Source organism: Mus caroli, chromosome 5 (assembly GCF_900094665.2).
Source record: "Mus caroli chromosome 5, CAROLI_EIJ_v1.1, whole genome shotgun sequence".
Classification (NCBI taxonomy): domain Eukaryota; kingdom Metazoa; phylum Chordata; class Mammalia; order Rodentia; family Muridae; genus Mus; species Mus caroli.
Window position 1 is genome coordinate 91,808,217 of NC_034574.1, and position 72,089 is coordinate 91,880,305.

General features: G+C 41.4%; 1 protein-coding gene across 2 annotated transcripts; it reads left to right on the top strand.

Annotated features, from left to right (window-relative positions):
* The first annotated feature begins 9,225 nt into the window (after positions 1-9,225).
* Bmp3 (bone morphogenetic protein 3) lies at positions 9,226-35,814 on the top strand. 2 transcript variants are annotated; one of them, XM_021163918.2, is made up of 3 exons: positions 9,226-10,195; positions 26,741-27,645; positions 34,507-35,814. In XM_021163918.2, the coding sequence occupies exons 1-3, from the start codon at positions 9,886-9,888 to the stop codon at positions 34,696-34,698; spliced, it is 1,407 nt and encodes a 468-aa protein (XP_021019577.1). In that variant the 5' UTR covers positions 9,226-9,885; the 3' UTR covers positions 34,699-35,814. The 2 variants fall into 2 exon arrangements, with proteins under 2 accessions (XP_021019577.1, XP_021019576.1); XM_021163917.2 differs by having other exon boundaries at positions 9,238-10,195; positions 26,741-27,715.
* The last annotated feature ends 36,275 nt before the right edge of the window (positions 35,815-72,089 follow it).

Consider the following 72,089-nt stretch of genomic DNA (forward strand, 5'->3'; position numbering starts at 1 on the left):
AGAGTTCAAAAATTGAAAAACAGGGTGGGGGAGTTGTTGGTAGATGATCATCTGTGGTCATGGAAAGCTGTTTGCGTTTCTGTGGGCAGATATCGAGGGGCAGCTTCAAATGACTTGCCTCCAGGAAGAAGTGACAAGAGAGATACCTGGAAACTCTGAAGCAAAAGGAACGAATAAAATAGTCCCCCCGCCCATCCATCTATGTACACAAAGTCACTGTCATCTTACCTCAGCAACTTTAACTGGTCTTGTTAAGGTTTTATGTGGGTCATCTGAGCAGCTACACCTGGAGTCAAGAGGGTGAGAAGCTAATGAATGGGTCACGGGTGAGATCACCACTCTCAGTGACTAAGCTCCAGATCCAGGAGGGTCAGGACCATCGGTCATCCCCTGCCCCACAGCATCTAAACATGGTGTGGGGAGGCCAAGGCATGGAGGAGGGTAAAGAGAAGAACACAGAGACTGTGAAGAAGAGGGAGAACCACAAGACTCATCCCTACGAGAGCCTTCTGGCCCCTCCTACGTGAGAGCAGAAATGAGAATGGAAATGATCATTGAGTCATGTGTGACACCGTTGCCATGTATAAAATATGTACTTGTGTTCCTGTTTTGAAACTCACTTCAGTAAGAATAGTCACCAAAGGAATGGGGTGAAAACGCAGAGAAGGGCTCTAAAGAGAAAATCATTTTTAAAGTCAGTTTCTAAGGTCAAGAGACACACTAAAACAACTACCTACAGAACTGGACAGAAAGACGTGGAGACAGAAAGACAGACCGACAGACAGACAGGAGAGAGACACAGAGACAGAGAGATAGAGACAGACAGAGACAGAGAAACAGAGAAAAAGACAGGCAGACAGAGGGGAAAGTGAAAGGAGGGAAAGAGAAACAAAGAGAGAAAGAGGAGGTACCATTGCTGAAGGAAGGCCTATCAGAGGCTGTTGAGAATGTAAGGACAGCTTTTTGACCTGAACAGTCTATGGAGAGACACTGGTTAGGCTTACGAGAGGATCCATCCAGGAGGCAGAGTCCATAGGCAGCATGGGGGAAAACCGTGGAAGCAGCTCCCAGGCTAACCCTTCCAGGCTCCTGAGTTACTGGAGCACATAAGATAAAGCTCTTTTTAATATGACTAAGGCTTGACTCAAAGATGTCATTGATGGGAACAGACAATTGGTGCAAGTCGACTTTTAGCTTGTTTTTGATGGATGTTGTGATAAATTCTTGTAGCACTGTTTTTAGAAGTGAGACTTAGAAAATGTAGAATGCGGGCTGGTGAGATGGCTCAGTGGGTAAGGGCACCCGACTGCTCTTCCGAAGGTCCAGAGTTCAAATCCCAGCAACCACATGGTGGCTCACAACCATCCGTAACGAGATCTGGCGCCCTCCTCTGGAGTGTCTGAAGACAGCTACAGTGTACTTACATATAATAAATAAATAAATCTTTAAAAAAAAAGAAAATGTAGAATGCAGTAACATAAAGAAAAGTACAGTCAAGTACATACGCCGCTCAGTTAGGAAACTCTGTATGCATGCTGTTCTGATTTGTTAATTAAGAAGGATAATAAAATACTGTAGAAAGAGATATGCTGCCCTCATAATTTCTATTTTTAATTAAGTAGAAAAAAATCAAAATACTATATGATTATAAAGATATAATCAACACACAGAAATATTCTACACCCTAGGCAAAGAAAAAGTGCGAGTGGAAAGTATGTTCTAAAATGCTAATTTTGGTTTTGTTTGAGTCCTGTGACTATGGGTGATGGAGAAATATATAAAGCACAGCCTGTGCCCTCGAGGAACTGACTAATTCTTCTCTCTTATTATATTTGTTTAGTCATCTTTAATTTTCATATCGTTAAAACTTTAAGGAATGCCTTAATTGAAAACAAGTTGAGTGACTTTTATAAAAGGAGAAAGTAAACAAATGGCAAATCATATTGTTTTATAAGAATAGAAAAATGATTTAATTCAATGCATTTTCTAAGAGAAACAAATGGGTTTGGCAGATTTAATGGGAAACTCATTCCACGTGTCATCATTCAGTTCCACTGAGTCAGCAAATATGGAATATGTAGGTATTCCTATAGAAGGCAATCCTGTAGAAGAACCCTGAAGGAGACAGCAAGAAAAAAAGCTAGACAACCAATCCCTACATCAAAGACTAACAAAAGTAAGTTGATGGGAAGCTACAACCAGCTCTCCCCACACCCAAGACACCCTTACATTCTCATTTGATGTTGCTCTATAAATCAGAGAATGGATCCAGGATGTCTAATGTTTTATGTAAATTTCTAGAGAGTGAGAGATTGTCATTCGATGCTGCTTAGTAGAAAACAGTGGGAACTGGTCACTAGAAGATGCCTAGCAGGCCATCCTCACCCATCTCTATGCTTGTCCCAGGCAGCTTTCTTGCAGAGCATCTTGTACTGGCTGCTCAGATCATCCAAGTTCCCTCTCAAATCCTGTCCTTTCTTGACCTCATTACCATAGAGCAATGCTCTACTTCCTGCACAGCCCTTGATCCTACAACTCTGATTTATTATCTTCAAGGTGTTTCTGTGACTTTTTTGTTCATTTGACGAAACTTCTCAATGTTTTAAGACCCTGTGCTCAATGTAGGAAGTCATGGAAGCTTTTAGAACATCATGTGCATGGTTCATAGCAGGAACTCAGTTAAGATCTATACACAAATAGGAGAGGAACATCTGCCTCTCAGTCTCCGTGTCTATCTTGACTCTAGACTTAAAACCCCTTAAACTATCACCTTGTTCCCAGCTGTCCCACCAGCAGGTAGCATGTCCTGAATCTGGTGATATTGCAAAACTGACAAAAAGGCAGAAACTGCAAAGAAAAACACCCAAAGACAGAAAACCAGAGCTGAAAAGATGGCTCGGTGGGTAAGGACATCTGTGCTTACCGGAATCCAGAGGAGACTGAATGCCTCTTATGACCTCCTCAGGCACCTGCATATATACCATATGTTCATACAGACACACAGGCACATACAAACACACATAAATTTTTGTCATGTTTTTAAAAGCCAGAAAACCAGAGGAAAGAATGTCATGCAAGACAGATTGTGTAGTTGTGTGTTAAAATTAGTGTGTTTATTCCCATGATCCTTTAGCAAATTTTATTTGCAAGTTCTAATGTGTCAATGCTGTGACCCAGAGGAGAGTGAAATACCTATTAAGCTTGGGCCAGAATGAGTGAGAAAAACATAGCATAGTAACCCCACACACAGAGATGAACATAGTATAGTACCTCCCTGCAGAAAAGAACATAGCCAAGTACCCCCATGCAGAGAAGAACATAGCACAGTACTTCCCTGCATTCTGTGGATGGAGGAACCCACAAGAAAACAATGGAGCAGATGGAAATTCAGAGGTCAGAGGTCAGATCCTGGTATCCCTCACTGATAGGGGACTGGGTGTGTTTTATATCACTATCATTTTAAAGAGGTGGATCTTGCTTTATAAGAGCAAATGAGCAGTGTAAGCAGACTCTTCAGTACTGTAGGAGAAGCACTGAGTGCTGTGACAGAAAACACCTTGGACTACATGGAGTTCTATGTGGAGAAAAATCACAAAGCAGGCAAAGGACACCAGCAAGCAGAGAAAGTTGGAACAAAGCACCTACTGGGTGTGTGTGAGAGAGATGAATGCTCAAGCCACCTACTGTGTCTGAGAGAGTGGAAATATGTGGGAGAGAGAGGAATGCACAAAGTACCTATTGTGTGTGAGAGAGTGGAAATGTGTGAGAGAGAGGAATGCTCAAAACTTAAGTTTAGGGAAAATCTGAAAAGCTCAAACGCCAACCTGAGGTCTCAATTTGATTTTTTTTTTTAATGTAGTTGAAATGTGCAGCTCTGTATTGCCTCTGGGAGAAAGTTTATAATAAGAATGGACTGTCTGGAGAGCATAAATCCAGTAGCTGGCTGCTTGGATACTAGAGCATTCAGCATTCTAAAAACTCAGATTTCTAAAACAACTCCTAGTGACCTGAATCTTTCAGGGGCCCTCCATTCGGCGTGGGCAGAAGCAGTGTGTATGACAGCATTCACTGAGATGAGCAGCTTAGTTCGAATGCCGAAGCTGTCCTTGAAAGACAGGGATAACTATTGGTGGGCCTAACCTCAGGTCAACTCTTTAAAAGAAGGTTTTTAATCTTTGTTTTTGTTTCACTTTGGGTTTTGTTGTTGTTGTTGCATTGTTGTGTTGTTTTTTCTGTAGAGAGATTAGAAAATACCACAGTTAACATACAAGAAACTCCTCTCTGCTAGTTAAAGATGGAAGGGAGCAGAAAGAAGAAATGGCTGGTGGCGTCCAGGAATTGATACAAACCCTGGCAAACAGCTGGCTAGATGAGACTTCGATCACACAACACAACAGAGATGGTTGAAAATGGATGGGTTCAGAAAAAGACTTTTCTCCAGAGCCCCCAAATGAGAACACCAAATTGACCAACAGTTTCACTGTGAGGCCCAGAGCAGAGAACTCCCCACACCTGCCTGCACTCTAGACCTGTGAGGTGATAAATGGGCATTGGGTAAGCCTCTGTGCTTGTGGTACTTTCTTACGCAGCAATAGAAACCAAGCACGGTTGGAGTGAGATAAAAAATAGAAACCCTCAGGTCCACTTCTAAGATTATAAAACTAATCTGTTTTAAAATACATGAGTAGCTCAGCGAAAGAGGGTGCAATAAAAATAAATAAGGTGGAGAAAGTGGATAGGAAAAAATCTTAAGAATAGATGCAATCTATGGACTCGATGTGAAGATCTGAGAAACGTCAGAAAAGAGGCCAGGGCATGGAATCCTGTGACTGAACGGATAACAGAGTCATTTATAAAAGTTTTCAAGCAAGACCATGCCTCCAGGGTGACAATGACTAGTTTCATTTTCCATATAGCAAAAATCATGACATCAACAGGGTATCCATACATTTATTAAAAGTAGGTGCCAAAGCCCCATAGAGAAGCCAGAGTCCACAATGTCATTTGCAGCTGTCCCACAATAGCTAGCTAAGAGGAGCGCACGGTTACTGTGACTTAACTGAGGAAATGCGGTGAGGATGTTGGACGAGAAGCAAAGCAATCCATAAGAATGGCCTCCCTACCCCTGGGTAAATGAGACTCTTCCTCTGCACTGAATATTTTATCTAAAAGTCTCCTGGAAAATCTGTTTCTTAACTTTGAAACCGTTCAATGTCACCCTTTCCGTACAGTGTGTCTTCTATGGTTAACAGAAAAAAAAAAAAAAAAGCACTCAGTCAATCAAAATGACATCAATGTTTCCAAAGTTAATTAATAAGCTATCCCATGTCCCTGGAAGACTCTTTTCCCGGGATGAGACACTATTATGATATCATCTTCTTATTCTTGACACTAAATTAAGTGTCACGATCAAAACAGATGCTAAATATTTACTGGAAAGATGAAACAAAGATGGAGACATAAAAAAGACAGGAGCCAGGCCCCACAGCTGCAAATGCAGCCTTACAGGATGCAATGTTAACTCTCCCGGGGCTGTTGGAACAAATGAGGATTCACTCCCAGGGCACCAACGACAGACCAACACCGACAAACAACTCTGTCCAATCCAGCTCATTTAATTGTGGTTGCATATAGGAGCACGGGTAAGGGGCTTTCTACAGGAGCCTGAGCAACGAACCAGTGGCTACATCAATAAAGAAGAGCCCTTGCCCAAAAATCACTAGCCACTTACATTTTCACTGGGAGCAGGATGGGGCCTCACGTGCTGCCTGCTCCTCAAAATACCTCCTCCTTACCCTCAGAGAAATGTTAGTGAAAATCTTATGTAGGTTATCACAACTGCCCTAGCTATGCCATACTGAGCATTCAATAACCATTATGATAGGGAGATTTTAGTATTTGGTTACACATAGTGCTTAAGTATATATATTCTATATCACAATGCACATTCACATATATATAGATCTAGTTTTTTGTAGCCAAAAGTAGAGACCAACTCAACAAACTCCACTAAAATTAAAATTGTGTTTTGCTGTGGTTTGTAGCAATAAGAAAGCCTTTCTTCAACTCTTTGCATTTAAGAAAGAGAGGAGAATGAGTCCCTGTCTCCATAGCTAAATGAAAAAGTAACACTAGGTAAAGCAGAAGTGTCCTATTACTAAGAATTAAAATGACATTCTGGACATGGTGGTGCAATCTTTTAACCCCAGCACTCAGGAGGCAGAGGCAGGCAGATCTCTGTTACTTTGAGGCCAATTTGGTCTGCACAACAAGTTCCTGGACAGCCAGGGCAATACAGAGAAGCCCTGTCTTGAAAAACCATCTAAACAAACCAAAATTAAAACAGCTCAATCTGACACAATAAAGCAATCAGGTACAAGACCAGAGATGTATTTGTACTAGTGATGTATTGAGCTCTGAAGTCCCCTCTGTAAATGAAGAAACGCTAAACCCGAATCTGACCAGAATTAGAAAGCCTATGATCTAGTTGTTTACTGTTTTAGAAGAGCAGGCATCAAAAGATGCTAACAACATTGAAACTATTTAGATGACTAGCTCTGAGACTCTATGGCTCTGACAACAGAAATCACACTCCTGCTGTCTTGACATATCCCACAGAGGCAGCCTCAGGAGGGGTGATGAGGGAGCAGTTCATTTCCAATGCAATTTGCTTTCAAATCAATTCCCCCAAGAGTTGCTTAGGAGATGGGCACCTCGATTTGTCTTTTCTAGACACACCACTCCTGGATTCCCTGTTTCCTCTAGGGCCCAGTCATTGGTAGGGCATTTATGTACATGACATAAAACAATTTAGGGTTTAGATTTCTCCTAGTGTTACCCACTTGGTTCAATGGTTTCCATATCCAGATTCTATTCTAGTCTCTGAGTTACAGCTGAAAGACCCTAATAGGGATCACTCCACTACATCGAACACCTCCCTGTTACTTTGCTTGGTTTGAATCTAATAGCTGGTCACTAAAGTATAAAGATGGATATGGTTTGATATCTGTTTGATAACAAACTGGCAGGCCATTCTCAAACTCAGACAACTCTTCCCTAAGCAATTAAAATATCTTGGGAACTATGTTAATATTATACACACACCAATCACCAACATCCTTATCCCCTCCTTGCCTCCCTTGCTCCCTCCCTCCGTCTTCCCTCTTCTTTAGAAGGGTCTTAGTCTTGCTATGTAGACTAGGGTTTGGTTTCCAATGTACAATCCCGCAAATATTGGGCCTTCTGTGTAAGTGTGTGTGTGTGTGTGTGTGTGTGTGTGTGTGTGTGTATGTTATTTGAGCAATGGAGAAAATACAAGCACAGAGAAATGATGGTTTATTCAGTTAGGAAGGAGCGAAGGCATGCAGGTATGCAGCATTTCCAATTCCCGTGCTGTGGCTCGGTACAAATTAAAAGAACCATATAGATAATAGGGCAACAAATTGTGCAGTGGAAATATGAACCAGAGTTAAAGGCATGAGGGAGGCAGTTCCTTGGAGATACCAAGAGAAAGAGGATAGAGTTTCCATACTGAGGGCTCTGGCCGTGAGAAACTATATACTGATGGGTCACAGTGACCACGTTATGCAGGAGGAGTGGAGGACTTCCCTCTCCATCTGGCTTTGCTTTGAGGCAGAGCAGGAAGCTGCTGCAAGGACATTTCACACAACTGAGAAAAAGCAGAGAGGGGAGGGAACACAAAGGCTCACAGGGGAAATCAAAGGGTTAGCCTTCCAGTGCCTATTGAATTTTGCAATTAGGTTTTTATTATTAATCACAAAAGCTATTATGTGTTCTATGCCAGGCGAAGCTCACCCACATGATCTCATTGGAACCTCTCGACCACTCTTGAAGTCTATGGCATTATCTGCAGAGCTGTTCCCAGGGTGACTAAGGGCAGAATTCAAACAGCTGAACAGTGGGTTGAGAAGTGACTGAGAGGGGGAGACCATGGTCTGCATTTGGGATACATTTGGGATAATTTGGGATAAAAGGATTGAGGGTCTACTAAAGACCAGACCTGTGCCACTCACTGAGTACTGGTTCCTAGTATTACTCCAACAAAACTCTAGGAGGATTTATCATTATTCCTCAGCAAAGGAGAAACTAAATGTTAAAGGCTCATTGTGACCTGCGAACCTACTTATTTCTTTTCAAAAATATCAATGCATCAGAGATGGGAAAGTTTCCCAAAAGGGACATTGACTGAGAGTCCTACTGCCAGGAGCCACGGCAAAGGCATAGTCTGCTTAAGCCAATTTAAATGTTCGTTCCATTCTTAAGTATGTAGAGATCCTAGAGTAGAAGTCAGGCAAGTCCAGATCCCTGGGTTTGGAGTCCAGTTCTGCCACCTGCTAGGAATCATCTTTTCTCTCAGTCTTTTAGTCTGCAACATGGGATCTGTTTGAAGGTTCTTTGAAAACAATGCACAATGCCTACGGCCCATGATTTGTGATATAGGCCTGGAATCCCGCGTGCTAGAGAGGCTGAAGCAGCAGGGGTCTGAAGTCAAGGCCAGCCCTGGCTACACAGTGAAATCCTGTCTGGACACAGGGGATGACAAGTACCTAGGATATGGTATTTGCAGTAAACAGTGCTGGCTAACAGTTTAATGTTTCTCTGACACCCTAGGGCGCTGGCATGGCGTGGACAACAGAACTAGTTATATTCGAGTCTGCACACCAGGTTCTTCAGGAAGAACTCATTCTCACATCAGCTGTCTTCAAGGAAACCTATTGAGAGGGGTCTGACAGTGCGAGCCGGACTTGTGGTAGTTAGCTTATCTTTTTAAAATATGGGGTGGAATTTCATTTTGTTTATCTCCTCCGAAGAAGATGAGGATGTATGTGAAAAGAAGCTCTGTGACGGATAAGCTGTAGGAAGGCAGCGCAGGTATCTGGGTCCACGGCCCTCCCAAGTGTCCCAGGGAAGGAGCAAACTGTGGTGTTCATATCGTGGTGATTTTATTTGGAATCAGCGGAATACAAAGCAAACTGCAAATAGCCAAAAACCTCTACAACAAACAAAGGGAACAAAAACCAAAAAATAAAATAAGAACAAATAAGGGGAAAGAAACTGCTATTTGCCTCTGCCTTTTTGCTAGGAGGAATGTAGCTACTTGTGCTCAGATTTTTTAAAAAGTCCCTCCTACTCTTCCTCCATCCTCCAGCGCCACCTGCCCCTCCCCGTGCGCCCTCCCTAGTCTCTCCCTACCCTTCTGGTTCTGGCTCCCTGGTTACTTTGCTCCAGGCTTCTCTCTTCTGGAGGTAGTCTTGCCCCAGCTGCCTTGGGAAGGCGAGCCAGAGGCTAGAGGGAGAACTCGCTGCAGGCGGACCGGACAGATCAGATCAGGACAAGAAGGAACAGAACCAGTCTCTCTGTCTCTGTCTCTCTGTTCGTCGCTGTCTCTGTGTCTCTGTCTCCCTGTCTCCCTCTTTCTCTGTCTGTCTGTCTCTCTTCACACAACACACACACACACACACACGCACACACACCACGTCCTCTGAGAACTCAGCTGGCTGCGACAGCGCACACCCCGCCCCGGCGCGCGTCCCAGGCTGGTGGAGCGCAGATCCAGATCCCCATAGCGGCCGCCCGGCCGGGTGTTCCCAGTCTCAGGTGGCACGGAAGGGAGATCCCGCGCTTGACAACTCGGCTGCGCTCGCCCAGACCTTCCGCCCTCCGGCTGGCCGGCGAGAGGAGCTGAGCGGGCGCGGCTGCCACTCAGAGCCCACCTGTCGACCCTCGCGGCCCCGGTCCAGCATTGCCCGGCGCCCAGTGTCCGTTCCGCAGCTGGAGCGCCACCCAGGCTCTGCCACCATCCCTTTCGTCTCCGAGGTGTCCCAGGCGACCCGAAGTAGCGTGGTGCGACAGCAGGACTTCGCTATGGCCGGGGCGCGCGGGCTGCTGTGTTTGTGGCTAGGTTACTTCTGCCTGAACCTGGCACAGGGACAGAGACCAAACTTGCACCTCGTGGGACTCCGTGAGACTGAGCCAAGCGACCGCACGACAGGTGGTAGCCCGAGCCCGGACCTGCGGCCGCACGACAAGGTGTCGGAGCATATGCTGTGGCTCTATGACAGGTACAGCGGCAGCAGTAGAGTCCAGGCTACCGGGACACCGGGCTCGCAGCTCCCGGGTCCTCAGCCCCTGCGCGGTGGTAACACGGTCCGCAGCTTCAGAGCCGCAGCCACAGGTGAGTGGGAGGGAGAGGGAGCCCATCCCACCCCGGGGTGCAGAGGACAGCCCCTCCCGCCGTGCCACTCCACTGTCTCCTGGCAGTACACTGTAGGGCCCTTTCTCATATGCTGCCATCCGGTCCCCTCTGCCCTCTCGGAATTTTCCAGGGGCGTTCCGGATAAGCCCAGTTTGAGCCCAGCTGAGATGGGAAAGCAGAAGAAAAGCTGGGACAGTGGCAGGGCTCAGTTAGAGGTGCAGCAGGAAAGAGGCCAAGGGAGAACACCCAGGGTCCAGAAGCCCTCTTCCAGGCACCCCTACGGAGATCTTATGCTGATGATTTAATTGCTCGGCAGAAATTCCCTCCGACGGGCTTTGGCAGCGTTTAGATTGAAGTGAATGCCATTTTATGCCAACCCTGGGCCCAGAGAGAGAAAAGCATACTCAACAGGCACTTCTCCAGACACAGAACTCACTCTTAACTCCTGCGACCTTTGGGTTGCTATATCTGACACGTTCTTCTTGATAGTCCCCTAGTGGCAAACACACAAACAAAACCAGGTGTGTGAGTGTTTAGATTATTTCTAACCCATCTGGCAAATAAGTCTTGCGAGATCCAAGCTGGGAAGAGTTAGCTTGGGAAGAGACCTCCTCTGGTGGAGAGTAAACACCTCTTAGTATCAGCGATGAAAATCTCATCTTCCCAGCTTTTTTTTTTTTTTTCAACACAGATCCTTGAGGCTGAAATTCATGTCTTAAAGCCACTCCACCCCTAACCCTGCCAGCTCCTGTGCTGAAGCGAACAGTTTATAATAACAGCGTGAGGGCAAATTTTCTGGCCACTCACTGTTGATCTGCTTTAAGGATGCACTGGGGTTTGTGTACATTACGTTCAGGATTAAAGGAAAGGTGACTGAAAAGGCTGCCTTCCAGATTTGGGTTGAAGAACAGTCAGGAATGTTCAAGGGTGGAGGCTGGGTCTCCAGTGCTCTCTCCATTCTGTCCAAAACACTAGATGAATTTTCTCCTGACCTCACTCATGAGGGCTGGGAGCGGGGAGGGGGGGATATCCACCAAGGAAAGCCACTGTGAATTCACTCTGGAGCTAACGGGCACGACGCCATTTACAATAAATGTGAGTTATGCTTTTAATGCAGAGAAGAAGTCTTTAGCTAGAAGCTGAGCTAAGCCAAATTTCACTTGCTTCGTAGACCCACGGGCAGGATCTGGAAAGAGCTGTCCTCTACTTAGGACCTAGAAACCTATTCTGCCTGCTGCTGAGCATTCTAGCCACTTGAAGAGACCTCTCTAATAGCCCTGACACCAGTGACCCATCTGTTTACATTAGTGCATTGCTGAGGGCAGAGCTGAGCCAAAGAGCACCGTGGGACTAACAAGGTCTGGAAGGAAGCTGGTGGGTGGGCAAAGCAGGTGGCAGTAAGGAAGATATTTAAATCATCCTGGCTTCGATATTTCTATTTGCTTATGTTCCCAGAGAGTAGTTGGGGTATCCAAGTGACAAGCCATTTTTGCATTAACAGATTTTATTTTTAGCACGTGTAACAACATTTGAAGGTAAATTTGGATTTTTTTTTTTTTTGTCTCTTCCACACATATTGTTTAGCTACTGATTTTAGACTAAGTCCTGGTTAACAACTATTTGCCATCTGGGCTCTTGCTCTTTCTACTCATTATAATTCCAGCATCCATTGTCAGCCTCACTGTGTCTTATACCATCAGATGATAAACTCTTTAGCAGAGGCCAGACACTCCCTTGAAATGATGGCTTGCCCCTGTGAACATATATACAAGGCTATGCTCCCTGACAAGAAAAGTAATTTCTTAGCATCCTACAAACTGTCTTAATAACTTATTCATCAAATGTAGACACTAGTGTGTGTGTGTGTGTGTGTATGTGTGTGTGTGTGTTGTTTTGTGGAAGCTGAAGTGTCATGTTACCTCCCTAGAGACTCCTGGAGAAGTGGCTCAGGTTGGACTCTTTCCAAGAGTGTTTAGTTGCTCACACAGTGAAAGGATTTTGTTATAAGACCTGTCTGGCTATAAGGTGGCAGGACTCCAGAAGGGGCTAAAGCTTTTGTACTTCTTTCTCCCTTCATCAGCACCACTATCCAGACACGCCCTTCGTTGGGTGACCCGAGTTGATGTAGGCAAAAGACACTATCTGTGTTAATAACTTAGATCAACCTTCCCAGTTCAACGCGCTGAAGTTCCACAACATATGCGCTCCTCTATACCAAAGATGTTACAGGTTTTGTGGGTAGTCAGGTGCTTGTGCTCCATGTACAGAGTGCCCAATGATCTGCCAGGCTCTCTGAGTGATACACAGCCTTAGAGAGCCATTTGCTCCCTGGAGCTCACCTGACTAAAATCATTCATTGTTTTGGACCTAGAGTATCTGAAATGTAGCTGCTGTGGTCTCCCTCTGACTACTGTGATGGTGGGTGGCACTGATCCTAAACACACTTTCTGCTAAACTCTGCTCTCCTCTCTCAGCTCTGGGAGGTCAATGTGCCAAAACCATGAGCCTGGGAGTTGTGGGGGGCGTGTCTTATAAGCTTTTCCTCTGATATGTAAGAGTTTACATAAAGGTGAGCTTTATCTTTCCCTTTGCAAAAAGTGATTCACAAAATTAGGGATGACAAAGAAGGCCACGTTGATAGAAAGCCATCAGCCGGAGACAGAAGGGCACGGAATTAGCTTTTATTTTAATCTTGGTTTAAGTTTGTCCTTAGCTACTATGGGCTGACATAATATTTTTCTTGAGGTTTTCTCCTGTCTTGATCCTTTACAGTACCTAATTTATGCTTCTTGTTTCCATAGACACTTGTTCTTACTTGTCTTACTCATAAGGTCTCTAGGAAAAGCAACGAGAGCTTGATTTTCTTATTTTAAAGCTATCTCTACTTATGACACTCAACTATGAAAAGATTATGCCCCAGTGGATAAATACCATCTTTAAGAAAAATATATTTGCCTTCACAAATAAGAGAAGGAAATATTGAAGTAACACAGACTCACACTTGAATATTTTACCTCAGTGGAAAATGACAGGGGACCCTTACCTACTGTGAACCAAAACATTTCAATATAAAGAACTGTGATTTTAACATATTTCTAAAAAGCAATGCTAACAATAAGGCTGTAGGAAAGTTGATATGTGACCCAGGCCTGAAAAATCACTACTTGACTAGAAGCCCAAGCCCTGAAGAATCTGTGTATCAATGGGAAAGTGCAAGTTGTTGTTGTTGCTGCTGCTGCTGCTGTTGTTGTTGTTGTTTCCATGGCAATAGGATGCAATAACTTTATTGGAATATAGTTATCAAGGTTCTGGGCACCTAGAAACAAAGCTTGAAGCTATAGAGTCCTTGGCTTGTATGATGTTTTTATTTAGAGGACAATAGTACATCTGGAAGAGAGGAGCTGGGGTACACAGCTGCTTTGAATTACACACTACTTTGAATACATGATAGCCTCTAATGAAGTCTTACTGTAATAAGCAGGACAGCTTTACAATCCCTGACATTTAAAAATCCATAATACCATGAATTCTCGATTATTCACGCTGGGTGGAAAGGAAAAAGAGAATGAATTATATTTAAAAAAAAAATTCAAATGTAGCTTTGTAGTGAAGTTACGCACACTCAAAGACCGCAGGAGACCAACAGAGGTCAGTATGAAAAACTCCTAAGCCAGTAACTCATTCAAGCAGATGGTTTACTCAATTTTATGGACTAAAATCTATGTGTAGTAAGGAACTGAAAGGAAGACATACCTTACCTGAGCTGTGGAAGTTCATAACTGCTTGTTCGGTTGTTTCAAATATTTTTAACTAGAAATATGAAGGCCAAATTTACTTTTAAGTACTTTTGCATTATAAACTTTTGTCTTAGGAAGGAATATTGAAGAGAACAGGTTCTTTCATGGAAGGAGAAATGGGCGTTATAATATATCTGCTGAACAAAATTTCAGCATACAGAGCTAATTTCAAAACCCTTTCTTCCTAGTGGCCTAATCTTATTGCATAAAAGAAAACTTCACAGAAAGGGGTCTCTGGAAGGTATTTATAAAATTGAGGTGCCAAGGTCAAATGAGATGAAAAGAATGAACAGTGTGGGACCTATCTGTCCCTTTAAGGGCTGTTCTCCCCTTAAAAGAGCATTTTTTTTTCTTTTTTTCCCCAAAAGAACCTTCTAAGAATTATGGCCCTAGGATATCTAGTTGGAAAAACACTGGGTTAAAAGCATCCTAATTTACCATAAAAGTAGATCTGCAAAATTCAGTGAGTGTCACGCTGTGCACAGGCTGGGCTCTCCCCTCACAGGGCTAGGGGGGTGGGGTTACGAGACTGCATCATCACTTCTTAGATGTGGGTCCATTTGGCACCGCCCTATCTTCTTTTCTCCAGGTTATAAACTTCTTTAACTGCAGAGTCTCTGACTTTGCATTTCGTCTCCTCCTCCTCCTCCTCCGGATTAGTTTTCTTTCGTTGTTTTCTCCCCTGTGGTTGATTTTTGTTTGTTTTATAGACAGCATAATGGCTTGAAAGGAAAAAGTTATCTTATTTGTGGAGCAATACAGTAGTGGGGGTAAGTACCACTTCACCAGTCTTTGGGTCCACATTCAGAAACATTCACTCAAGACCTCTCTCAAGTCTTTTATTTCTCTCCAGTGTATGCCGTATTTAACAGAAATGCTATCACATCCATCGTCTATGCTATAACCATATTTCTGTGACACACTATGGGACAGAACTTTTATTCCCAAACTTTGATGATTTTCCCTTTAGTTGGATTTGCAAATCCTGGTAGTTAGTGTCTTCATCATTTTACTGTGGTAGCAGTATCAGAAAGTTTGATTTCTTATGGTTATGTTAGGGAATATGTCATTAAACAGAATTTGGGGGTGGGAGAGGATGAGAAGGCAGAAGGCATGTGTTGTATGTGTGAGAGAATGCTATGGCATATCTAGGTACCCTTGCAAGCCAGATGAGGGTGTCAAATCCCTTGGAGCTGGAGTGTTGAGAAGATGAACCTCTGCCCTCCAAAGGTTGGCTGGTCAGGTGTCTTTCCTTTTAATAAACCCATTAGTCACAAACTCTACAGGTGAGAAGGACAGACATACAGTTTCCATAACCTTCCTCCACCAGGGAGAACATCACTTTCCAAAGAGAAGCTCACCATAGTACAAGGATTGCCTTTGTCCACTTCAGTGTCACTAAAAGAGCTGAATGGGACACAAGATAGAGTAGTAACCCACATTTCCGTGAGAATTATCTGAATCCCGAACACTCTGGCGTCACTCCAGAGCAGTGTCCCTCGAGGCTCAGAAGCTCCCACACTCCAGGCAAAAGCACAGACCCAAGCTCTAGCCCCATAACTTGCTTCAGAAGGTCCTGTGGGCGACAGAAACCTCTTGATGAGGTGCTTGCTGCTGAGCCGTGCCCCACAGCAGAACACTAACCAGCCTCAAGAAATCGATTAGAAAGTATCTTTGCAACCCTGTTTTGCTCAGCAGCCAAGGGTAAGACAGAACTAGCCACTTGCTGAAAAAACGGGTTTGGAATAGCATGGGTTGTACTGTAAGGTGAGCTCTCTGTGTCCACAACCTTCCACAATGCCCTGTGCTCACCAATATGTACTTACTCCCGACGTTTGCGGTGCGTTCGTGCTTCGTGGGAAACCAGGATGAAGACGCTTCTGAAACATCTGAAGACTATCCCAGGATTCTAAGCTCATCCTGTATCTTTACATCGACTTTGTCAATGGTGTTGCCCTCTGTTTTCCTGAGAGACAGACCCTGGCTCGGTTTGCCAGCTCCACAGATGAGAAGTGAAGACTAGCAGTGTTAGAGAGACTAGCAGCATAAGTGTTAGAGAGACTAGCAGCATAGCCAAGAACGGGGTTCAAACCCAGCTCTTCGGCTTAGCCGACAGAAAAAGAAAAGCTTCCTCTGGGAGAAAAGTCCTTTAGCTCAACTCAGCAGCTACACTCAGGCCAGTCCTCACGTGAACTCACCACGGGACAGAAGGCAAATGGGTGATAGCATATCACACTCTAGCTGCCTAAAACAAGAGAGCTGTAGAACAACAAATCTTCACACACACACACACACACACACAAACATACACACACACACACATATAAACATATATACACACACATATACATACACATACACACATAAAGATATACACACATATGAACTTATAAACATACACACACATATATATACACACATATAAACATACATACACACACACACACACACACACACANANATATATATATATATATATATATATATATATATANANAGAGAGAGAGAGAGAGAGAGAGAGCATTTGACAGTCCCTTACTTAGTAAAATAAAAGAGAATTAGCTGAAGTTAGTAATACAGGGTGATAATTTTGCCCAAGCACTTTAAGTGTTAGTGTTTCCAGTCTAGCCAAGGCTACTGTTGCCCTGAGAAGAAGAACATGAAGTAGCCTGAAGGAGGAGTCAACAAACACTTTAGGGTCATTTCATCCACAAGGCTATTTTAGATAGATGAAAAAGAAATCTCTGCCTTGAACAATAGCCACTTTGTCCCTTAGGGAGGCTTTGACAGCCAAGTTGCTTGCCTCTCTCTCACACCTGCAAAGGGTTTTCAACCTAGTGGGTGTGTTAAAGTGCGAGAGAATGGAGCCAGGATTTACTTACCAAGTCAGCCTTTCCAAGGCAGAGTTTCTATCTCATTTTGCTGTTTTGGGGAACCTGCCATAGTTTTCTGTGGGGGTTCCCACAGACTGGGGAACCTGCCACAGTTTGCCCTCTGGCTTGAACTTAAATGCACAGTATCTAAGTTGCAAGATCAGAAAAGAGAGTAGCAAAACTACCAGCCAGGAAGCCCAGCTTTAAAAATAAATTAGCCTTAAAATAATTTCCAGTAGGGCATGTTATCACTAACATAGAAAATGAGAATATTCTACTTCATAAAATAGCTGCTCTAAATAATTCTTCCTTTTAAAAAAATGAACAGGAAGGGAAAGTAGAGGGTCCTCAGACTAAGAATGGCTTTTACCAGCTTTGGGGGATTGGAACTTACTTGACAAACTCTTCACTTTGGTGTTAAGTAGAGAACACTTGAACTTGGTCAGTTTAACAGTTGTCTATCTGACAAATTGAACAAATGATCCTCAGTGCATAGTGATACAGAGTGTAAAACTAAGCAATGCGTGTTCAAGGAGTCGCAGGACCTGTCTGCTCCCCTCCCTGGGGAGTTCACAGTCTCGGAATGCCCTTGGGTGGAGGCTCTGTGCACGTAAATAATTAGTGAACAGTTTTCCATTCTAGGAACACATGCATTATCTCATCTTCGGTTGATGTTTTGATTCTCTGGACACAGAGCATGGCTGTTTGAGGATGCCACAAAACTTAAGCATTTGACTGAGTCTTCCAAACAACATAGAATGTCATGCCTCATGTTCGCTTCAGAGCCCCTGTCAGGAAAAGGAAGGTAGCCTGGAGAAGTGAGGCCTAAGTTAACAGCAGAGGACAGTCAGCCAGTGACTTCTGTGCACTGTCCCCACCTGCACCCCCACCCCAGGCACTGGACCTTTCCAGCAATTCAGCGTCCCTTGGAGAAAGAAACAGAGAGTGGGTGTGGAGACCTGTGCTTGGTTACATATTTTCAGTATGACTGAAAGGCCTTTTCCCTCCTTCCTGGGGATTTAACTAGTCATCAAGCTTTCATTTAGCCTATTTGCTTTAAAATCAGACTTTGCACAGAAAGCTTTCCATTGTATCTGCTCATTCCCTTTGAAGCCTTTCTCTGGCGGTCACTAGGGACAGGAACTTCCTCTGCCTAGCTCCTGAGATACTGTCTCAGCTACTCACAGAGGGTGACTGAACAAAAGGGGGGCAAAATGGTCCTGAGACCCCCTAAATTAAAGCCTAATTACAAGCTCCCTTGAATTAGAGTCCACTCCCTAAGCTCAATTTTGGTTTTGCTTTTCAGATAGAAACAGAAAGGCATCTTCCATCTTTATTTAATGATCAGACCCCTTAGAAAGTTCACTGCAAGCTGGGCGTGGTGGCTCACACCTTTAATCCCAGCACTCAGGAGGCAGAGGCAGGTAATTTCTGAGTTTGAGGCCAGCCTGGTCTAGAAAGTGAGTTCCAGGACAGCCAGGGCTACACAGAGAAACCCTGTCTCGAACCCACTCCCCCCACCAAAAAAGAAAGATCACTGCATGGAACAGGCCATCCCAGCTCCCCTTTCCAACAGTTGCTAAGGAGCCAGCTGGCTTCTGTGCTCTTTCATTTGTGACAAGTGAATAAAACTGGTATATTCCTTTTACACAGCAGAATAAAAAGCACTTAATGAATTCTGCTGACCGTCCAAGCCCTACCCGAAAGTTAGGAAGGCAGAGAGCAAACCATGGCCCTGTCGGTATGGAGCTCGCCTTGTCAGGAACGAATCATGAAGAGTGATCACAGAGACAGGGTCCTAGCCAAGGGAATGGATTGTTAAGATAAGCTTGTCTTTGCTTTCAAGGGAAAACAAAAAACAAAAAACATCTCAGCCCTAGGTGGAGGAGGTAGGTGGAGGAGCTTATCTGGCTTGCTCAAGACCCTCGGTTCAAGCTCGAGCACAGAAAGCCTCCTTCCAGTTCTCAGATATGATTTAAAGTCAGAACACAAGGTCGGAATTGGCAACACTGACCAAAATGCAGTGGCGAGGAAAATTGAACTTGTTCTGAGTTGCCACCAAATAGAATGAAAATGGCGCCACCTTTTGGTAGCTGAATTTTTGTTTAAAAAAACAAAACAAAACAAAAAAAACCACAGCCTCCTTCTCACTGTCTTCTCTGTAGAAAGAAACCTGTTGTGATTTTGCTGTTTCCCAAGAGTACTAAGACTAAGACGTTCTCTGGTTCCTGAACACCCTCTGCCACAGTGTGAGGACGCTCCAATAGCAGTAGACTTGCGATGCCTTCCTGAATGTCCCATAGACGCTTCGCAGTTAAGTCAGAGTCATGACTTATATGAGTTTGGAACCAGATTGCATGCGGCTATGACTCTCAGATACCAGTCTCACCTATGGCACTGGAAAGGCATGCCTTTCTGAAGCCTCTCACATAATCAAAAACAGTTCTTGGGGTTGGGGAGATGGCTTAGAGGTTAAAAATTGTATCCTGCTCTTGGATAGGATTGGAGTTTGCTTCTTAGCACATCCCTTCCCTCTAACCTGGTGCCTCACAACTCCTAGCTCCAGGGGGATCTGAAGCCCCTCTTAAAGGATGTAGTTATTGCTCCTCAGCAATGAAGCATCTCTCTACAGCACATGGTGACCATTGCAGAGCTACAACTAGACACAGTGAGGAGATCAATTGATCACGGAGATTCCCAACCCCAGCGGATACATCTGTTACATGGCTCCCACATCCATTTCTCATGCAACCTTGTGGAAAAGGAGGAAGAACATGTATAGAAGCCAGAAAGCCAGATCTTCTATTAGAAGTGGGCTGTACACACAAGGTCTAAATAACAACAGTGTCGATATATATGCTCACACCAAAGGGAGAGCATGTTACTGATGTCACAGGGTCCACCCCTAGACAAGAACTATAGGGAACTAACGACTGCTGAGAGAGGTGGGGAGAAACCTCTCCCAAGAATACGTTCCCTAGTCAATTATCCAACACAACATGGTCAGTCCTGAAAACACACGCATGCACACACACAAAGATGGACTCATGGACTCAGCGGGTTGTATTTATATATGTGTACGGTATGTGTGTGTGAGAGAGAGGGGGGCATGATCAAAGGAAAAGAGAAGAGTATCATTTTGAAAGGGGGGGTCGTAGTTATGGTTATCATTGCTGTGATGAAACATTATGACCAAAGCAACTTGGGGAGGGGAGGACTTATTTGGCTCTGTCATCAAGGAAGTCACGACAGGAACTCAAACAGAACAGGAACCTAAGGGCCTGAGCTGCTGCAGAAGCCATGGCAGGTGCTGTTCACTGACTTGCTCCCCATGGCTTGCTCAGCCTGCTTTCTTACAGAACCCAGGACCGCTAGCCTTGGAATGGCCCCACCCATATGAGCTGGGCTCTCTCCTATCACTAAATAAGAAAGTGCTGTACAGCGCTGCCTACAGCCCAATCTTATGGAGACATTTTTTTTTAATTAATATGTCTTCCTCTCAGATAAGTTTAGCCTATGTCGAGTTGACCTAAACCAGCAGGAGAGGACATGAGAAAGAGTTGAATGGAGGGGGCATTGAAGGGGTTGGAGAAAGGAAGTGTTGGGGGAGAGTGATACAGTTCTATTTTAATTGAACATATATTCTAATGGAGAGGTGCCTCCGTGGTTAAGAAAACTGACTTCTCTTCCAGGGGACCCGGGAATTACTTACAACTGTCCTTAAGTAGTTCCAGGGTATCTGAAGCCCTCTTGTGGACTCATAGGCAGCAGGCATACAACATGGTGCCTAGGCACACATGGAGACAAAATACCCATGCATGTAAAATAAAGTTAGATGAATGTTAACATTTGAAAAGGTATTTAGTTAAAAATTAAAAGAGAGCAAACAATCGTTGCGTAGCTGTCAGTCCATGTGTTCTTTCTCCTTGTCAGATATTCTTATTTATTCAATCTGAAGCTGGGGTGTGCGTCCCAATCCCTTCATCTCCAGGACTTTCTCAGTTACTTTTCTCCACCTCAGTAATTTAGACGAGGACCAGGATTAAGAATGATGCTGCGTGTGCATGTGCTGGGTGCAGTGTGCAGTTGGTACTTGCTGCTAGGCAACTGTAAGTGTATGAGCTAATTTTGTAAGCGAATGAGGTCCATCTTTTTTTTTTATTCATAGTACAATGTCGTTGACACTTAGAAAAGTGTTAAAGTCCATTTTAAATTTGTGATTGGAAATTTAAATCCATGTGTCTGCCTACTTAAGAACACAAGAGTGGTTATTACAATACTTTCCTCTCACTGATATTTAAACTTAGATACTCAAGCATATAAGGAAAATTGTACAGGAACCTCGGATAAATAGAAAAGCATGCAAAATTCCTAATTTTTTTTCATTTCACAAAAACAATTATTTGAAGTTTAGATGGGGTGGCCTAGGTCTACAGTCCTAGCACTTCAGAGGCTGAGACAGGAGGCCTTCTATGTGCGTCCAGTGCGAAACCAAGTTCAAGTCTAGTCTGAGATGTAGTTTGAGATCCTAGTGCAATAAAAGTATTTGGAAAGTTAAATTACTTTAAGATCTAAAAGGAGAAAAAGTCAGAAAGTACATGCTTAGTAATTGCCTTGAATTTCTCATAGGGAGAATTTATCTCTCTCTTTAAAAATTTTATGCTTCCAATTTCATAACGTCTATAATGAATTTTAGTAATTTTTACCCCAAGTTATTCTGTCTTGCCTCCCTTCTTTCTACCACTGAACCCCTTCTTCTTACCAGCTTTCAAGAGTTTCTTTCATGGCCATAGTTGGAGGATCTTTGCCAGTGTTTATATGACACTTAACTACTGCTATGTACTCATGGGTTCAACCCCATGAAACTCTTTAGTATATGCGTGTAATATGTTGCATTCTTGTCTGTATTGAGGCCTTTGACATCCAGGGAGTACCGCATACTTCCAGCATGTATCAGTTAGACACAACCTTCCCAGACATTGGTTAGCTGCTGTTTAATGAGCCTGTGTGCTGAGTCCTGTATGGAAACTCTTGTAATGAATCCTCACAATAGCTCTGTAGGTAGAACTCCTACTACGTTTGCTTTATAGGTGAAGAGTCCAGCACGTTGGGAGTTTAGGTATTAACTACAGTGCATCTGAGTCTTGATCATGAGGTCGAGACTTTGAGATAATGCACTGGGCTGAAATGAGGGCAATGGAAGAAGGCAATGCGAGAATTCCGAGAGTCAGTTGAGACTGAAGATTGGAGATGGGGGTGGCGGAAAGAAGCAGATGAGCTTACCAAGTGAGATTACGACACCCCATCCTTGAGCGCTCATCCATCCCAGGCTAGTGTGCCTGTGGGTAACCGCTCATTGCCACGTACAAAAAATAGGGTGTGTTCTCCTCCTTGCTTTTTAAATACCCCTCAGCTGTGTGGAGTTTGGGGAAATGTGTATGTTGTGGCGACTGGGCTGAATTACGGGCAGAGCCCCTGGACAGCCTAATGCCGTGGCTTTGTTACAGAGGTCTGTAAGATATTACCCCAGTGTCATGGATCATACGAATGTGTACAAATGGCAGTTTTCTCCTTTGCTTCACACAATGTTAGAAATGAACAAAATATGTTTCCCATTGCACTTCCCCCGCGCTTGGGGACCTGATGAACTCATTTTAAGTTTTCCACGTCTTTATAAAAATGTTTTGTTTTTGCTGAAACGTGTTTTTGATCAAGAACATAATTTCATGATTGCGTGTGTGTGTTTCTGAAATAAGTACGTATATGGAACAAGTGCATGGAGGCGGGCTCTCTGGGACAGACCCCGGGGGCGGGATTCTTCCAGTTCAGCCTCAGCTTAGCGGGAACTCACTAGGCGATCCTTTGAGAACTGGTTTCTACCCTTACTAACTAGCTTCCCTGCTCTTTCAGTTACATATTTCTCACTTATAAGAATGAGAAATGTGCCTTAATAACTTCACTCATTTTTTTCTTGAACTATTTACATTTAGAGTTTGAATTCAATGTGGAACTTCAGGCAACAGCACTATGTTGCTACATTTTTAAAGGCGTGGCTAATTTGTTCAGCCACAGTATACAAATTCTAAGATCACCCAGTCCATGTTTTGTAAAGTAGAGAGAAGGAGCCATAATTCCTATAATAATGACAGTGCAGGCTCAGATCACAATACTAATTTACTAATTTAAGAAACATTAGAACTTTCATGAATGATACACATATCCCATTAATTGTGATGACACCGGAGATGGACACTCTAGTCAAAGACTAGTTTGGTGGCTTCCAACAAATTAGATGTGGCTCCTCACACAAAAATTCTGATGGAAAAGTCATAGTGGTAAAGTAGGCAAGTGATTTAATACGACAATAACAGACATCTCAGATCATCTTCAGGGTACTGACGTGAGAGCTTTGGGTTTCCAGAGAGGGGGAAAAAAGGTGCAGCATGCAAATATATGCATAAGTAAGAAGTCCTGGACAAACTGTGGTCTGACTGTGTGCATTGTCTAAGTTCTAGTGACTCTGGGTGAATCCTTATCCTTTAAAAGGACATTATGTTTTCCCAAATGATTCCTCCTATAGGGGTCTAGGGACAGTTTCAGCATCCACCATGACAACGTGGTCGTTCTGTTTTAGGTGATAACCCCATCATAAGGTCAACAGGCCTGTAAGGTTTTCCTTTTGCTGGAAATCTATGTGACCACATGTCTGGGAGGTCAAAGCCCCTGTGGCAAAGGGGACAAGAAGGTGGCACTGGAGAGGCTGACAGTGAAATGCCTTCTTTGCTCTCTTCTCTCTGTGGTCATACTTGAGGGGGAAGTTGTGTACATTTGGGTCTTGTCAGGCTGCACCGCCAGCCAGATTTCAGGCAGTCAGTCATCCCCTCAGCCAGGAATGAGTCTGAGTCCCATTGGTCAGGAATCTGATCCAGAGTCAAGGAGAGATACAACATGGACACAAAGATGCCAGGCTTCCATGATGCTCTCGTGGTCTGGTGACCCTGTGGGGGGAGTCCATGCTCCTTATCTGAAAACAGTTTCTAAGTGTCTGTTGCAACAGTCTTTCCATTTTCATGAATGAGAACAATAGCTCGCCCAGAGTTGCAAGGCTAAGAAGGGACTGAGGCCATTATTAAATCCAGTTCAAATTCGAAACCCTGTGCTTGCACTAGGAGGATGAGTAGATGGGTCACTGAGGTATCTGTGATGAGGTACCATCTGATGAGCTCTTGGTATTCCCCAGAGCTCACCCATCCCCCGCTACCACACACAAAGTATACTAGTGTACTTTAGTTTCCATACATGTATGGTGCATCAACAAAGAGAAACCAAACTAGAAAAGCTGGTCATCCATCTTTGCTGTACACTTTTCTACCTTTCTTTTAAAAATTAATTTATTTCTTACACTCCATATTCCATTCCCTGCCTGCCCCCACTCCGACTGCTCCACATCCCACACCTCCTCCCTACCCCCACTCCACTTATCCTCTAAACTCCCTGGGGCCTCCAATCTCTTGAGGGTTAGGTGCATCATCTCTGAATGAACACAGGCCCAGAAGTCCTCTGCTGTTTGTGTGTTGGGGGCCTCATATTGCTGGTGTATGATGTGTGTTTGGTGGTCCAGTGTTTGAGAGATCTTGGGGGTCCAGATTAATTGAGACTGTTGGTCCTCCTACAGGATTGCCCTTCTCCTCAGCTTCTTTCAGCCTTCCCTAATTCAACAACAGGGGTCAGCTGCTTCTGTCCATTGGTTGGGTCCAAATATCTGCAGCTGACTCTTTCAGCTGCTTGTTGGGTCTTTCGGATGGCAGTCACGATAGGTCCCTTTTTGTGAGCTCTCCATATCCTCAGTAATAGAGTCAGGCCTTGGGACCTCCCCTTGAGCTGGAACCTACTTTGGGCCTGTCACTGGACCTTCTTTTCTTCGGGCTCCTCTCTGTTTCCATCCCTGTAATTCTTTCATACAGGAACAATTATGGGTCAGAAATGTGAGTGTGGGTTAGCAAAATTAACTCCTGTCACCTTAGAGAGTTTTCCTAATAGAATTCCTCACCCCCCCAAAAAAAAGCAAGAAAATGTGTTGAATCTGTTCTGTATTGGTTTCTTTTAAGAAGTTATTTCTGGGCTGGAGAGATGGCTCACCGGTTAAGAGCACTGGCTGTTCTTTCAGAGGCCCTGGGTTCAATTCCCAGCACCCACATGGCAGCTTACAACTGTCTTTAACTCTTGTTCTAGGGGACCTGACACCCTTACAAAGACATACATGGAGTCAAAATACCAATGTACATAAAATAAAAATAAAAAGTTATTTCTTTTGAGACTATGATATAATTTCATAATTCCTCCCTCGCCTTTCCTCCCTTCAGACACCAACATGGACCTCTCCTTGATCCTTCTCACTGAAGGGAAAGTTGCATAACATGAGATTAACTATTTTAAAGGGAATGGATGATAAAGCGGGAGTTAACGTCTTCCGGATAACACACCTTCATATCTACTCTAATAATTAGGAGTTCTAGGTTCCATCAGCCAGAAATCAAGCCTCAGAAAAATTAAAGACTTTCTTCCCTCATTCCCAGTTGCCGCTTATGCCCCAAGGGGCCCCTCTGCTCCTATCATTATGAATTTAACTATTTTGGATAGTGTGTACAAATGGAATTAAACAGTGAGAGGGCTTTGACATGTGGTTTCCTTGTCTTGCTTAACTTTTCAAGGCCCATCCATGTTTTTAGCACATATTATTGTCCCCTTTTCACAGTAGCAGTGTTCTGTTTCATAGATGCACCAAGAGTTGCTTATCTGCTCAGCAATCAAAAAGCCAGTTCTTGGGGTCAGCTGTCTGTAGATGTGGTCAAACCCTATAGTGACAGAGTGTCTTGGCTGTCAAAAGATATCACTCAGCTCTTAAGGAAGGCCAGGAGCCTTATATCTTCATATATACCAACAATGCTGCCATTTCTGAGCTGGAAAGCATGCTCTCTAGCTTAGAGAGGTCATAGGTATCCATGAGGACCATTTGGACTGGTCCTACCTTTGGCTACTGTGTATACACTTACTTGAGTGCTTGCCTGTCTCCAGTTCCTGAGGAATTATTTTATCATATGTTAATTTCCTGGTTAGGTTGTTTGTTTGTTTGTTTGTTTGTTTGTTTTTTGAGGAAATACCAAAGTGTTTTCAACAATAGCTGAATCCATTTATATCTTCTCTAATGTTTAGAAGGAGTTCCATTTTCTTTCCACAACCTTTCTGGTATTTGAGGCTTTTTTGTTGTTGTTTGTGATACATGCCACACCGCTATAGTATGTACCACATGACTGAGATTTTGATTTTTATCTCAATGATGATTTTCTGTATGTTCTCACATCCATACCAGTCACTTGTATGTATTTGATATATAGAAATAGATTGGAAATATATCTTTTCAGGTCCTCTGTGAATATCGGTATCTCTGTTGTTGAATTAAAACTGTTACTTATGTATTGTATTCTGGCTACTAAACGTTTAGAATCATAGGCAGCAAGTATTTTATGATAAACATTTTATCCCATTCTGTAGAGCATCCTGCCATTTTCTTGGTACCTACCTTGAATGTGCAGGCATTTTAATTTTGATAAAGTCCATACTTTTAAAGTTTTACTTGATGACATATTTTCCCTTTTGCCGAATGCATTTTGTGGCATACAAGAATCTGTCACCAAGTCTAAAGTCACAAAGATCCCTGCCCCATGTTTCCTTCTAAGAATTTCATGGCTTTAGCTGTTACATTGAGAGCAGTGATTTATTTTGAGTTGAATTTTGAATGCTGTATTAAAATAGTAGTTCCTGCTTACTTCCATTTCTCTCCTTTTCTTTCCTAGGAACTCTTCAAAGGAAGGGGTTGCACACCTTCAATCTGACTTCTCTAACCAAGTCGGAGAACATTTTGTCAGCCACACTGTATTTCTACATTGGAGAATTAGTGAACATCAGCTTGAGCTGTCCAGAACCCCAAGGATGCTCCCATCACACTCAGAGACAACACATCCAGATAGACCTCTCTGCATGGATCCTCAAATCCAACCAAAGCCAGCTCTTGGGTCATCTGTCTGTAGATGTGGTCAGACCTTATAGAGACAGCGTGTCTTGGCTGTCAAAAGACATCACTCAGCTCTTAAGGAAGGCCAAGCAAAATGAGGAGTTTCTCATTGGGTTTAACATTACCTCCAGAGCACACGAGCTACCCAAGAAGATGCTGTTTTTCCCGGAACCTTATATCTTGGTATACGCCAACGATGCTGCCATTTCTGAGCCAGAAAGCGTGGTATCTAGCTTACAGAGACACCGAGATTTCACAGCGGGAACTGTGCCCAGACTGGATAGCCACGTCAGAGAAGCCCTCTCGGTTGAGAGGAGGAAGAAGCGCTCTACTGGGATCTTGCTGCCCTTGCAGAACAATGAGCTACCTGGGGCAGAGTATCAGTACAAGGAGGAGGGACCGTGGGAGGAGAGAAAGCCTTATAAGAGCCTTCAGACTCAGCCCCCTGAGAAGAGCAGGAACAAAAAGAAACAGAGGAAAGGGTCCCATCAGAAGGGACAGACGCTGCAATTTGATGAGCAGACCCTGAAGAAGGCAAGGCGAAAGCAGTGGGTTGAACCTCGGAACTGTGCCAGGAGGTACCTTAAAGTGGACTTTGCTGATATCGGCTGGAGCGAATGGATTATCTCCCCCAAGTCATTTGATGCTTATTACTGCTCTGGAGCCTGCCAGTTCCCAATGCCAAAGGTAGCCGCTGCCGCCGCCCTTCACCTTGTGCTCCTTTCATTTTTGCACGGGGTAGAGGAGTATGCTAAGTGTATGTTTTCATTTAGAAACCTCTATTCAGACCTTTATTCCTAACATTCTAAAGTCTAACAAAATGGGCAATGTGGCTATGCTTGGGTTTCCTTTGATGATCTTTAATGTAATAGGAGGTATGAAGACTATGAAAAGCTTAAGTGCATAATATACATTTTTTTTTGTTTCCAAACATGACATATATCCAGCCTTGTGGTCACTTGTAAAGATACACCTGTCCACAGTGCGCAGGCCCTAGGTGGCAGAAGCTGGCCTCTGAGTGGTGTTCCAGGGATGGAGGGATATTGTAGAAGCAAGAGGAAGTGCTAACGGGTGTGATATTCTGATGTAGAGTAATTTTAGATAAGCAGTTTCTTGTGAGCTGAGCTGTCCCAGTACCAGTCAAGATCAGGGTCCAGCTAGGTGAACTGACCGGAAACCCTGCAGATGCTTAATTCATTTGCTTGACTGCTAAACACAAAACACAAAGGCAAAACAGGGTGCCCTCCCCCTGTCTGAAATTACCTCCGTTTATTTCAGAAGGACCAGGGACCGCATTTTATATCAGCATGTATTCAGAAGTGTTTCCAACTCCAATGACTCTCCTTCAAAGCAAGTCCAAAGGACAGCTCCCTAAAGAGCACACCCTACAGTAAGAGTTAGCTCTACCCTCCAACATCCAGTTAAGCATACTGCTTCACTTCCATCTCAACTTACAACAGCTTAAATCTCCACGGCACACCATACGGTGACCAAATGGACAGAATGTAGAAAAGGAAGAAAAGAGCATCTTTAGTAAACTATGAATCAGTTCTGCTTTTAAAAATAGAGAAAAAAGCCGGGTGTGGTGGCGCACGCCTTTAATCCCAGCACTCAGGAGGCATAGGCAGGTGAATTTCTGAGTTCGAGGCCAGCCTGGTCTACAAAGTGAGTTCCAGGACAGCCAGGGCTATACAGAGAAACCCTGTCTCGAAAAACCAAAAAAAAAAAAAAAAAAAAAGAGAGAGAGAGAGAGAGAAAATGATCCTTCGCCTCTTAGACTGTCAGCTTCACTTCAGGGATCTTTATTATTGTATTGGTATGCTAAGGTCTATTCCTAGACTCACTGACTGGCATGCACATAGAAAGGGCTCTACACAAGGCTAAGTCAGCCTCTGGGCCAACAACCCATCTGAAACCCTATTTTCTTCATTAGTTGTTTCAGAAAGATGAGCTTTGTACATCCCTTACGAAGTTGTCTTTCCAGTGGGATTTTTGTAATTTCTTATTTTAAGAATCCAAACATGGGCAGCTAACGAAATGGGAAATGGCTCAGTGGTTAAGAGTGCTAGCTGCTCTTCCAGACATCCTGAATTCAATTTCTAGCAAGCACATGGTGTCTCACAACTGACTGTAATGGGATTTGATTCACTCTTCTGGTGTGCATGAAAATAAATCACACACACACACACACACCTATATCTATTCTTATCTCTATCTCTAATCTATCTACATCTATCTATCTACATCTATCTATCTATCTATAATTCTTTTAAAAAGAATCCAAACATAAAGTAAGGATTATGAATTCAGGGCTGTGTCACGTGCCCTTTCTTGTTGGAAGAATCATGAAAGACCTTCACTGCTCAGACAAAATGTGTTCAACTGGGGTGACACTTAGAATCTTGGGTGTAACCAAGATGGTGACTGTACAAAACAGAGATATGTCCTATTTTACAGTGTGGCTTGCTTTGTGACACTGAGATGCGGGGGTTGTAATCCAAAGCTGACTTTATGTCAGAGTACCTGATTTTAGGTAGGTCTTAGGACTTGTCCAAGTAACCTCCTTCCCTTAGCCCCATGAGATGAAGTTCTTCTGGGTAGCTTAAACAAAAAAAAGTCTTGTTCCTTCCTCACTCCAATCTCCAGGCTCCAGAGACCACACAGATGTAGATGCTCGGTCCTTTTGCTTCTGGATGTTTCCACCTCTCTCTAGTCTTTCCCGACTTGTGGCCATCGGCTTCATTGTACCTCCTTTTGCTGTTTATGAGCCCACTCTCTTTATAAGAACTTGACTGTGGTTCCTAGTGATGAGAAGAAATCATCCCTAGAAGTTTCCAGGGGATAAGTTAAGAACCACAGAGATGAATTTAGGGAAAAACAGACGATAGAGCATTCACAGAATTAACTAATAATGCTTGGTCCTAAGTGGAAGTCAAACAGCTTGGGATCCTGTTAATACGTAGAATCTGACGCTGTGCGTGTGAAGTGGAGGCTGCAGTGGACTCTGTGCATCTAACAGTGCCCAAGGTTAACCTGCTGGTTCACAAACCTGCTGTTTGGAATAGCAAAGTAATTAGTTCCTTTTGGCTTGGATGTTGGTTCCACAGGACTAAACAACAATGGCCCCTTAGATTAAGTCCATAAAACTTTCTGCATGTTAATTTTTTCTTCAACACTGGAAAGACATGAAACAGTAGAGCAGCCTACATGGAATGGGTACTCTGTAACTGTCTGTTGTTGATCTAACGAGTGGCCACTGAGGAGACCAAGTGGCATAGTAGAGTTAACTAAGCTGGTGTCTAAGGAAGCTCTGCGCAGGGAAGGCAAGAGTGGCAGGAGGCAAGGAAAGTCACCAGGCAAGAAAGGTTTTGTAAAATTTCAGCCCCTTTACAAACATCACAAAACTGAAAAGAGAATTCCCCCTCCTCTGGGTTCAACAGCCCATGAGCTCTTCCAGGGACCTTCTTCCTGGGGTGAGAATGGAATCGAAAGAGAACCTGTTGTAGTAGCGGGACTCATCACATTAATTGACACTTGGAAAAGCAACAGGTAGCAAGGATACAGGTGGAGGTCTTTTCTCTGAGGTTGAGATTTCCCCTCCCCAAGTTGAGAGCGGAAGTTTGGTGTCGCCTTGTGTGGAACTGCTTAACATTTAACATTTGACGTGTGTTAGGGGTTCCCTTTAAGCTCCCATGACTTTGTATCTTTTGGTCAGTACAGTAACAAAGGAGGATGGGGAAAAAACTGATGTAAAGGGAATGGGGTGGTTAATATGTACCGTTAGCAAGTGCCTGCGGTGGCATCCAGAGTGGGATATTTAACTAAAAATATAGTCTGAGCAGCAGAGGGAAATGAAGGCCTCTGGTCAGATCAGCAGAGCACACGTGGGCTGGCTGAAGTGCCAAAGAACTCTCAGAATTTAGATATACATTTTGCCTCGGAGGAAAGTTCTCCCAGGCCAGATTCCTCTGTTTAGGGGCCTCCTGGTTTTTTGGCCTCCTGGGCGAAATCCCGGCCTATATGGCGGGGTTCTTTGTCTGCAAAAGTCGACAACCTGCTCTATAATTCAGAACATCTGTGTTCTGCCTTCCCCAAATTCCAGGCTTTGCCCTCTCGCTGATTTCAATTAGATAGTCTCTGGGCCATCACACCCATGTGGGCTGGACTGGAATCGTGTAGAGAGAACCTCATGGCCCAGGTCAGGAATGAAGCTCTCAGCCGATGACACACTCTCCCCTTCTAATGTCCTGTGATCAGATTTAGCCAGAGGAAAGCATCCACAGCTTGGCAGGTGCAAGCCTGGCCCCTGTAGATTTCACTCACAGACACAACACTTTGGATTTTTCCCCCTAATTTCCAGCTCTTACAGCCAGTCTGTTCTCCCCAAGAAGGACTCTCGGAAGGATGCCATATGATGGAAAAAAAATACCCAGATAGGCAGAGCCAAGTTCTGTGCCTCTGCCTCCCTCACCACCTTAGCAGCAATGGAAAACAGAAATTTCAAATGAAAATGATTGATCCATGGTTCCTGACAGAGATCCAAGGAAACAAGAAGGGTTAGAGGAATAAAGTTAGTTCTGCGAGGAAATGTGCAAAAGCTAGGAACAGCAAAGATGTAGAATTGAGCAACACATCATTGAAGTACTTTGAAGCAAGCACTCCCTATAAAGAGTTTCAAATTTAATGAATGCAAAATGATAGGCTCTTAAAGGGTCTTCCAGTTGTCATCTTGGTCAGGAAGATGAACACCACAAACACAAAATTTGACCAACCTCAGCCGAGTCTCACCTGAATGGTGGAGGAGGTGCACCCTGTCATTTAAAAGCGTGGCAGGTGTGGAGAGGAGCTCAGATTTGCACTTGGGACTGGCTGGTATCAGCTCTAAGCTTAGACGAGAGAGAGCCATGAGAAACATGATCCTAGCTGGAAAACAATAATTCTTACTGGCAGCATGCTTCGCACCAGCAAATGACAGCATGGATTACTTCTGCATGATGTGACTATCTCTGGTAAGGGTAGCTCCGTCAGAGGATTCCATAGCAAGAAAATAGGGGATACTCCCTAGTCATCTGAGAGGTCCCTGATACAAAACACCCCAGAATCAAGGGCTTGGGCCTGACTCTGGTGAGCCCACTGGAGAGATTACTCAGATATCCATTCCTAAACCCATCAGTTCTGACTTAGAGAGAGAGAGAGAGAGAGAGAGAGAGAGAGAGGAATTTTCCCCTAGGTAACACCCATGAATATTTTCCATATCTATGCCAAGTCACTTGCACAGAACCTTTTATTTTTGTTGATAGGAGTTATTCCTCATAAATGGGTAAAATGGAGAGTGTACTATATTTCTTCTAAGTATTTCAGCCACTTAACAATATTGCTGCTACGGTGTCTAGATACACTATTCTAGGCACCGAGGGAGGGGTCGCGTAGCCATACCAATGGCTCAAGTACTCATTTGATTAAGGCCACCTACACTACATGACACCCAGGCATTAAACATTAACCAGAAAGAGTAACAACAGACAAACTGACTATAACTGCCTCTAACACTTTAGAAGCAAGCTATTTGAAAGGCTGAAGCTTTCTAATAGCTTTCAGTCAACAGAAGAAGTGGAAGCCAACAATATTCATGCCAGCATGTGCCCTGCTGTGTTCCAATGCTCAAGGCACATCCTGTAAACTTCACAGACTCACAGAGGTCTTTGGCTTTTATTCTTGAATATTAATTATGTGGAATAATGGGAATCACTGTGACATTTTCATAGACTCATGAATCCTCTTTTGATTCCCACATTTTTTTCTGATAATTTTCATCCAGTAAAGTAAACATATTTTAATACAGGACAAACAATACGTAAGGTACAAATACTAGGAGCCTTTAAAGCTCAAGGTGAGAATACTTTGCTTTGTAACCAATTAGAACTAATTGACCAGTTAATCAGCCAATTAAAGTTATTTTTTAAAGACATTCTTCAAGTTACTAGAATGCAAGAGTAGAAACATCCTGTAGTGTTGACAGTAGTTTCTAAAAATCATTTTACAAAAATTGAACTGTAGTGTATAGGATTCTTAAAAGATGGAGTGATTCAAATAACATCTCCCTTCTTCTGCCAGCACTGGTCCTTTCTTTCTCTTGCTTTGCTTTTCTGACAGTACATCAGCTTTCCACATCACTTTCTTTTCCTTTGGCCTGGATGCACCCTTAGCCCCCTAACTTCCCCATGTTCCTGTCCTGGTGCTCTTTCCAGGCTGGATTCGAGTCCCAGTTCACGAATCCAAACGCCTCTGAGCTGTAAGAAATAAGAGTTCTAGCTGAAATAAAATTGTCCACTTGTGGCAAATACTCCTTCCCTGTTTTGTTCTCTGTCTTTCTTTTAGCAGAGAGTCTCATGTAACCTCGGGATGAGCTTTTCTGCTCCACCCGCAAAGCTGAGGCTGGCCTTTAACTCGTGAGTTAGGATTGCAGGGTTGTATCCGTCTTTTTGAGGAACAGCTGGGATCAAACCCTGGCCCTCACAGATAATGGGCAAGTGATTTTGAGCCACAACCTCAGTCCTAAAATTTCTGCTTCTAAATGTATTTAAAACAAAGCTAATTACATCCACCTAGGGAAATACTAGGAGAGTTGTGTTTCTGGGCACTGCGGCTTCTCTCCTGGAGTTCTTCTGACCACTCTGGGCTTGAGATTGGGACTTTTTTCAATACTTCTAGAGAGGGTAGAGCTGTACATTGCTTCCTAAGTAAAACACATTCTGTTTTCTCAGGGAAGAGATTGGATCAAGGCTTCCTTGACCAAACTCCTGTCATCCACGAGAAAAGCTTAGACCCCCATTCTTCACTCCCAAAGGACACAGTCCATTTTAAGACTACCAAGCCACCCAGTTTAAATTGCCCATGGAGCAACAGTGACCCCCAGTGGTCAAAGGTGTGGTCTTGTCAACCCCAATTTGTAATCTGAGCTGGATAGTTGTATAATATGAATAAAAGATTAATCCTTATGACAACAAAATAAATTAATAATTAGCCTTTACTCCACCTAGTTTAATTTTAATAACAGTGAATAAATTCTCCTTTATAGTTGATGGTTACTGTCAGTGTGTTTATTGAGTTCTTTAATGGTTCATAGAGGGTCAGGGACAATTCTTGTTGTTTGTTGTTTTAATTAAAAACATGGGGAATACATTAATTCCATGGTTGGGGGCTAAGTTGTTTCTAATTAAATGATTCCTGCTAACAGAATGGAGTTCAAAGTTTCATTGTACTAACCGGCTGTTTGACTTCAGACATGTCATTTAGCTTTCTGAGTTTCTGAAAAATAAATAAATAAATAACGTGACCAATTTGTTGTGAAGATTAAAGGCACCACCTACAAAATTCCCGGACCCTAACAGGCACTTTATAGATGATACATCCTTGGAGGTAGATGAGTTTGGGCTGAATATTCAATGATGTGTGCCTCTTTAGGACTGTTCAAACAAATTCATTGTCTGTGACGAGACCCGAGGAGAGCGGCTTCACCTAACATGTTGCTCTTATTTCTCTTTCCAGTCTTTGAAGCCATCAAATCACGCCACCATCCAGAGCATAGTGCGAGCGGTGGGGGTCGTCTCTGGGATTCCCGAGCCTTGCTGTGTGCCGGAAAAGATGTCCTCACTCAGCATCTTGTTCTTTGATGAAAACAAGAATGTAGTGCTCAAAGTCTATCCCAACATGACAGTAGACTCCTGTGCTTGTAGATAACCTCGTCAAGAACTCACAGATGCTCCATCCAATCATTAGTTGGGTTTTATGGGCTTTTTTTTTTTTTGCACTGCCAATGCATTTTGTCCCAAAAGATGTTTTATAGCAGGAAGAAAATGAACAAATAGATTGAAGGTTCCCACCAAACAAAACCGGACTGTATTTTCCTTTGAATGTAACTAAAAGTGAGATTTTAGTAAACGTGGACCTCTATTTCTGTTGTTTCTTAATCACATAAGAAAAATTGTTACTCAACCTGGTTTTTTAGAAGTGTTAGAGAACACAGTGACTTATTTTTGTATTGGGCTTTAAGATTGGGTGGGAAATGACAGCAATAACTTATCATTTGTTGCTACTCATAAAAAGAGGAAAGGGAAGTAGATAGGAGCCTTGGAATTTTTTCTCACTAGGTGTCTTGCCTTAGGCTCCTGAGCAGACTGCAACTGCTAAACACCCATCTTTCTTTGATGTTCATCGGGAAGGTTTCTGAGACTTGTCTATCCTGGGTTTTTCTCTACAATCATGGTGTGAGTCGAGCTAGTGTGTGCAGAATACTAGTTTGAATGTGCGTGTGTCAGCTCGCTGTACCTCCTGTAGAAAAAGAAAAGGCTTCCTTAATATGGTTCTATAGCTGCATCATCATGGCATTCCTTTGTTGTCGTCAATAATATCATATTCTGGCCAGCACCAATCCACTGATGACTGCATTATCCAAGAGCCTATGCCAAGAGCAACGTGTCACTGATTGGAAATACAGATGTTTTCAAGGCCTTGACTCCCAGAAAAAGAGAGCCAAAGGCTTCAATTTTAAAACCCCGGGTGTCGTTCTTCTGTAGTTTTCTTTTTTCTTTTTTCACTACACATATTGTCATTTGCTCTAAGGTAATTTAGGAAGTGCTTCCTGAAGTTATTAACTTTAAAGTTTCCTTACCACTATACTCTCTCTTCCTGTGACGTTGTTCATGGATGTTGAGGCTTACAAGCCGTTGTTAGAAATGACCAAGTGAATTACTATCTTGTGGTGACTACCATGCTCCACACCTGTTTCTAGGGTCTTCTCCCCAGAGATCAAGACACTGTCCTCAATCATGGACCCTATACTCCATCAAAGCCTACAAAAATTATTCACCAGGAAAGAGAGTCAACAGAGACACAGTTTCCATTTCCACTTGTCATAAGTATGTCATCTTTGATTTCTGCTGTTGGAAGTTGTTTTATCTTTCATTAACAGACTTGTAAGGTATCTCAGTGGGTAACGGTGCTTGCTACCAAAGCATTCCTGGAACCCACATGGCAGAAGGAGAAAACCAGCTGCCACAAGTTATCCTCTGACCTCTATACACACACACACACACACACACACACACACACACACACTGAAAAAATTTAAAGATCTTCTGGTAACTGTAATTACCTGGAAGATGGAAGTGATTTCACTTCATAGATGGTTGGTCACTTTGTCTCTGAGGACACTCCTGATCTTAAATCACTCTTATATGATGATTAGATATAAATGCTCCATTACAGAGCATGTATGAGATCAGAATATATGTTTTTCCCATCTTTGCCTGTAGCTATCAGCTGTTTAGTCATTATGAAATAGTGATGGAGTGTGTCATGTTTTAAGGGCATGGCAACTCCCATGGGTAAAGCAAGAGGCTGATCTGTTTAGCTGGACATGCTGAGAGTTTGGTTTCTAAAAAGCTGTTCCATACATCACCTTTCAGGGGTCATAATAAGCAGATACAGAAATGGTGCAAGTATCTCTGTTCATAAATCAGACGAAGCAACAGGTTCACTGTGCAGTGTTCTATTTGAAGGCTATTACATAAGACATCCAGGCAAAGCTCTTTCCACTTTGAAAGCCCCTAACATATTGTGGAATTGTCCTAACTCTCAAGGAGACACAGGGGGTTTGAAAGACTAAGTGCAAGGACCAAGGTTGCCTGGATTCCCTTTAACATGAAGAAGTTACAGACATTCAAACTCCAGTGGGGAATAAAATTACTTTTTAACAAAATTCCTGACAAATTTGAAAGCAAAATGCAAAACAGAAACACAAAGCTACATATTCATGGGTCTTTCGTCAGATAGAATTTATTTTCCTGAGTAGATTTGTTGAGACTCTTAATTTCACTTCTCCTGAAGATCCACCAACCCCAAACCCTGGTAACCCTTTGTGTCCCTTCTCAGCTTTTTATATTCTATTTTCTGTTGCCTTTCAAAACTCAAATCCATTCCTAATTTTTGTGTATTAAATCCTACAAGTGTGGTCAAGTCTTCTTGGGATGATAAAAATTCTCAAGTACTGACTAACTAAAACTTAACTTTGATTAATGGTTAACATGCAAAAGGAAGCCCACATTGAGCTTTGACATTTTCTCAGCACGGCAGCAGAGAAAGGCCACTGACTGTTGCTCTAAACAGCCGCTGGCCATACTCTCAGCGTGTTCTAAGTTGGAGGTACAATACCATGCACATGGGGAAAAAAATGACTCCTAGTAGGGGGAATTAAAGTAAATTGGCCGGCATTTAAATCAATAGACTTTACTTAAGTGCAATATTAAATAAGCGCCTCATCTGCAATGTGTTTGGTACACATTTCCATACAAGATTTTGAAAACTCTCCTATGATTTTGGGGTTGATGGGAAAAAGCACTACGTTTTGAAATGCTATTTTCTAAATAAAATCTGCTTGCCCTTTCTCCCTTCTCAACATCATTCTTTTTCTATTCTCAATCTGTGTCCTAGCCATTCTTACACCAAATACACACACACACACACACACACACACACAGAGAGAGAGAGAGAGAGAGAGAGAGAGAGAGAGAGAGAAACACAGAGACAGAGAGAGACAGAGACAGAGACAGAGACACAGAGACAGACAGACAAAGTTAGAGACAGAAAGACAGATAGAATAAGACAGAAACAGCAACTGAGACAGAGACAGACAGACAGACAGACAGACATTTTAAGAAAATAATTCCTTTTAAAAAAAGACTACAAGAATATCACTGAGTTGGTCTATTTTGACCACTTATTCCTGGGCATAGGGTTTACCATTAAGTGTGATTAATATACCCAGTGACACTCCATTGAAGAAAACTATTTTTTTTTTCCTTTGCAAGTGGGTATCAATTGCAGACAGGCTCTTCGTTGGGAGTGGAGCCTTGTCTACTTCCTGTTCGCAGCGCTGGGACCCCATCTGGCTCAAATCTATGCATTCTATTTCTCATAACTGTTTCCTAGAATTCCAGCTAAGGGATTCCCCATATCCATGCAGTATTTTAAGAACTCTCCATTGTAACCTGTGTGAATGATATATAATTTAAGGAATTTAATGCTGTAGAATGGAACTGGAATATCGAGTGCCTTTACCTCGGGATTGCAGTGTTCCAGGTTAAATCCTACCCTAGCTAGCTGCGTCTTCACCGATGCTCATCTATTCACTGACACAATGCTTTACTATCTCTGTAGAGAACTTGTATTATCCATTTAATATTTCATAAAACAATGTGAGTACCAGTATCATCAGTCTGACGTATACAATGCTTATTAGTGACACTAGTCAGTTAATCTTGAAGCTTTACATTTTCTCCATGCTACCGAGTAGCAAATGTCTGAACATGTTGAATCAAGGTTGGGCTAGAGAATAGCTATGCATTCCTGACACGTAAGGATGAATAAGCAACTGAGTAAGGAAGCTTGGGTAAATCTGATTTCTCAGTGTTTCTATGTGGCTTTTGAACGATAAAATGATCTCCACTTTTCTAAAGACAAAGCTTTCTCTTCCACTTTTCACATTAGTTTCTGTAAATGTTTTAGTTGAAAATTTAATGCTTGTACAGTCCATGGCAATTGGAATATATATTATATGTATATGGAAAAAGTTTAAAGATGCTTGTAATTTATTTAATGACTGTTGCCTTTCTATATTGGTAATGATTTTCTTCCTTACTAGGTGAGAAAAACATCTTTTTTACTATAGTTCCTAGATAGGACAAGACATTTAGTTCCTTAGTCGGGTCCATTCCAAGGCTGTGGCAGTGTAACTGTGAAGGGTTCTTCACTACTGATGTGTTAAGCTTTCCTGAACGTGTATCCTTCTCCTCCAGTAACAAAGACCTTTCATCCTATATTACAAAAATAAAAACAGCTCAAATAAACATTTTTCCATTCTTTGCTTTTTCCTGAGGAAGGGTTTTTAAAATGTTTCTTGCTGTGTTGCATTTGAAAAAAAAAAAAAGGAAATACGCCGAGATACAAGGTTAAGTCTTTCAGAGAAAACAAGTTTTCAATGAACAGAGAATCCCTAACTCCTAATCAATAAAATGTAATCTGCATCTTAGAACATTCCAGAAACACACCCAAAGGGGTAAAACATGATCAGCATCTTAGAATACCCAGAAACATACCCAAAGGGATGTGTCTTGAGCCTTTGCAACTAGAAACTTTTACCTTGATTCATTTAGAGGTTTCTTCCCTCTTTAGACAATAAATTCTGTATCCTGTGATGGAGACTTAAGGTTTTAATTCTTCCCCTTAACTGTCTGGCTTACTATCTCAATGATAACTTTGTTTCTGCCTCTGTGATTAACACGTATTGTCCATGGTAGAATGTTAAGATCTACATTTAACCAGTCTGGTCTTTGAGATGCTTTTTGAATTGCAAAATGCTCTTTAATTAAAAAACGGCCTGAGGTTGTGAAGTAAAAACTCTTCTCACCCTTCAGTCTGAGCCTATGCAAATGTGATGTAGTGAATTCCAGGCCAGCTGAGACTAGAGGCCAGTAGGGATCTTCTTAAGCAAGTTCCTTGATCTCATAGAGCTTCCTTTATCTTACATATAAATGAGGTAATAAAGCCTTTGCCAATGGAAGGTTAGAATCAAGATTATTAGTTTAAGGCCGGGCGTGGTGGCGCACACCTTTAATCCCAGCACTCGGGAGGCAGAGGCAGGCAGATTTCTGAGTTTGAGGACAGCCTGGTCTACAGAGTGAGTTCCAGGACAGCCAGGGCTATACAAAGAAACCCTGTCTCGAAAACAAACAAACAAACAAAAAAGGTAAAAAGGTTATTAGTTTACAAAGAACTTGAAAAACTAAACATTGAGAGACAGAGACAGACAGACAGACATGGAGGGAGGGAGGGAGGGAAGAAGGGAGAGAGAGAGAGAGAGAGAGAGAGAGAGAGAGAGAGAGAGAGAGAACAGCTCAATTAAAAACCAGTGCAAATAATTAGAGAGAGCACTCAAAAGACAAAATAAAAATGACTGAGAAATATGTTTTCAAAGTTATTATCGAACTTAGCACTTAGGTCATCATACAAATGCAAATTGAAACTGCTTTGAGATTTCATCTTACCCAGTCAGAATGGATTTAAAAAAAAAAAAAAGAAAAGAAAGAAAATTAACAGTGAAGAGGTGGGGAGAGAGGAGACAGTGGGATTGCAAGCTGGAGAAGGTAATACGAAACTCAGTGTGTAGGTTTCCCAGGTGGCTAGAAGTGGATACACCCCAGGATCCAGCTATCTCATCTTAGGCATAAACCCAAGGCACACTATATCCTACTACACTGGCACTTGCTCCTCCATGCTCCTTCCTGCTCTATTTACAATATCCTTAATGGAGACAATCTCGATGTCCATCAGCTGATGATGGGACAATAAAACCATAATACATCTTTGTAACAGAATGCTCATCTGTTCAGAAAAATGAAATTTGCAGGCAGATGGATGGGGCTGGGCATAGTCATCCTGAATTAAGCAACTCAGATACATAAAGGCAAATATTATGCTTTCTCTCACATGTGGATAATAGCTTTTGTACTGGCTAGTTTTGTGTCAACTCGACACAGCTGGAGTTATCACAGAAAAAGGAGCTTCAGTTGAGGAAATGCCTCCACGAGATCCAGCTGTAAGGCATTTTGTCAATTAGTGATCAAGGGGGAAAGGCCCCTTGTGGGTGGAACCATCTCTGGGCTGGTAATCTTGGTTCTATAAGAGAGCAGGATGAGCAAGCCAGGGAAGCAAGCCAGTAAAGAACATCCCTCCATGGCTTCTCCATCAGCTCCTGCTTCCTGACCTGCTTGAGTTCGAGTCCTGACTTCCTTGGTGATGAACAGCAGCATGGAAGTGTAAGCCAAATAAACCCTTTCCTCCCCAGCTGCTTCTTGGTCATGATGTTTGTGCAGGAATAGAAACCCTGACTAAGACAGCTTTGAATCTTTAGATGGGTGTTTTCCTATGTGAAAAATTCATTTTTATTAGATATTTTCTTTATTTACATTTCAAATGTTATCCCCTTTCCTAGTTTCCCCTCCAAAAATTCCCTATCGCCGCCTCCCCTCTATTCCCTAACCCACCCACTCCCATTCCTGGTCCTGGCATTCTCTTATACTGGGGCATAATGTGAATTGATCCATTCTTATCCTCTTGTACAAAGCTCACGTCTAAGTGGATCAAGGAATTCCACATAAAACCAGAGACTCTGAAACTTATAGAGGAGAAAGTGGGGAAAAGATATGGACACAGGGGGAAAGTTCCTGAACAGAACAGCAATGGTTTGTGCTATAAGATCAAGAATTGACAAACAGGACCTCAAAAAATTGCAAAGCTTCTGTAAAGCAAAAGACACCATCAATAAGACAAAAAGGCCATCAACAGATTGGGAAAGGATCTTTACCAATCCTAAATCCGATAGGGGCTAATATCCAATATATACAAAGAACTCAAGAAGCTGAACTCCAGAAAACCAAATAACCCCATTAAAAAATGGGGCTCAGAGCTGAACAAAGAATTCTCACCTGAGGAATACCGAATGGCAGAGAAGCACCTGAAAAAATGTTCAACATCCTCAATCATCAGGGAAATGCAAATCAAAACAACCCTGAGATTCCACCTCACACCAGTCAGAATGGCTAAGATCAGAAATTTATGTGAAAAATTCATAGATGCCATAAAACTAAAAAAGAACTATGGGGAGTGAAGATAACATGCACTGATACATAGGGGGAGAGTGGAATAATGGGACAGAAAAGATTAAGTGAGGTTGAGAATGGGAGGTCAGAGTAGAGAGGAAAGCATAGAGAAAGGAAACTAACTCTAAACGCCTTTTGAGAAAGTCAGATGAAAGACTGAGGTTGCAAAAGCATTCTAAACTATAATATATATATATATATATATATATATATATATATATATAGTGTTCTGTGAAATGCATATGTAAAAGTACACAAAAGTAATGAAAAACAATGTTCCATAGCAGAGATTACAAAATGCAATTTGAGCATGTAAAAACACAGGACATTTGGGGGAGAAAAGACCTTGCTTATCTTCTTTAAAAGACAGGTGGAATATCTATATATCTATACCTATATCTCTATATATATGCATATATATATATACATAATTTAAATAGAGTTACACAATAGCAGAAGTATAATACTGATACCAGAAACTACAGTGTAGTGATAGAAATGGATTACCTCTTTTGGTAACAAGTATTGGCCACTGGGGACTCATAAATGTCCCTAAGTTCTGCTGTCATTGCTCTTGCTTGCCCTCCAGAACTTGATGGCAAGAACTCATTTCTGATGTTACCAAACACTTGAGTCATAGAACATGGGGAGATCAAGCTGGTACTTACCTGGAAGATTCATCCCAAAAGTCTTGCTTTCATAGTGTTGGAAGGTGCTATGCACACATCTAGAGTAAAAACTACTCAACCTAATTTATCTGTTGACCCCATGAACTACTAAAGACTAGCTTGTCAAAATAGGCCACCTGGACAATAGTGGCACAAATATTATGGGCATTACCAAACACTTTATAATTGGATTGAAGGGAAGGCCTGATCCACAAGACAACCCTTACCTGGCACCATTGTCAGGGCCAAGAACCTAAGGCAAGATAGGCCATGGGTGGTAGGAAAGATGATCCTTCTGCTAAATGGATATAGTACAAACCCCACTCCTAATGACTGACTGCTACATCCATAGATTAGTGCATCTCTCAAACCTCATTAGAGAAGCTTCATCTTGCAGTAGCTGGTGATTGACAGAAGGGACCAGAGCCTGACCACTGTGCATAGAATAAGAGGCTTTAGACTGCTCAGCCCCAAATGGAACATCTATATTCCACCCTTCTCTGGAATCACCACAGAAGAGGGAAGGAAAGATGGTAAGGGCCATGGGTGGTAGACGATTACAGTGAAAAGTGTTATCCTGACACAACAGGACAATTGTATATATAAACTTACAGTAGTAATGATAGCATGTGCAAGGCCTGTGCAAGCCAGAGCCAGACCAAATCCCAGCATGGATCAGGGGTGGGACAAGCATGAAGTTCCATCCCTAGCGGAGGAGCTATTGGCAATTAGCAGCTTCTGAAAGAGGCAGAGTTAGTTTTGTAACTAACCAGTAGGTTGGTCATGTATTGCTGACTATAGTGGATGGGTAAGGAGGTGGAATTAAATCTGTGAGTCTGTGGGAGGTAGAGACTGCCAGTCATTAAAATATAGCGTACGAAATTCTCAAAGAATTGACCAAACATTATTTTAAATTCCTGCCTCGTGTGATTTCGATGAGGTTTAATGTGAGAGTGTATGCAAGTGAGTTAATCAGCTTCCTTAAACAGGAGACAGAACATCTTAATGTCAATTTTTGCTACTATTTATCTTATCCAACTCATTGCGTGAGCTTTTAAAGATTCAGTTTGACTTCCATTTCTTCCTCTGCTGTTTTTGATGCATCCACGGACTCTAGCACTGGCAGTCTTAAACTCTGGGCTTTCCGGTCCTGCCAAGCTTCTCTACCTCTGAAATCTTCACTTAGATGATCTCCAAACTCCTCCCTTTCTCTGATATACCCGATTCTGACCCAAACATCTAGCTAAGCCACAACTTGCAAGCACTTTTTCCTAACCATGCCTTAAAGGACAAACAATCATAACACAAGACAGGACAGAAGGACAATCTTGATCAAGGACAGGGAGAATACAGGGAGAATGGACCACCCTCCCCTCACCTGGGAAGATCAGTCATTTTCACTGCTGCTGTATGGGAAGGCTTGTGAGACCCTTCTGCCTTGTATGCCTATACTCAACTGTTGTCTTTCACCCTTTCACTTTAATAGTCAAATATAGTTCTTCGAGGAGAGAGAGAGAGAGAGAGAGAGAGAGAGAGAGAGAGAGAGAGAGAGAGATTGATTGATTTCACGTAAGAGAAATTATTCTAGTAGCTGGGCCCTCAGACATGGATCCACATAGTTCTAGAATTCTAATTTTGTCACTTAATAACTATGTGACCTTGAGCCAATCATTACAACTCATCTCCTTCCCCTGCCTAATGTGTAAAATGAGAATGAAAGCCTTTCTTACTTAATAGTGTTGTAAGGACTCCCTGAGTCACTACACAGGAAGCACATTGGTTCAGCACCAAGTAAATACAAAGAGATTTTTGATCTGTCGACTGTCTTTATATTTCTGAGACTGTCTCTGCTCATTCCAGAGCAATGGTGGACAGTATCTTCACAGTGTTTATCAAGGTAAGCAAGTATCTTAGCTTACCTCTGAAGCTTGCTGTAGCTGTCTTGGTTGCAGTCCAACTAGTGGCAGACTCATGCAAATTTCTCTCTCTCTCTCTCTCTCTCTCTCTCTCTCTCTCTCTCTCTCTCTCTCTCCCTGTCCTATCACTGCAAGAGTGTGTGATCTCTCTCACACACTGCACTCTGGTCGTAATGGCATCCTCTGTTGTGTAACACAGCAAGAGTGAACCTTACCACCTTACCAGAGCCAGCAGTAGGCTCTTGGAACTTTCAACTACTTACACTCTGAGCCAGATGCGTCACTTTTCTTTAAACACTACCCGAGGTAACAGAAATGTATAAAATCATACCTTGAAATATTTCCATACAGGAAATTCTGATCTGCATCTCAGTAAGCATGACCAGACCAACAGAATAAGAACACATTTTCATAGCTTCCCCAAAAATGTATACTGATGGTTCAGAGGGTAGTTTTCATCTCCCAAGCAACAGTATCATTGCTGCTCCTTCATGTGGACTGAGGATGGGTGGTCATTGGAACCCATATACTGTTCCAGTCACAATTATGAGTGTGGAATTTCAGAGATGTTGCAGTCTTTGGATGACTATGATGCAGAAGTTGATGGCGTGCCTTGGTTGGGTGTATTGAGGGCATCTGCATTGAGACATAAGGAGGCCCTCCAAGCTGTACTCCACACTTTGATTTGGAGCTTGCCATCTAATACTCTTGAGTGATAGCTGTGGGGCACAGGCAGGCTGCGGGCCTTGTAAGCTGAGCTGAGAGTTCTTTGAAGATTCCTTTACCTCTCAATGTCACCAGCAGCTCCCCTTTCCTTCAGCAGAGTGGGGGTGTTTGATGGTAAGTCTATTTCACTACAGTAGGATCTAGTTTGAAAAGGGATAGGGGGCATCCATCACCACGAGAGATGTTTTTGTCAGGTAGCAGGAAGATGACTACTTTGGAACAACCTATTAGACAGAGTGGAAGATCTTGTGCTCAAGAACAGAGAAAAAATGAGTGTGTATACTTTGACTTGATTAAAATTAATCTTTCAATATAAAGTCTCAGAGGAACTTGGGCTTGGCTACTCTTTCTCTTGTAAATTTCTGGAATAAAAGTTGAGTTTTGGATAGGAATACACAAGTAGCAGGTAGTTATTAGATACCCTGTGGCAGGAGTTGGTGGTGGAACAAACCAATTACCTCATGAGCAGGAGGGCAGAAGCCACATGCAGAATAGACCTGGCTTATTTTGAATGCCAGTCCTCAGTGGTATAAGAACTTATCATTGAATTTAACTTCTAAGCTTCCCATCACCTTACTGTAGCATCATTCTAGGAACTCCTCCTTTGAGAACCATTCACCACCCATCCAAACCTCAACATTATTGAAGATTTACTTATAGAAAAGATTTGCCTTTGTATTAAGTTTATGGAAGGAAGTGACAGAACCACGCCTTGAACTTTAATGATTAAAGTAAAAATCAATACTTTGATTGTGACATTTCTTACTCAAAGAAAGAAAATAGAAACATCTGCTTTGAACCAGTGATCATTTGGAGAAGGTTTGCATGATTGACACCAGAGGCAAAAGGTTAGGAGAGCAATTCATCCAACAATGGACAAGATGGCAGTGACTGAAAGGGGAGGATGCACATAAGTGGACCCACTGTTTGAAAGGACAGCCTAAGAGTAGTTGTCATGAGGGTTTTGTTGTTTTAAAAAACTAAATTCCAATTGTTTGATTTTTACCAGTGAAAACTCAGGAGCCAGTGGGATGAAAGCCTGCTAGAAAGAGAGGCAGAGAAAGCACCAGCTGACCTTTCCCAGAAGGAAAAAATTCTCCTCCTTAAATACCTGTCAACTCCATTAACATTCTATCCATTTTTGATATCTCAGCTTAGTTAATCATTCAGGCAAGTGACTGGACAGCACAAAGGTGCTAGCCACAACAATGTAAAAGGTTGTACAAGAAAATCATATTATATGCATGCATATACATGCAAAAATATATACAATTTCAGTGTATATTTTACAGAACTGGGAAGTTTTCCTCCAAATTTTCATTCTACTTCTTTGGGGATATCAAAACACATAATAAACACTTAGAAATAGTTTGGTCAGAAAGGTAGCTATTTTCAAGGCTGAAATAGAACATCGTGAGTCTAAGCTAAACAAAGACAGTTCATTTTAGACTCTCCAGCTGGTTCTCCATGCAGGGTTGAATGTTTGCCCAGAAAGCCACAGACTTACAAGGGGAGTCTTGAGCTTCAGTTACCCAGAGATAGAGTTGCTTTCTGCTTTCTGAGGATTACATTCCTCTATTCTCTTAAAAAAGTAACAACTTTTTTTTAAAGCCACAAAACATCCAAGACAACTGACTGAAACTGTTTCTGTATCTGGCATTTAGAATGAAACTCACAGGATTGCTACATCATTGACTAGATCTTAGTTGTTTTCACAATACATAGAATACAGTAAGATTTATTTGTCAGTATTTCCACTAGAGTCTTGAGTGAAGTTTCAGAAATGTAAAGAAGATATTTGAAATGGGAATATCGAGCAATAAGTGTAACTAACTAGATAGATTTGTAAATGTCAAAGTTGATAAGTCTTCATAAAGTGCTTGGAAAGGCAGTGGAAGTAAGGAGAAGACATTGGTACAGCTTGCTTTGCTCTTTATCATTCTGATTGTTTAGCTGGTAGATCTTTCTCTGATTGGCTAGCTGGTAATCTTTCTCTGATTGGCTAGCTGGTAATCTTTCTCTGATTGGCTAGCTGGTAATCTTTCTCTGATTGGCNATCTTTCTCTGATTGGCTAGCTGGTAATCTTTCTCTGATTGGCTAGCTGGTAATCTTTCTCTGATTGGCTAGCTGGTAATCTTTCTCTGATTGGCTAGCTGGTAGATCTTTCTCTGATTGGCTAGCTGGTAATCTTTCTCTGATTGGTTACCTGGTAACCTTTCTCTGATTGGCTAGCTGGTAGATCTTTCTCTGATTGGTTAGTTGGCAGATCTTCTCTTAATACTGCTGGATGCTTCCTAGTTTGCTGTGCTGGACCTGGTTGTTTTCTTTCCTGCTCTCCTCTTATTGTCTATTGCTCTCATGAATGTTTTCTTTCCTGTATTCTTGTGTCTTAAACCACTGGGTTTTTTTTTCCCTTGGGCATAGAATTCTGCTATGCCTTTTCACAAGTTCTGGCTCAGTTGCCATGAATTGCCATTATGTATTTGTGTTAAAATATTCCAATTTCCCCATTTATTTTAATAGATAATTTTGTTGGTACAACTGTCAATCTTAGTTGACAGTTAATTTCAAAACTATAAAGTGTATCACTTCTGGCTTCCAGTGTTAGATAACAGATCTAATGTTATTTTAGCATTTCTGCCACTGTACACTAGTTGGTGTTTCACTTTTAGAGCTTTAAATATTTTTGTTTTGTTTTGTAGTTTTGACATCTCTACTATGATATAGTATGATATAATATGATATGATATGGATATTTTTTTCTCATATTTACTTGGCATCTAAAATGCTTTCTGTGTTTTAATGTCTATTTCTTTCTCTAGGTTTAGATAGGTTGACAAAGACATTTGATTTTTATCTCATCTCCTTCCTCTATCCCCTGAATTCTTAGTATTGTTCTCAACTAGACTACAAAACAGAAATGACAAAGGTAATATGTGATTGACACAAAAAAACAGATATGTAGTCCAATATGACCTGAATGAAAATAAATTTAAGCAGATTAAAGATCCCTTAATTTGAGACCTAAAATGCTGAAAGTGCAAAAGAAAGTCATTGGAACAACACTTTGGTTTACAGCTGCTGTCTTAGTTCCATTGCTGTGAACAGACACCATGACCAAAGTAACTCTTATAAAGGACAACATTTTATTGGGGATAGTTTACAATTTCAGAGGTTTAGTCCATTATCATCATAGCAGGAAGCATGGCAGCATGAAGGCAGGCATGGTGATGGAGAAGGAGATAAGAGTTCCCCATCTTGATTCAAGGGCAATGGGGAGAAACTGGCTCTTCTAATTATGGGTGATGCTTGAGCATAGAAGGAGACCTCTAGAACCCATCCCCACAATGACACAATTCCTCCAACAAGGCCACACCTTCTAGCAGTGCCACTCTCATGGGCCAAGTATATTCAAACCACCACAGGTGTGGATAATAAAGTTCTGAGTAGAAAATCAACAGCATAGGAAATAGCCCCAGAAATTGACAAGTGGGGTTACATGAAATTTAAAAACATGCTGGACAGCAAAAGAGGTTATCAACAGAGTAAACACCCTACACAGTGAGAGACACTCCTTCCTAGATATATATGTGAGAGTTGATATCTAGAATATGTAAAGACCTGGGGGTGGGGAGAGCAAGCAGAAAAAGAAAAGGAAAGGAAGGGAAAGAAACTGTTAATGAATAAATGGGTGGATGACCTGGACAGTTCTCAATAGAGGAAATAGAAATGACCACAAATATTTTTAATTATTTAAAGTCCTTGGCAATCAGAAAAACTCAAATTAAAAGTACCTTGGAACTCTGTCTAGCCCCATTCAAAGTGATGACCATTTAGAAATCAAAGGATACATGCTGACAGGGTTGTGAGGAGTGGGAAAACCATATTCTCTGTAGCTGGAGTGTCCTCTGGTGTGGCTGCAATGTAAATCAATGGGAGGCAGCTTCAAAGGCTAAAACAGAATGATGTTGACCCAGCTTTAACCCTTCTGGGCCAAAATGTAATATACCCTGCTACAGAGGTGCTAGCTCACCCAAGTGTTTATTGCCACTATTTTGCAACTGTGAAAAATGGATGCCCTAGATCCTTCAACAGATGAGTGGATAATGAAAATGTAATGTACACATAGAATGGAACTTCAGCTTTGAAGACACAAGGAGTTATGAAATCTTCAGGAAAATTGATGGAACTAGAAAATATTAAGTGAGAGAACCCAGGGTCCAAATGACAAACCCCACATGCGCTTTCTCATGTGCACCCTAGTTTCTAAATGGTTAAATATGTATGGTTACATGGTGGTAAGTGTGGGAAGGGCCCGTGAGACCGACAAGGAGGGCTAAAGGAGGCATGTGGGGAGGGCAGGTACTAGGACACAAAGGGTATAAGAGTGGTCAGGGGACCTTTGAGGGCAGAAGAGTGGAGTGGGGATTGGAGATAAGGCCATGAAAAGGAGGAATAGGAGGAGGTCATGGGGATCGATCCATAAGAACTGTGTCTGCAAACAGCATAAGAAAAGTTGTACTTTGTAGGATAATTCTTTTAAAAGAGAAAAAATAATGAAACTCTTCTAAAGACAACAACGAACTTCAAGGTGTCCCGACTTCTTCCTCGGCTCAGGATGTGCTGTTGGCTCTTTGTCTAGTGTTTCTTTCTTGCTGACATCCTCTTTCCCGTGTGTAGACACATGGGCTCACAAATGTGTACCCTTGTACAGTTACCAAAACCATTGCCCCTCACTTGACAAGTCTTCATTCAACTCCCTTCAATCTTCCTGATGCACTTACATTCTCATATTCTCATGGAGAAAGAGTGGGAACTTTTGGACTATCAGACTCCCCCTGAATCAGCCAGATAATGAGCGTCCATGAGAATCCAAATACTAGGGTAAGCGACCAACGTCATTCACAATAATCCAGGAAAACGTGCCAACAGTCCATCATTTATTCTTGGTGGTGAGAATTTTGTATTTATGAAAATGTGTTGTACCCATAGGCAGCTTTTAGTGCATACCAATTTCTGTTTATTTAATCTACCAATTCACTATCAATGCCCAACGGTCTAAATCAAATAAGGTTTTCTCTTTTCCTCATTGTGAATAGGAATGTGAATGCTATGACTTTTATCTTATGAGCATTATTAACTCAATTAGAATAAAAAATAGAACTCTAAATCCTTAAAGTAATCTTAGATAACAACATGTAGTGGTGACATCTTCTATACATTGAACAGTAGGTAGTAGTCATTTCTTTTCACAGCACTGAGTTTAACCATTACAGTTCTGGAATCTAAGACTTGGATGACTTCACAAAAGTTACATTCAAACTCCAGTCCTCCCAGACCCAAATCTAACAGCATGAAGCACACAGTGATATAGAAACTTACTCTCTTAGTAATGTGTATGACTCAGGTGCTGACTGGCAGGCAGGAGATTTTATTACCCAACTTTCTCCTATGGCTATGAAGTTGAAACCTAAAGGTAAATGAAATTTCTAAATTTGTATGGCAAATTACAATGTGCCTTTTATTTAATGATTGTTTCTTTTACAATGATTTCATCATTACTGTTTCTTACTCCTCCAAGTATTTATTGGGCCCCTGCTGTACTTTCTGGGAACACAAACACAAAGGAGACCTTAGTGGTACCTGCCCTAAAATAGTAGTCTAGTAGACTCAACATGTGACTCAACAGGCAAACAGAGTCTACAGAGTGTCTTCCTAAAAAATTCCCAAGATGTTGTGTAGAGAACAGAAATCTGCTACCTCTATTCTTGACACTTAGCCAGTAAAGATGATTGTTGCTCTCTTAGGCTGACTGTTGGAGTAGTTTGCCCCCGTGATTTCCTGACAGCTGAAACTAATAGTTTGGGGACATTTGGACATAGATTCACTTAACATTTATTTATCATGTACAATATTCTGGGCACCATGGATATGGTATGATGCACACATGCTCAGAAAATGATCAGAGTCTCCCAAATCATTCCCACTATATAAACCATCGAGATTCAAACTCTCCTTAAAGCACCAGTCGTTGTAAATAAAGTAAAATCAAAGGCATTATGTTAATAATCTTCTAACTAGCATGACCATTTTAACTTTCCCAGAGACTGTTCCAGATTTCATTTGTGCCTTGGCATAACTAAAGCAAACACACTTTCACTGTCAAAAATTATCTTATTTGTTTAACAAATTATATAGCCAGCCAACTCCTGATTAATAGAGGCTAATTCCTGCTTTGCTTTAATAGAGAATGGTTTGGTTTTCAATTCTGAAACACTAGGCACTATACTTAAATCACCTTCTACTTCACCTGCATTAAATGTAACAATATCATGCTGTCCTATAGATAAGAAAATTTAGAGAGTTCGCTTATTTCTTAAGTAGAATGATATAATACCATAATACTAATGATAACACTAAGATTCCAGAGCAATTCTGCCTGGCTCCACTACAGTAACAGACAGAGTAACTTTGGCCACAATATTAAGGACAGAGAATCCTATCTCGGAGAAGTTGAGAGCTTAGCATGATGATTGGACAGGCAGGATGGAATCAGAGAGACTTCAAGTGTAGAAAAATAAGGCCAATGGATTCCTCTGCCACTTCTACCCTCTCCTTGTGTAGGACAGCAATCCCTAGCCATTTTCTTAGTTCTTAAGCTTGAACCTGAGTAGCACCAGGCCCTAAGGAACCAGTATGTACGAGTATAGAGTGTAGACGGGGTGAGTGTTCTTACCATGGAGATGTGTTGGTATGCCCCTCTGAGTGAGGCTTCCTGTCCTTACATGTTTCTTTCTAAATCCCTAAGGTATGGAACCTCACTCCAGTGCCTAGAGGGTCAGAAGAGAGCATTTTTCACTAGTGAACTGGATCTTTTGTGTTCTGAAGGGATTGAACCCCTTTACTGTTCCCGTTATTGACCTCAGCACTATGATAAACTGAAGCAAGAAATTACGTGTGTGGATTAGGAAGCCTCACGGAAAATGTAGTTAAGAGACTTTGATGGGGGTTTTGGTAAATCTCTTAAGCTGTCTCGCTCTCCATATAAAAATCACTTAACTGGTCTATATGCTAATAAAAGCAATTTGTCATAACTGTGGGGGCAGGGTACACAACAGAGCAAGGTAAAACTGTAAGGAAAGCTTCTGTAATCTCAACGCTACAGAAAGGCTTCCAAGCTGATTCAAATGAGCACAGAGTTTACTCTGTGGACAGAGTCTTTGTCATCCTGTGTCGCAATGTTCTTCTGTAAGTTGTTTTCACTTTAAAATTAATATTCTTTACAATAATGTTATGGATATAGACCAACCATATGGAATTTCTTTCATGTTATGCTCTGTGTTTGTCTCCAATTATTTAGCCACCACAATACGGCAACATACTTAGGGCTGGATGTTGTTAGCTCTTTTATCTGCTATTACACTGAATGTTACCAGGAGATTATTATACAAACAGTTCTTTAAAAATAAAAGGATTTATTTATTTATTTTAAGTATGTGAGTACACTGTAGCTGTCTTCAGACACACCAGAAGAAGGCATTGGGTCCCATTACAGATGGTTGTGAGCCACCATATGGTTGCTGGGGATTGAACTCAGGACCTCTGGAAGAGCAGTCAGTGCTCTTAACCACTGAGCCACCTCTCCACCCCTTCAAATAGTTCCATATAATCACCCACTCCATTGATAAGAGGTATAGAAGAGAGCGAAGATTTCCAACCTAAAGGGCCAGTAAACATCTTTAACAAAATTATAGACGAAAACTTCCCTAACCTAAAGAAAGAGATGCCCATGAACATACAAGAAGCCTACAGAACTCCAAATAGACTAGACCAGAAAAGAATTTTCCCCCGTCACATAATAATCAAAGCACCAAATGTACAAAACAAAGAAAGAATATTAAAAGCAGTAAGGGAAAACTGTCGAGTAACCTATGAAGGCAGGCCTGTCAGACTTAGACCAGATTTAAAACACCAGTAAAAAGTTACTTGTATTTCTTTGAGAATTTAATACAGGAATATATTGTATTTACATCATTTGCCCCCCTCCCTTTTGCTCCCCACCCCCTTTTTCATTCCTCCCCCAATTCCTCAAACTCGTGACCTCCACTTCTCCAATTATCATTGTTACATATACATATGTGTTTTACACAACCTATTGAGTCTGATTACTGCTGCCTGTATGCACATATGTTTAGGGCTGAGCTCTTTCCTTGGATAACCTATCAGGAGAATCAACCCTAAAGAAAACTGATCCTGCCTCCTTCGGCAACCATTGCCTGCCTGCAGCTCTTCATCTAGGTGTGAGGCCTTGTGAAAATTTTCTCCATTCTCATTAGCATGTTGCCTGGCGTGGTCACTGGGCAGCCAACCAAATTTCTGTGATTTCATGAGTGCCAAGTGCCAGCCATTTCCAAAAGATGCTCTCTTGCATCAGGTAGCAGCTTGTTCCTTTTCAAGAAATTCCAAAACATTCAAGTCTTTCCCATTCTGACTCCACATCATTCGGCTTCTTCCAAGCACATCCTCCACCTACACATTCGGTGTGATTACTAGTAAATGTTGATCCTTTTAAACCTTACTGCTTTACCTAGACTCTCTAGGTTGTCATTATCAACAGCACTTAGTTTAGTTAGCTAAATAGTTAAATAGTAACTAAAATTAATTTAACTAATTGAAAGATTTAATTTATGTAATTTCTAGTAAACTGAAAAGCATTTGCTACACATTATTATCTCTAGTTCTTTTTTGTTGATGTTGTTTTGTTTTTGTTGTTTTTTATTTTTTGAAACAGGGTTTCTCTGTGTAGCCCTGGCTGTCCTGGAACTCACTCTGTAGTCCAGGCTGGCCCCGAACTCAGAAATTCGCCTGCCTCTGCCTCCCAAGTGCTGGAATGAAAGGCGTGTGCCACCATGCCAGGCCTTCTAGTTCTTTTATTGTTAGTAAGAAGTTGGTTTTGTTTGTTCTCATATGTAAGAATTCTTTATTTATTAAAACTATTTTTTTCCCAAGTGGCCAGCTATTTTTTTTATAGACCCTGGGGTTTCTTTTATTGACTTTACATGTATAACTATATGTGTGCATATGTGCGTGGAAAAGTTAGAGACACAGGCATGGATATGGATAGATAGATCATTGCTACCAGTCAGTGTGAAGGGTGTCTCGTCATTCTACCAAGTAGAAGTCAATACTTCATCCCCAGTGCACTTGGTGTAACTCTTATGGCCATCTGGCTATGAAATTTAACACTTTCTTTAATGTGTTTTAGATAGCTACATTAAAATGTTATCTCTTCCCTTGAACTGTAAGCCTGTGGTGTCCCACAGTGCACCTAGCATAGCACTTGGCAGTAAATAAGTGATGGAGAGGAAGAAAACTTTGTGCTTTGCCATTTTAGTTCAAACAGCAGGGACTGGTCCCACACAACCATCATTGCATGGACCTGCCGCTGGTCAAACAGTAGACATTTCTCCCAATGTTCACCTATACTCACTTCATCATTCTTCCTGGATTCAAACAATAACACCCCCCCCCAACAACTGTTTCTATGGGGCAGGCTTAAGGCAGCAAAAGCAGTCACAAAAGAGAGGTGTCAGAGTTCCTCCCGTGGAAGCTTGAGATTCTATTACTTAGTTCATCTCTCAGAACCTCCAACAACAGCCGCTACCTCTTAACCACCACCGTCTGTTTACTTTGGTTTGAAGTCTCTGTATCCAAGTAGCCAGACCTTAGCTTTTTCTTGTACCACTAGAGGGAGTCCCGTTATAAGATGGAGACACAAACACAGCTTATCATAGCCAAGCATTTGCATGAAGCTGTGATGCTCCGGTACAGCAGAATGTAGCACTGCTGTGTGGAAGACATATTGGCCGGAAGAGGTTTAGTCCTGGGGCTACAAGGTTGAGTTTGGTCGCCATGAGATATTTATTTGTTGGTGAAGGTCTTCAGTGAAGTTTTGTAGTGTTACTCAGATGCTGACAAAGTATGTTCCTCTTTGTCTTTCTTTTGTGTTGATTGTTCTCAGAATAAGAAAAACATTCATGCAAAGCTACCAAATACAATCACAAGTGAAAAGAGACAGACAGAAGGTCAGGGAGAATGTGGGCCACACTTCCAATCCTGGGAAGGTGTTATACAGTGTTGCAGATCACTGTGAAAGACAGATACAATGTAAGTACATGTCTACTAAAGAGACTTGTTAGTGTTACTGAACTAACAAGCTTGAATCCTTTAGACCCGTGGTTCTCAATCTGTGGGTCGCTATGACCATCAGAAAACACAAATATTTACATTACAATTTATAACAGTAGCAAAATTACTGTTATGAAGTTGCAACAAAAATAATTTTATGGTTGTGGATCATCACAACATGAGGAACCATATTAGAAGGGTCCTAGTATTAGGATGGTTGAGAGCCATAGTTCAGAATAGCACCCCACTACCATAAATGCAGTTCCAAATATCCCCCTCCCTCCAGCCCTCCCCTCCCCTCCCGTTCTGTGCTGCCCTCCTACCCCGTTGTAGTGTGTGCAGCGTTACTTGAAGTTTTTCCCTATGTGTTCTTTTAAGGGTTTACATGGCTTCAGATTTTGCTTTAATCTTTAATTCACTTTGAGTTAATTTTTGTGTTTGTGGTAAAATACAAATATATTTTTGGATGCAGCTGCCTAGTACTTTGAATGCAATTTGCTGAAGAAACTATCCTTCAAGATCAAGCATTATAGGCACCCTTATTAAATATTGATGATGGATGAGTGTGTGTTGTTCTATTTGGATCCGTCCATGTGCCTGCTTGCACATGCGGTAAGTCACGTGACTGCAGTTTACCTTCTGCAAGGTACGGAAAGTCAAAAGTCTCTTTTATTTTTCCTCCTTTCTTAAGATTTTCTTGCTCAAGTCTTTTGTAGTTCCATGTGAGTTAAAGAATTTTCTTTTCTATATCTGCAGAAACTGCCTTTGGAATTTCAATGGGGACTGCATAGAAACCATCAACAGCTTCTATCACTATGGGCATCTCAGACAGTTTATGATCACAGGCTATCTTTCCACATATAGTGCCTTCGGTATCAGGTTCTGTTTTTTTTGTTTTTTGTTTGTTTGTTTGTTTGTTTGTTTGTTTTTCATGTTCATTTCTTCAACCTCTTTGGTTAAATTTATTCTTAAATAATTACTGTATTAATGCTATCTTAAAATGAGATAGTTTGCCTAATTCCCTCTTAAACTACTTTCCTTAATGCATATGAAACAAGAATTTGATTTTCATTTCATTTGTTTTTAAATTGAAAACATATATTTTTCACGTGATATGTTCTGAATACAACTCCCCCCATCTCACTCCAGATCCTTTGCCCGTTCAACCCACATAAATTCACAACTTTTTTGTTCACTCTCATTAGAAAGCACTCATATAGATAATAATAAATAACAATATATTAATCATAAACAAGATACTATAGGAACATTGCTTTTCATTGGATGCACATTCATACTATGTCACTCCTACCTATCCATGAGTATGATCTTTACATCTTGTGATACCTCCTTCAATTCCTTTCTTACAGGCATGAAGCTTTTATCATAGAAGTCTCACTTATTTGATTCTAATTAACCCAAGATATATATATATATATATATTTTTTTAGGCTATTGTAAAAAGTGTTTTTTCCCCCCTGGTTTCTTTCTCAGTTCATTTGTCATTTGCATTCAGGCAGGCTATTGCTTCTTTGTGTGTTAATTTAGCTGAATGTGTTTACCAGTGGTAGAACTTCCTTGGTGGAGTTTTAAGGGTAATTTACCTGTAAGGTTACATCATCTCCAAATGAGATACTTTGGCTTCTTCCTTTCCAGTTTGTATCCCCTGGCTCTCCTTCTTACTGCTTTAGCTAAGACTTAAAGTGCTATATTAAATAGCTACAGGAAGTGAACATCTTTGCCTTGGTCCTGATTTTAGTGGCAGTGCTTTGAGTTTCTCTTCCTTTCAGTTGATGCCGGCTGTGTACTTCCTGTAAACTCTCAGTATTATTTTAAAGGATGTGTCTTGTACCCCTAATCTCTCTCTAATCATGAAGCTGTGTTGAGTTTTGCCAAAGGCTTTTTCTGCATCAATGAGACTAATATGTGTTTTTTGTCTTTCACTCTGTTGACATGGTGGATTACATTTATGAGTTTATATGTATTGAACCATCCCCGAATCTCTAGAATGAAATTTACTTGGTTATGGTAGATGATCTTTTTGATGTGTTCTTGGATTTATTTTGTGAGTATTTAGTAGAGAGTTGTGTATTTATGTTCTTAAGGAGAATTGGTCTGCAATTCCCTATTTGGATCTTCATGTCATTTAGATATCATGGTAATTACAGCCCTGTAAAAATAATCAGACAATGGCAATTCTTTTTCTATTTGCAAAGCAGTTTGAGAAGTATTGGCTGGCATCCCTTCTTCTTTGAAAGTCTGATAGAATTCTGAACTGAATCCATAGCATTCTGAGCTGTGTTGGGTTTTAAATTACAACTTCTATTTCACTAGATCTTATAAATCTGTTTAAATTGCTTATCTAATTTTGATTTAACTGTGGTGGATGGTCTTTGTCAAGATAATTGTCCATTTCTTTTAGATTATCCAGTTTGGTGGAGTACAGATTTTAAATAATGTACTTTTTATTCTCTGGATTTTTTTGTATCTATTGTTATATCCTTTTTTTTTTGTCTCTATTTTTGTAAATTTGGATCCTGTCTCTCCATCTTTTAGTTACTATGTCCAATTAATTTTTTTCTCTAAAACTCAATTCTTCATTTCATTAGTTTTTTATTTTAATTTTTTATTTCAGTCTTGAAATTGTTTACTTCTTATCATCTTTACTTTTGGGGTGTTATTTCTTCTTTTTGTTCTAGAGCTTTCAAGTGTGCCATTAAGTCACTGATAAGAGTTCTATCTAGTCTTTTGTGTGTGCACTTAGTGCTGTGAACTGCCTTCATTGTGCCCCATAGGTTTGTGTGTGTTGTATTTTCATTTGCAGTCAGTTCTAAAAAGTTTTTACTTTCTTTCTAAATTTCTACCTTGACCCATTTTCAATTTAGTAATAGGCTGTTCAGTTTCCATGAGTTTGTAAGCTTTCTGTTGTTGTTGATAATGATGTCCAGCTTTAACTCGTGGTGGCTGAATAGAATGCAGAGTATCACATTAATTTTCTTATATCTGTTGAGACTTGCTTTGTATTAAAATACGTGGTCAACTTTAGAGAAAGTTTCATAAAGTGGTCAGAAGAAGGTATATTCTTTTGTGCTTAGATGAAATGTTCCACAAATATTCACTAGGTCCGTTTGCCAGTTAACTCTAGAATTTCTCTGTTTAGTTTTTGTCTGGGTTACTTGTCAGGGAAAGTGGGGTGTTGGAGTCACCCATTATAACTGTATGAGGGTCAATATGTGATTTCAGCCCTACGTAGCAGTGTTTCTTTTACAAACTTGAGTGTCCTTGTGCTTGAGGAACAGACAGAGTTGCAATATTCCCTTGCTGGGGTTAGCCTTTGATGAGAAAGTAATGTAATTCCCTATCTCATCAGATTGGTTTTGTCTTAAAGTACATTTTGTAAGATATTAAAATGAGTTACACTGGCTTGCTTATGGGTCCATTTGCTTGAACTACCTTTATTATTCTTTTAACCTGAGAAGATGTTTATGCTTGATGTTGAGGTGTGTTTCTTGGACATAGCAGAAGGAGGGTTCCTGATTTTTAATCCAATATGTTAATCTGTGTCTTTTAATTGAGGAATTAAGGAGTACAAATATCAATGAGCAGTGTTTTTATATTATTGTTATTTATTTTGTTATTATAGTGTGCTTCCTCCATCTTTTAATTTGTTGATACGGAATTATTTATTTCTTGTGTTTTCTTGGATGTGATTAATCTCTTTAAGTTGCAGTTTTCCTTCTAGTATAGAGCTGGCTTTGGAGATAGATATTGCTTAAATTGTGTTTGTTTGTTTGTTTGTCTTGAAATGCCTTTCACTCTCATTTTTGGTTGAAAGTTTTGCTGGGTATAGTAGACTGGGCTGGCATCTGTAATCTCTTAGAGTTTCTAGAACACGAGCAAAGACCTTTCCAGCTTTTACAGCCTCCTCTGAGACATTAGTTAGATGTTATTCTAATGGGTCTGCCTATGTGTGATACTTGGTCTTTTTTTCTTGCAGCTATTAATATTTTCTTTGTTCTGTATGTTTAGTGTTTTGATTTTTATGTGCCAAGAGAATTTCTTTTCTTTTCCACTCAGTTTGATGTTCTCTACGCTTCTTGTACCTTGATAGACACCCTCTTCTTTAAGTTTAGGGACTTTTCTTCTTTGATTTTGATGAAAATATTTTCTGTGCCTTTGATGTTGGTTTCTTCTCCTTCCTCTCTTTATATTATTCATAGATTTGACCTTTTCACAGTGTCCCACATTTACTGGATGTTTTGTGCCTGGGTTGTTCCAGATTTAACATTTTCTTTGACTAAAGTATTCATTTCTTCTATCTTGTCTTCAGTGCCTGAGAATCTGTCTCACATCTCTTCTGCACTGTTGGTGAGGCTTGCCTTTGAGGTTTTTGTTTGACTTCCTAAAGTTTTCACTCCTGATTTATCTGGGTTTGGGTTTTCTTTAGTGGTTCTATTTCTGCTCTCATTTCTTGAACTGTTTTATTTGTTTGTTTTCATATTTTATCATTTCAACCCACTGTTTGTGTTTTCACAGACTTTATTAATGGACTTATTCACATCATCTTTGAAGTTCTTAAGTAAATTCATAATAGCTAATTTGGAGCCCTTGTCTTGTGCTTCAGGTATTTTGTGTTTCTCATGGCCGATTGTAGTGGGATTGCTGAGTTTTGGTAGAGGCATATTGTCTTGGATGTTAATGATTATGTCTTTGAGTTGGTGTCTAGGTTTCTGGGTCTGGCATGATTGTAATTCTTGGTAATGATATCTGGTCTTGTCTTTGATTGGAATCTTGGTTTCTGTTGCAGTCCCTGGATCTTAGGAACATGTAGTAGGTATGTGTTGCCTATTAGGGAATACTTCTGAGTCCTTTTAGGTATTTCTAGGTAGTGGGAGCAGATACAAATAAAATGGGCATGTGTTAGAATTGAGGTGTTTGTGTGAAAGGGTCTACATGAAGGAGGAAAGCTGGGTCTGCCATGAGGCTTAGCAGTCTTCAAGAGAGTAAAATCGGAGAGAGGGCACTCTCCTACATGATGTCTGCTACAGAGCTGGGAATGGGAATGGGGAATTGGAAATGGAAGAGGACAAAATAATCAAGATTAACTATGCAACAATGATTTTAATAGCATGATTGTATAGCTTGAAACTTCATTGAATGTGCTTGTTAGTTACACATCTGTTCTTGTTTGATGGTACCAAAGGTTTTCTGAATATAAAGTCAAGTCATCTGCATGGGAAAACAATTTTACTCCTTCTTTTTCAGTTTGGATGTTTTCTGCTTCTTTTTCTGCCTAATAACTCTGGCTAAGACTTCTACTAATATTGGGATTAGACGTGGCACAAATATACATTTTTCATTGTCCCTGGTTATAAAGAGAATAATGTGTAGCAAGTCTGTCATATGTAGCTTTGTTGAGGTCAATTCCAGTTATAAATAGTTATTTCTTTTTCTCTTTTGTTTTGAGTGAAGGGGGTCAAATGATGTAATGCTTTTTCTGCATTTATTGAGAAATAAATCAGGTTTTATCCTGAGTTCTGTTGACAAGGTGAGTCATATTAATTGATTTACATATAGAAAATCTGAATTTGGATTGCTATATTTGCTGTGGATTTTTAAATTTGTATTTATTGAAGACATTGGCCTCTAGTTGTCTTTTTCTTGTGTGGTATGATAGTAATGCTAGACCCATGACATAATTTTGGATAAAAGTGTCCTTATCATCAACTTTTGGACAATCTTCATAAATATTGCTGCTGAATATTTTTAAATGCTTGACAGAATCACCAGAAAACTATTTGATTCTTGGCTTTCCTTAGTGAAAGGCTTTTATTATTAATCCAATCTCCCTGTATTAGTTCATTTTTGGTTGCTGTGATAAAACACTGACCAAAAACAACTGGGAGAAGAATGGGCTTATTTTAGCTCACAGATGGTACTCCACAAATGAGGGACACCAAGAGAGGATCTTGAAGCAAAAACTAACAGAGGTTGCTTTCTACTGACTTTCTTCCTCTGACCTACTAAGCTTTCTTTACTACACAGAACAGACCCACCTGCCTAGGGATACTACTACTGACAAAGAGTCGGACCTCTCTACATTAACTAACAGCCAATTAAATGTACCCATAGACATGCCCACAGCCCAATTTGATAAAGAATTTCCCAATAGATTTCCTCTTCACACATATGTCTTAGCTTGATGAAAACTAACCAGCACAGTCCCTTCAATAGTTTATTGGTTCAGATTTTCTATTCTCTCATGAGTTAATGTGGACAACGTGTATGATTCCGAGAATTTATCCATTTCTTTAAGATATCCAGTTTGCTGGTATGGAATCATTCATCATTAACATGTTTCTGTGATATCAGTTGCAATGTCTCTTTCATTTTGAGTTCAATTATTTGAATCTTGTAGCTTAATAGAAAAAAAACCTCATAAACCCAATTAAAAAGTGGAAAAAAGGAATTTCTCCAAAAGAAGAATAAGAAATGGTCACGGGTGAGAGAAGAGATGGTCATCAGAAAGATGCTGACCAAAGCCAGAGAGATGTCACCTAAGATGAAAGATGTGTTAGAATTGTTGCCACCAATACAATGTGGTGAAACAACAAGGCTTATTGAAAAATGACTTTTAACTTTCTTTTCTTTCTCCAAATATTATACAACAACTTTAACATTATATTTAAAATCCCTACATAATATAAAATATATACTGAGCCAAGACCAACTTATTAGGATACAGAACCTTAGAAAGAAAATCTGTAACCTGCAGACAATCTATAGAATCCATGTCAATTGCTGTGAGCGTCATTGTGTGCTTTAGCATGAAAAACTGTTGGGGAATATTAATAAATGTTGGGTTTAAGTGTAAAAAATGTTTACTGGCAAAGTAAGAGAAATTAAAGCTGGTTCTGTCATTTGTATGTTAAACGTCCTCAGTTCTGTCTTGTTCCAGTGAAAATTTAAAAGGCAGCAGAAATTGAATTTGCCATGGAGAGTTAGGAGATGAGTTAGAGAGACTCTCATACTCATGGGTTTGGACACATGGTCCTCAGATGAAGAGTTTGCTTAGGAAGCTGATGGAACCTGTAGAGGGGTAGAACCTTGCTAGAGAAAGTCTGTCACTAAGGGTGGTTTTGCAGCTTGTCCATATTTTCTGTTCTCTTTCTCTGCTTCCCATCTGGAGATGGACTGTGCTCAACTAGCCTCCTGTTTCTGTGGCTTTTATTGAAGGTTTCCATGCTTTTTTTCCTGCCAGAAAGACCTTCTGGCCAGTGGATTGGTAGGACAAGTTCAAGGTCATACCAGGGTTTGTTACCTCAAACTTTGGGCCTATCAGCTTCCCTGTCTTTGTTCAAACTGACCAAACTTGAATTAGGGGAGGAAGTTCCCCTTCAAAGATCCTTAGACACCCTCACCCTCCTCTGTTCCCCCAGACCTTAAGGAAGGACTGTCCTTCAGCTTTCTGAGTCCCCCTTCTGCTTTCCTCTCTGTGCAGTGCTGTGTGTATTTCTTCACCCTGTCAATAGCCTTTCTTTTCTGGCTGATTCTGCCTGCTGCTGTCTCCTATATCTGCCCCACCCCCCACCCCGACCCCACCCCTGCCTCTATCCCCACTGATACCTCTGAATAAGAGTTCCTAGACAAAAGCTGTATCTTCAAAGACTGCTTATAGCTGTAATATTGTGGTAAGTTTGGAATGCAGCAGGTCTAGAGGCTAATTACCTTATCTAGGGTTAGTTTCATCAGGTCCACCCAACAGCCATTCCTTAATCACTTTTGTGTCAGAATTGATGTCCAGTGACTAATTGATAAAAACTTTTTGAAATCTATTACCTTCACAGACTACTAAGAACTACCAGACCCAAAGCTAAGAATGCCATCAGATGGCATCTTAGGCCTCTAAAGAGGCTTTGTCTTTTAACAGTAACCACCACAATGATGGACCCACAAAGATGCTTGCCTTGATTATAACATTCTTTGTTCTGTGGAACTCTGAACCGTTTCCAGATTGCAACATAGAATTTAGGGTGATCTAAATCTGTATTCTTGGGCTGTGTTCACTCAAAGTGTCTCCAGAATAAACTAACTCTTACTCCCTTTAAGATGAGACCCTTTAAGATGAGATCTGTCTTTTTTTTCTTCATTGATCTCTCTTTTTTTTTTCCATTGACATACCTGTTGAACTCAAGATTATTTTTCTGCCTCTTAATTTGTTAACTAGCAGAGAAAAGGGACTCAAGACTCGTAAGTGGTAAAAGTTTCTCAACACAGCAATATAAAAGTAGCTGATATAGTCATTAGTGTTGGGAAAGCAGAGTTGTTAAGGTTATGAACATGACTATATTGGGTTTTGGAGGATGTGGAAGCCTTTGGAACTTTAGCTAGAAAAGCCATTGACTACTGCGGGCAGAACTTGAAAGGCTGTTTTGTGGGAGCCTGTAAGACTGGAATGCTTTGAATAGTACCGAAGGAGAAGGAGAAGGAGAAGGAGAAGGTTTCTTCTCAGGAGGTCAGGAAGCACAAAGAACGCTATCAGAAATATGGCTACCAGCCAATTATGTGATGTGTTACAAAGAATCTGCGCTCAGACTCTGTTCTGGGAATGTGTATGGGGCTAAATTATTAAAAGTTAGAGTAGACGTCATCAAGTTTGTGGTATGGTTATCACTGAGTATTCTCACACAGGTCTACAGGTGAAGGGGAAAAATAATCAACAAATGTGTGGTTTAGAGAGAGAGACAGAAAGAGAGAGAGAGAGAGAGAGAACACTAGGAAGCTTAAGGCAGCAGCTAAGTCATGTGCTAAAAAGGAGGCAGCAACTGTTAGATCATCACCATTAAAGAGAAGCCTCCTGTTCATGCTACAATCCACAGACCCAAAGAAGCAGTTCTGCACTGAACCAATAGATAAACTGCCTGGAGAGCAATATTTCCCCCAGCCATGGCTTCAATTTGGAGAAGAGGAGAGTCTGAACCTTCCCTGTTTCTAGAAGCTGAGAAACCTTTTTCATTAGCATCAGTACACAGAAGCTGCTTTAACTGAGGCCCAAGGAGGCAAGCGCTGCCCTGAGCCATTAGAGGAACCGCACAATGTCTCCAGTGTGGCATGGCTTGCAAGTATGAGATACACAAAATGAGATGCTTTCCCCACAGTTTTAGAGATCCGATGAAGCCAGGCAACATGTGGCAACGTGTCCCTGTGAGGAGGCTCTGAGTGGACATTTTATAGAGCTGTAAGGTGAAGCATAGTGCTGAGTGTGGCTTGGCCACATCAGGGACAGTATGACAAGGTTTCCTGCCCCTGGAGCAGAGCCAGCAGGGTGTGGCCTCCATGAGTTTTGATTGCTGTGGGCATAAGGCTTGTTTGTATAATAGTGTACATAGCTACACATTCCTCCTTCAAGAAACATCTTCTCTCTCAAGGTTAATGACACCATGATAATAAGAGACAGCATGAGTCTGGGAGGCAAGGGTATGTCTATGTCTCAGCAAAATGGTAGACTGTTGTGACCTTCAAGACAGACTTAAGGCTGTGGGGGAAAAACTCTGAAAACATGAGTTTGAAATATATAATTTCTCAACTATGCAAAATCTAAGGATTTTATATGAGCATCTTCATGGACTAAAAACAAAACAAAACAACAATAACAACAAAACAAAAACAAGACAAAAAAACAGAGGCAACTGCACTACAAGCCATCTTGTCAGAAAGATACAAAACCAGGCAGATACAAAAGCAGTAGATTCCTGAGTTCAAGGTCAGCCCGAGACAGAGCAAATTTAGCACCAGGTATGGTGGGAATTGCAACATCAGGACAAGTTACAACACAGATAAATTATAAAGGCAGACAGATCTCTGAATTCTTTTGTAATGTTAAAAAAAATGCACTTGCTGTCCTTCTCCTATGAGTCAAGAGGCTAAGGTCAGGGAATGCTGATTCCTGGGATGGTCAAGAGGAAACCTGGAATAAATGACTGAATTGATAAGTAAATTTGGAAAAACTAGGCTTTTGGTCTACATGAGATGAGCTAGTGAAAAAGGCAGCTAAGGAACTTTGGAAAGGTCATGAAACACTTGCCCCTCCGAAAGGGAAAGGGAGAGGCTAATTAACATTCCTCAGACCACAGGGCGGGAACCAACCTGTGGTGGGGACACATTCCAAAGGACAGGCCACCTTCAGACAAGGGAAGTCCTAGCCACTTCATTCCCTAAAGACCAATCAGTTTAAAGGGAGCACTGTTCTGCCAATCACATTGTGCCTAGTTGCTGATGCTCTATTCTGCCCCTGGAAACCATATAAAAACTCACCTAATGGGGACCAGTTCAGATCTGGAACAACCCCAGTGCACCGGAACAATAAATTTCTCTTGCTTTTTGCATCAATTCTGGCTCCATGTGGTTCATTCAGGGGTCCCTGGTAAGCTAAGGTTCCCCAGAGTCTTACACTAACAGAAGACAATAGCAGTTCTTTAGAATTTCTTCTAGCAAGAGCTGAGCTGTCTGGAGTTCTCTGGAGAATGAACATAGCTCTTCAAGATTTTTTTTTCCTAATAGCTAATAGTATTTCTGATTTTGGCTGGAAAATCCATGGAGAGAAAGCACAGTTCTTTTAGAAATTTTCATAACTCTTTTAGAAATTTCTAACAGGATTTCTGACCCAAGAATTAGTTAGAGAGTGAACACAACTCTTTTAACATAGCAATTACCCAGACATGACTGTCTGAAGACAGAACATAGCTCCCTTAGAATGTTTTCTGGTTTTCTGACTTTGATCAGAAAACCCAAGAATTACTTTTAGAATTTTTCTAACAGAATTTGTGACCTGGTTGGAAAATCCAAGAATTTCTTATAGCAACTTTGGTCAGAAAACCCAGGAGCTATCCAGAGAGCTTTGAGAAAGTAGAGAGAACTGTCTCAATCAGAGAGAGCTGACTTGAACAGAACACAGGCCATCAGCTTGTACCTGTGATTTGACTTTGCACTATCTGTTTTGCTGCTCCCAGGCATCCCTTCTCTCAGAACCCCTCTCCAAGATGTGGCTGGTCATTAGTGGCATAGTTTTTGTGTGTCAATTTGACACAAGCTGGAGTTATCCCAGAGAAAGGAGCTTCCCTTGAGGAAATGTCTCCATGAGGTCCAGCTGTAAGGCATTTTCTCAATTAGTGACCAAGGGGGGAGAGCCCATTCCTGGGCTGGTAGTCTTGGATTCTATAAGAGAGCAACCTGAGGGAGCCAGGGGAAGCAAGCCAGTAAGGAACATCCCTCCATGGCCTCTGCATTAGCTCCTGCTTCCTGACCTGCTTGAGTTCCAGTCCTGACTTCCGTTGATGATGAACATCAGTGTAGACGTGTAAACTGAATAAATCCTTTCCTCTCCAACTTGCTTCTTGGTTATGAAATTTGTGCAGGAATAGAAACCCTGACTAAGGCACATAGGTTGTTACAAGATGTTGGACATGGCAGATCAGTGGAACATCTGCTGAGAAGGGCTGCTCATAGGGAATGGAACCAGCACCAAAGAGAAAGATTTGTTGCAGGCAGTGAGGCTGAACGCACAGCATCACCTGAGCCCCTTGAACTTGAATCCCCAGGTACCAGATATGAAGGATTTGATGTTTTTTTGTGTTCAGTTTCAGTCTTGTTTTGGTCCAATCTTTCCTTGCTATACCATCATTCCTCAATTTGGGGAAGGGAATTGTGTAATTTGACTCTTGATTATTCAAGGGAGTCACAGTAAGAGTCTTTGGACATTTGAACAGAGATGTCATGAACCTATGGTAGTCAGAATATTCTAGAATTAATATACCATAGAGATTAATAAAGGAAAACACTCTTTAATAATAGTGTGCATCTGGCTCTGGCTAATGTCCAAAGAGGAGTCAGCTGCAAATAGATTTTCTAACTTGTATAGACCTTAGATTCACACATTACATACATGCTGTCATCCTCAAATCTTCCTGAGATCCTAGTCCAAACACTTTGAACAGTTTTAAGCGCATGCTGCAGATGACAAGTCTTGTCACTTGGATAGATGAGAGATTAACACTGCAAAAATTGCTGTAACTTAAGTTCATTGATATTGTTCTTTTTGAACAGTTGCTTCATCTTGCCCACCTGGCAGAACTATGCTTGTCTTGATAAGTAAACATACTTAAAGGCCTATCAGGGCTTGGGGAAGATGGAGTCCCTGTGATACGCCTGGTCCTGCCTCTTAGGGGCAGGTTCTTTGATATAGAAATGGACTTAGTGGCTCTTTGTAAGTCATTGTCCTCTCTGTTATACAAATGGAGCCTAACTGGTGTTCCATTGCAGTGAATAGACATTAGCAGGAACTTTCTTAGCAATCTTTAATTACGGTGCAGGGTTTTGTTTCTCTCAGTTTCTAACTGTACCCTACTTATATTCCAGTAGTATTGGTGGCATAACTTTCCATATGTATTATTTCCTAAGCAACTTTATTGCTAGAACTTTGATCACCATCAAACAGACAGTAGATCTTTAAAACTACTAGCTTACAAACATTTGAAGTATAGACATTCCTTTTTTTTCACCTGGGTCAAGTTTCTTCACACATTCAGCAAAGGAATCAGTAATTGTGTGGAAGCATGATAGAAAGTTTCCTTAACTCCCTATCTAGTCAGTACCAAAAAAGGTACTCACCCCACCTCCACCCCCTGTCACTGTAACATTGCACAGTTATGGCCACCAGTATCCTACAACTCTATCTGAAAAGTATCCAAAACCATGCTTTACAAGTTATTATTAGAAGAGGAAAGAATATCATATGCACATGCATACACATCCACACACATGCATTGTGTGTATATATACATATTGTATATTTATACATAGATAATTATCACACACATTGAAAGCTCTGAGAATCATCCCCCAACACACACACCCAGCTCCTCCATTCTTCTCAGTCTCACACCTCTCTCTTCTCTCTCTAGGTAAAGCCCCACCCATTTACCATGCTTGTCCATGACCACTGAATGCTCTGTTGTGGGCCTGAGCCCATCTGTCTCTCACTGAACCAAGTAACTCAACAGCCAGCTGACCAGCCTGCCTGCTGCCGCCACAACCACCTTCATGTCCTGCGGATGGGGCCACTGCAGCAGTCACTAAAAACATAGATGTGACGAGATGGTGGAATAAACAGAGACATGAACAATCTTTAAAATGTAACTATACTCTGGAATTTATATTAATGTATTTCCTGTGAGAGATTTTACTTTATCAAACAACTTAGGTTGGACCTTACCATCAGCTGTAACAAGGAGTAAAAACTAAGAATGATAGTATTTTTTACCATAATGAAATGCTATTCAAACATTAAAAAATAGCACTGTATCAATGGGATCAAATGCATGTACCTGAAAATCGTTATGTTAAACGTATAAATCAGAAGCAGAACGACAAATTCTACATACTCCCCTTCAAATGTGAAGTTTAAGAAAAGCCGAGAGTAATGTAAAACAGGATTACTGGGTCTAGAATAGGGAGGGAAAGGAAGCAGGGACTTAGATAACAGGAACCTAACTACACACAGCAGTAAATTCCAGCTTTCCACATAACAGGGAGGGGGCTGAAGTCCACATCAACCTAGAGTATACTTTATTAATTACTAAGTAATAATAAGTAGAACATGAAGTGATGATAAAAACATTGAAATGTTAAGTATATACTGTATGTATGTATGCATATATGTATGTGTGTATGTATGCATGTAAGAATGTATGTATATATGTATGAATGCGTGCATGTATGCATTATGTATGCATATATGTATGCATGTATACATGTTTGTATATGTGTATGTGTACATTATTTATGCATACAACTATGTATGCATGTATATATGCATGTATGTATTTTCATATCACATCCATTATTTTATATCATTAAAATGTTTTTAAAATAAGCAAATTCAGAAAAAAGTAAACATATATCCAGTTAGATTCCTCTTCTCCTTCAAATGGGGACAATGGCATGGCTTCTCATTACATCTGAGGTAAAAAGCAAAGCTTTCAAGACTCTCAGCATCAGGGACTGCCATGCACTCCGGTCAAGTCAGTTTGACAAGCCGAGAGGCTTAAAAGCTACTCACGAGGCAAAAGAGTTTCACAGAAACTCACTCCTGGAGTCTGGCGTTCTCTCTAACTCATACATTAATTTTCCATTCCCGAGTTAGTCTAGTGTATGGATCCACGTGCTCTCTTTTAGTATTATCCTATTATAAGTGCCTTTTAAGATTGAATTCTGACATAGCTAATGCCAGTGTTCCAACAGTCCTAGAACGTACTTGAGCAAGACCATGGGCTTGAAATTCAGTAGGAATGTTGCTATTCAGTGACATTCAGAATAGCCTCTGGTACTACACTATCATTTAGAATAAAAGCCAAGTTGCTCCCATATACAGGAATTTACAATGGTTTAGGAAGTAGATCAGGCTGTGGTTTTAGAGTATTGCATTATTCATGAGATGGTTAGCTAGAACAGAACTCCCTAGTTAGAACCATGACTTGGGTGTGAAAGCCCTTGCCCTAGGAGAGTAAAGACCTCACACCTGGCTTCTAAGACTATAACTGAGTTACACCCATACACACGCATTTGCAATGGCCTAAGGGGAAGGTGGACTATACAATAGACTAAAATAGGAACTATGGCAAGGGCACGAAGCCCTTGACCCTGGCTTCTAAGATTAAGCGAATCTTAGTGGAGCCCTTGTTGATCCCAGTTGTTAACAATGAATTCTATCCCAGGTGGTTCCCATTAGACCTTCTGTGTTTGCATTCCTCTGTTTTATGTTAGAATCCAGTAACCTCTTTGTACCTTGCGAGTGTGTCACCCAACTTCCTTATTGTCCTCTGTATAAAAAGTCTGATGCTCGATTTGACAAATTACATTCAGATTCTACACAACCTCTCCTGTGTGTATCTGTCTGTCAATTCATCCGAAGCTTTGCCCACTGGCGACTAGAGACTCATTCCACGCAGACAAAGGGGCCCAGAGGGTCTGCAGCAAGGGACATTCTGTCTTTTCTAAGCCTCACAACTAGAGCCCTGCAAGCCTTCTCTTCCTTCCTAAAACATGGTGGATTCACCAACACCTGCAGCTCTTGCATTTGGTTTCTAGGCTCAGAACCCTCTTGTTGGTCAAACCTTGCTTCTCTTCACCATTCAGGCATGGCTCAGACATAACCCACCCTGGAAGATGTCTCCTGACCCTTTGCTCACTGCCAGCCTCCTAGTTGCTCATCCACCCTGTATCCTAAGATCTTGTGTAATGGGATTCATCCCTGTGATGAAAGGCTCTGGTATACTTATATAAAAGAGAAATCTCTTTCTTAAATGAACAATGAGATCTTGGTTTTCCACTTTGAAAATAAACCTTGTTCTTTGGTTAGAAGCATCTTGTTGCCCACTGGCATCAGTTCTAGAAGGCTCTCACTGAAAAAGCCCTAAGTAATGTAAGCTTTGGAAAGTCAAAGCTTTGGTCCTAAGGGAGGTTGCCCTAGATTCAGTTACCCCCTTTACCGTTTAAATGATGACACTTTATAGAAAAGACCTGGAAGTTTCAGGTATGTAAAGACATTCCAAACAGTGCAGAAGGAAGCGGATGTTCCCTTCCTGGGAACTGAGGGGTTAAATGAGCAAAACCAGACCTCTTTCTGTCATGGGGTTGGTTCTTCATAGGCTTTTCCTGAGTAGACTGCAGCATGGTAGCTTTGGTGGACACAGTAGAGCTGAGAGGGCCTGAGCTCTAGTTAACACAAATCTGCCTTCTGCATTGTAAAACCAGAGCCTGTAACTCTCTAGGGGCCTTGCTATGGAGCTGGGCAGAGAGAAAGATGGTAGACAGCAGCTGGAGATAAGGGGGACTGAATCAGACCTAGGTGTCTCTTGTTCCAGCAATAACCAAGGGGAGTGAGCCTGGTTTAAGGAGACTGCGGGACCCTGGATCACCAGAGAAGGCAAGAGCTGTATGTCTCCAATCAGAGACTTGAGCGTCACTCTGACTGCAACCATGATGGCATGTTACCTTAGACGCTTCCTCTGTGTTAGCAAGGAGTATAATGAAAATACCTATTCAGATTGAACCCAAGACTTTGTGTCTTAAAGGGATTAAATCTTTCAGAGAACAATGGTTACATGACTTCACAATTAAAAGACCTGGGTTTTCCCATGGAAACCCAGGCTCATTCCAGTGGGATGGAACTTGTACCTGGATGGGTCTGTCAACTTTCCCCACAAAAATGTGAGAACCATTGCCCTTGAGGGACTGTGGATTCAATTGTCTTTAAGCAAGATAAGACTTTAAATTCTCTTCCTTTAGGATTGCAGAACTGTCTTTTTCTAGACACAAGTTCTGCATTAGACTGTTTCCATCCTTAGACCCTAGCCGTTACAATCAGTGCTGTGCTGTAGAAGTAGATGATGTTCACTGCTGAGCATCCAAACCCTGGAACTCTGTCTGATGCAGTTGAGTGACTACCTGAACACGTATATCAGTTTATTGAACAATTAATTACTTATGCATATGCATTTGACAGAGGACACACAGTGTCAGGATGGAGATCTCTGCCTCAGGCTTTGGAAGAAGGTTGGAGAACAGAAGTCCAGCAGAAGGACACCTTTAACCTTTGTTTTAACCCATCAAAAATCCCCAGGGAGTACATCTGCTGCAACAAGAAGCCTTCGGTTTGCATCATTCCAAGTTATCCAATACCACGTGGTCAGGTCTGAGAAACATACAGAGTCATGCAGTACTGAAAAGACCCAGCAGGGTGTTTCTATAGGCTTATTTCTTTATATGTACACATAGCAACAATAGTCAAAGAAAAGGAGGCCATGAGTTTGGGAGAGAGAGGCAGACATGGAAATGATAAGGAGACAATAGAGGGAGG

Excerpts from the sequence above, each read along its gene's own strand:
- Bmp3 (XM_021163917.2), top strand. The coding sequence starts at position 9,886 with ATGGCCGGGGCGCGCGGGCTGCTGTGTTTGTGGCTAGGTTACTTCTGC. Across the intron at positions 10,196-26,740 it reads CTTCAGAGCCGCAGCCACAG|GAACTCTTCAAAGGAAGGGG; the intron begins GTGAGTGGGAGG and ends TTTCTTTCCTAG. Across the intron at positions 27,716-34,506 it reads GGTAGAGGAGTATGCTAAGT|TCTTTGAAGCCATCAAATCA; the intron begins GTATGTTTTCAT and ends TTCTCTTTCCAG.